Source organism: Salvia splendens, chromosome 9 (genome assembly GCF_004379255.2).
Source record: "Salvia splendens isolate huo1 chromosome 9, SspV2, whole genome shotgun sequence".
NCBI classification, from domain to species: domain Eukaryota; kingdom Viridiplantae; phylum Streptophyta; class Magnoliopsida; order Lamiales; family Lamiaceae; genus Salvia; species Salvia splendens.
The window spans coordinates 789888-861457 of NC_056040.1; the positions used below are offsets into that span (position 1 = coordinate 789888).

Here is a 71570-nt window from a genome sequence, read left to right on the forward strand (position 1 = left end):
CTCATCCCGAGAAGAGAAAAAGAAGCCCGATCAAAGCGGCCAGGTGCTTCCTCGCCGAACTCCTTTTGAAAGAATTCAAAGGGCACCGGTACAAGGCAGATTGGGGCCACGTCTCAATCCTGAGAAGCCGCCCGCTCAGTTCGTACCATTAAACAAGTCAAGAGCGGAAATTTTCGAACTACATTCCGATATGTTCGAAAAACCAAAGCGGATGACGAAATCAGCCGCGCGGCGACCTCAGGATCAATATTGCTCCTTCCATCAAACCCACGGTCACGATACCGAGGAGTGCCGAAATTTGGCTGCAGGTATTGATGTTCTTGTGAAAACAGGAACGTTAAAAAAATACCAAAGCAAGCAGCCGAAAAAGAACAAAAGGCAGAGAGGTGCGAACTGCAATCCTCAGGATCCGAAAAGGCATGAGGATCCCGAAGACGACGACGAGCCGCAATATGATGGAGTAATCCAGACTATTGATGCTCTCCCTGCCGGGAAGACTAAGTCGTCCCTAAAAGCAGAACGCAGAGGTTCCAATCAAGAGGAGCCAACACATAAAAGGCTGAAGAAAGACGAAGTGATTACATTTTCAGATGCCGATCCCGTCCCAGCCATCTCTCCTCACCAAGACGCTATTGTCATTCAAGCCGGAGTGGCAAACAAACTGATCCACAGAGTATTTGTGGATACAGGAGCGTCAGTCAGCATTCTTTTTAAAGAATGTTTCGATAAAATGGAAGTGGATCCAGCTCGGCTCGGTCCGGCTCCACTTCCTCTGAAAAGTTTCGCCCAGGAGGACACCCGCCCTGAAGGTATTATCAGCCTTCCGATCACGGTGGGAAAAGCGCCTACAAGCTCCAATACGATGATCGAGTTCTTTGTGGTGAAAGCTCGGTCCCCGTACAACATCATCCTGGGGAGAGACTGGCTCAACACAGTTCGGGCCGTTTGCTCTACTTATCACCTCACCATCAAGATCCCCACTAAAGGTGGGATAGCGGTCATCCGAGGTGATCAAAAGAGAGCAAAAGAATGTCTGCAGATTGCGCTTAAAAGTGCCGAGCAATCAGTTCGGCACCATCAAGCATAGCAATCACAGCAACCGGAGTCAGAGGCAAGCGAGATAACCGAAGTCACTTCAGAGCCGAACTCAATGACCGTTCAATTATACGAAGATGATCAATCCAGAACGGTCAAGATCGGCTTCGCAGGAACGCCTCTACTCCGGGAAAAGACCATTCAGCTCCTCAAGGAGTACAAAGATGTCTTTGCATGGTCTCCGTTGGACATGACCGGAGTGCCCCCCGAGGTAATCACTCATCGGTTAAATATTGATCCTGCAATCCGGTCAGTAAAACAGAAGCAAAGACTCTTTGCGGCAGAAAGAAGCCAAGTCATCCATGACGAAGTCCGCCAATTACTAAAAGCGGATGTACTATTCGAGGTGAAATATCCTTCTTGGGTGGCCAATCCTGTGATGATCAAGAAAAAAGAAGGAGGATGGCGGATGTGCATAGATTTTACCGATCTAAACAAGCACTGTCCTAAAGATTGCTATCCCCTTCCGAATATAGATAAAAAAGTAGAAGCTTTGATCGGCTTCGAAATTTTCTGTTTTCTTGATTTATACAAAGGATATCACCAAGTGTTGATGGATGAGAGTGACGCTCCGAAAACAGCTTTCATTACCGATTTCGGCATTTTCGCTTATAAGAAGATGCCATTCGGTTTAAAGAATGCCGGAGCCACTTATCAAAGGATGGTAGACAAGCTTTTTCGGCACCTAATCGGAAAACAGGTTGAAGTGTATGTCGACGACATAGTTGTCAAAAGCAAAAGCACTTCGGAGTACGAAGACAACCTCAACTCCACTCTCGACGTGCTCCGAAAAGCCAACCTCAAACTCAACCCCCAAAAATGTACCTTTTTGGTAGATTCGGGAAAGTTTCTGGGTTGTTGGGTTTCAAAGGACGGACTCAAGGCAAACCCCTCAAAAGTTCAAGTCGTTCAGAACATGGCAATGCCGAAGTCCATACATGACGTGCAAAGGCTAACCGGATGTCTAGCCGCACTGAATCGATTCCTTTCCCAAGCAGCCGAAAAGCAACTGCCGTTCTTCAAGGTGTTGAAAAAGGCACCAAAGTTCGAGTGGGGAGCCGAGCAGAAAAAGGCCTTTGACGAGCTCAAAAGTTATCTAGCCGAGCTTCCTATTCTCTCTGCTCCAACCGAAGCCGAAGTAATATTCTTATACTTAGCGGCATCGGATCAAACCATCAGCGCGGTGCTTGTACGAGAAGAAGGCCTAAAGCAGCTTCCCATCTATTTTACAAGCCGAGCATTAAGAGGTCCATAAACCAGGTATCAACCTCTGGAAAAGATTGCTCTGGCATTAGTAAATGCAGCAAGGAGACTGCGGCCATACTTCTATGCTCACAAGGTATGCGTCTTAACTGATCTGCCACTTCGGCAAGTGTTGACCAAACCAGAAGCATCAGGCAGAATCGCCAAGTGGGCTATAGAGTTGGGAGAGCACACAATTGAATATCTACCTCGGAAAGCCATCAAGGGACAAGCCTTGGCAGATTTTCTTGCAGAGGCCAAGTTCGATCAAGCAATCCCTGTCCTTGCCGAACAGAAAAATTCTGCCAATGCCGAACTAGCACAGCCCTTGGAATCCGAAGTAGAGCCGCCGGACTGCTGGAGCGGATTCGTAGATGGAGCTTCAAACAAGATGGGAAGTGGAGCTGGTATTTTACTTGTCGCTCCCGACGGACACGAGGTAACCTACTCACTTCGGTTCCTATTCCCCACTACTAATAATGAAGCCGAGTACGAAGCCCTCCTGGCCGGACTCCAGTTAGCGCAAAGTCTGCTCGTCAAATCTCTCAAAGTCCATTGTGATTCACAAGTCATAGTAAATCACATGTTGGGTACAAGTGAAGCTCGTGACGAGAGAATGAAGAAGTATTTGGACAAAGCGCAAAGCATCAGCCGAAGTTTCTCCTATTTTCGGATAATCCGCATTCCCAGAGCGGAAAATAGCCGAGCAGATATCTTAAGTAAGTTGGCCTCAGATCCGAGCTCAAAGGCGGAAGAATTAATGCATCGAAGCATTGATGAAGCCGAGGTACATTCAGTATCCAGCTCGCCGAACTGGATGACGCCGATCTTGCAGTATCTGGATCAAGGACAATTGCCCGAGGATAAGAGAGAAGCTCGGAAGATCACGTGCCGAGCACTTCGGTACGAACTTCATGAAGGAGTCCTCTTTAGAAAGTCTTACCTCCAGCCGTTATTGCGGTGCGTAGGGCCAGAAGAGACGGACTATATCCTCAGAGAAGTTCATGAAGGATCGTGCGGTAGCCACATCGGAGCCAGAGCTTTAGCTAAAAAAGTTCTGAGATGGGGATATTATTGGCCAACCATGGTACAAGAGGCAGTGCAGCTCGTCAAGAAGTGTACGAAGTGCCAAATTCATGCAAATGTCCCAAGGATGCCGCAGACCGATCTATACACTATGCAAAGCCCTTGGCCTTTCATGCAATGGGGCATAGACATAGTGGGACCACTTCCTCAAGCTCCTCGGCAAATGAAATTCCTTATCGTTGCCGTGGACTACTTCACGAAGTGGGTGGAGGCTGAACCATTAGCTACGATAACGAGCTCAAAGGCATTGGACTTCGTCTGGAAGAACATAGTGTGCCGATTTGGCATACCCCACATCCTCATCTCGGATAATGGGACTCAGTTCACCGACAAGACGTTCAAGAATTGGTGCCAAGAGCTGAACATTCAACAGCGGTTCACTTCGGTCTCTCATCCACAAGCAAACGGACAAACGGAGGGTAACAAATCGTATCCTGGTGAAAGGGTTAAAAGCTCGGTTAGAACAAGCCAAAGGACAATGGGTAGAAAATCTCCCTCAAGTCCTATGGTCCTACCGAACTACACCCACAACCTCCAACGGTGAAACTCCGTACAGTCTTGTGTACGGCACTGAAGCCGTGATTCCGGTGGAGATCGGCATACCCAGTCCCCGAACTCTAAATTTCTCAGCAGAAATGAATGACGACGGACTGAGAGCCGAGCTAGATCTTGCCGAAGAAAGAAGAGAATTGGCATGCATAAAAGCAGCCAAGTACAAGGAGCAAGTAGCCCGGTATTACAACCAAAGGGTGAAGAAGCTGCAATTTCAAGTGGGAGATCTCGTCTTGAGAAACAACGAAGTAAGCCGAGCAGAAAAGCTGGGCAAGCTCGAACCCACATGGGAAGGTCCGTATCGGGTGTCAGAAGTCCTCGGCAAAGGGTCTTACAAATTGGCTCACATGTCAGGAGAACAGGTACCCCGAACATGGCACATTTCCAACCTCAAGAAGTTCCATTTGTAAGAGACAGTCCGGTCAGTCAGTCTTGAGTCCTGTTCGGTCAATGTGCTTTATTTGGTTTGCTTGGTCTTTTTTTTTTGTCTCTGTGCGTTTTGTCTGTGTGTTTTGTCTGTCTCTGTGCGTGTCGTCTCTTACAAATGTTACTGAGGTATCTTGTTCTTCGAAGGCTGATCCCCTTCTTAGAACATATACAAGCCAACGATTGTGAGTCAAAGCTTCTAAAGAGGATACAAGACCACAATTCAGCTTAAACAAGCAGTTCGTCTGAAACGAACTGCAATAAGCCAACGATTGTGAAGTCAAAGCTTCTAAAGATGATACAAGACCACAATTCAGCTTAAACAAGCACTTCGTCTGAAACGAACTGCAATAAGCCAACGATTGTGAAGTCCAAGCTTCTAAAGAGGATACAAGACCACAATTCAGCTTAAGAATCAAGCACTTCGTCTGAAACGAACTGCAACAAAAGTCCGATTCACGCGATAAAACTTGCCTGAATTAGGACAAGGGAAAGTCCGATCCACGCGATAAAACTCGCCGAATTAGGACAAGGGAAAGTCCGATCCCCAAATTAGGACAACGGAAAGTCCGATCCGAGCGATAAAACTCGCCAAATTAGGACACAAACCAAGTCCGGTCAAAGAAGAGTTCACTTCATAAGACCGAGGACAAACATCAACTTACCCCGTACCTTTATCCAGAATGCCGAAGTGATTCACTTCGCTTTTTGGGGGGGGTAGTGATGGAGTACGTACTAAACAAGCCCATCAGCCTAAAGCCCAAGAAAGAGTACCAGTTCGGCATGACTAAAGAGTATCAGTCCGGCATGACTAAAGAGTTCAGTTCGGCACAACCAAAGAGTTCGGCCCCAGCCTACAGCTCGGTAAAAGCCAACCAATCAAACTCTGCTCTCAGGTCGGCATCAAGCTCTACTCTCAGATCGGCAAAAGCTGCTCGGCAATAATTCAGCAGTTCGGTCTCAGTATTCGACCGAACTAGGAGATAGTGGACTCATGCAGGATTTCCACCTCCACTACACCCACGATCTATTTAGTGGTGTCAAGCAGTCATTAACTCATACAGGATAGTGGACCCATGCAAGATCGCCACGATCTCCACGACATCCACTACCTAGTAAATGGTGCTGCATGCCACGATCTTGGTTCAATGTATAAATAGAACCTAGATCAGATAGATAGAAAAAAGTTCTGTTAAGCTCTCTAGAGATAAAAGATCAAATAGCAAGTCTGTATTGTAAGCTGTAGAAAACAGATCAAGCAATACAACTCTGCCCTCTTTTCTTCCCGTGGACGTAGATTTACCTCAGTAAATCGAACCACGTAAATTCTCTGTGTCGTGATCTGTATTTTCCAGCATTTACTAACATCAGAAATTCGCGGATCCATCAACATACAATGTCATTGTTCAAAGTTTGCTGAAGAAAGATGAACTCAACAACGCAATACCATTCCTTAAAGATATGCACCAAAGAGAATTCTCAGCAGATCATGCGACTTTTGCAATGCCAATTGATAGAGTGCAAGGACAAAATGAAGATGATTTTCTTATCAAATTTATGAGGAATGTTATGCCCAAGGAAATTTTTAAGAATTAACTTCAGCATGTTAGATGATTATTGACAATATAGGTACTTTATCCAAATATTGTGCAGTTTTATCGCCCGAGAAATTTTTTAAAAATCACCTAGTTACGACTTACAACTTTAATTTACGAGTCAAGGGGTGTGATCAATTGCTAACTTTCTTAAGTTGATAACTTGCTAACACATCAACGCAATGTATTAAAAATGTCAACACAGTGACATTAAAATGTCAACACATGATTTTGTTGAACTTCAATATAATGTGTTATATTATGTGTTGACATTTTTAATACACTGCATTGATGAATTAGCAGAGTTAGCAACTTTAATAGTTAGCAATATAACGCACCCCTACGAGTCAATATGTGATCTACTTACAAAATTAAAGCTATTTAAGTGTCTTGACTAATGTATTTGAATCCCCTTCATCTTAGTAACAAGTCACAATTAGGGCTGAGGAAAAATACCGAAATACCGGCCTTATCGTACCGAAAAAATATCGAAAATACCGAATTTTTGGTATACCGTGACTTTCGATACGGTAGATACCTTACCGAAACATTTTGGTAAGGTAACGGTATGGATTTTCAAATACCGCGGTATACCGCTGCATACCGAAATTCGGTATATACCGTAAACTAAGGTATATACCATAAAAATATAAGCACAATTATATATAAAATATATTTTATATATTTTTAAATTATAAAATCTATTGTGAAATATAAATATAATTATGAATAAATTATATTTAATTTATTTTTTAAAATTATAAAATATAAATAATATTCTAAAAACTCTAATTTTCTGTTTTAATTGATGTTGAAAGTCAGGTATACCGAACTTCGGTATGGTATACCGAAAATGAGGTACGGTATCGGTATGGAAATTCGTCATACCGAAAATAAGGTATACCGAAGTTCGGTATACCGAAAACTTTGGTAAGGTAAATGTATGATTTTTTTGCATACCGTATTTACGGTAATGTATACGGTATGATAGTTTCGGTAAGGTATACCGTACCTACCCACCCCTAGTCACAATTAAAGAACAACCATAAAATTCCAATGTTTGTGTTTTATTACCTTTTAGATATAATCTATAGATCCAATAATAGGCCTAACTTTACATAATTTCGTGATTAGAACTTTAAGATAATTGTTTAGTCATTTTCTGCCCAATAAAAACCCAATTGAGCATGACTAGACTAGTTTAGCTTACATTACGCATATGCACATGCAAATCCATCCATGAGACACGCGTAATTTTACAAAAAAAAATGGTGCACCCATTATAGCTTTAGTTAATTTCAATTTTGAGAGAAGTTTAGTAATTTGTGTTTGTGATTATATAAAGTACTTAATTATTTTAGAATTAAATAGAATCGTAGTATTATAAATATACTTGTTCATTAGTAATATTTTAGTACATATATAATTCTAGCAAAACACAATCATGCAACCTTCATAACCGAAAAAATGGCACTTAATTATTAACAAGAGAGTTTAATTACAATTATGCCTATCGCATTTGTGCAAGTGGAGTACAAGAACAAAAACAAAGAGCATCTCTCTTTGCACCCCACCAAAATCAAAACAAAGGAAAAAAACAAAATAAAATGAGCCCCCACCTATGATAGCAATATTATATATATATACACTTATATATAATATTAAAAAGGCAAAAATAAAAGAAAAAGAAAAACCTAGCTCATGGAGAAGGAAACCTCTCTTTCACCACTCTCACTGGATAATTAACACAATAAATGATTGATTTTCTTGATAATTCCATTGAAGACTTTTACAGACAATCTGATTCTGCATCGGGCGAGCTCAGAGGGAAGCAAGTGTCTTCACCGCCCGTGTTCCATAAGAAATGGGCATAGTTAGCTGCATAGTATGAGTTGCTCGGCTCCGCATCAATGGCTTCCAAGTAGGTCTCCTCTGCTGCCCACAGATCGTTCCTTGCCACCCACAGGAAGTTAGCGTACTTGTTCAGTGCCTCCGCGTCCTTTGGCTCCACCTCCGTGGCTCTCTTGAAGTAGTCCTCCGCCCTATTTCAACCAAACATCGTCAGATCAAACACGAAAATCACCCATTTTCTTAGTATGAAGTAAGACCATGTTTTCTAGATTCTTGAAAATTGTATGGTCACAACATATTTTCAAGATTCTTGAATTTTTTGCAAAATGATGGAATAAGAATGCTAGAGTTTGAAGGTTCTTGACCATTTACACAAATATTGAATGAATTAGTGGCAGAATATTAAAAGCAAACATATTTTTCCAGATTCTTGATAATTTGCACAAATATTGATTAGGACTGTTATAGTATCAATGGCAAAAATGTAAGGTTCCTATCAGAGGGCCGGCCACCGGTGACCACACTTGTTTGGCAGCGTCTAATGCTGTCGGGATCAAGACTATAGCCTCCCCCTTAGATTTTTCAAAACTCCAAAGTCAAGACAACAAAGCACAGCCTAGAAATAAATTGCCAAATTTTGGTGATATTTTCATTTGGTGGGCTCTAAAACTCTAAGATGAGATGTTTTATCATCTTTTTTCACTCAAGAAAGACATACAAACTGCACCACACAACTTGCTATCGCCACGATAATCTCAATCCGAATTCAGACAACAACTTCCCCACAAAAATCACACAACTTGCAACCAACAACAACCTAATTCATGAATCAGCCAAGAACAACATGGTCAAGATTACTACAAGGCTCCAATAATAATATCCCAAATCAAAACCTAATCGAACAAGGTTCATCACACAGTAAAAAACAAGAAACTGAATTCAAACACAAGGTTAAAAGGTTTGATACATACCTGTCAAGATCCCGAACAACGAGATAGAGAAACTGAGCATAATTTGCTAGCAAAAGCGGATTGCTGGGCTCTTGAGCCAACTCCGTTTGGTACAGTAACACCATTCTCAAATATTCCGAATCATCATCCGCTTCAATCCTCGCATCAACGGGAGAAACAAATCCTTTCTTAGTTTCTTGGTCCAAATCCTCGTTCCCCATCTTGGAAGCCTCTTCCACAAGCGAATCCCACAACGTTGCTTCCTCCTCCACGCTCGAGACAGACTCCTCCCCACTAGTCCTAGACGGATTCACAAACGAGGACACGCTACCATCAGGTGCTACGGTGCTATAATAATTCGACTCATCAAACCTCCCATCTCCCTCGGTCCCACTAGCAACAGACGGGAACTTCCCACCCCCACCCCCGCTGCTCCCTCCAACCGAAGCTGCCTTCCCAGTCGAGGAAGACAACTTCAGTGTCTTTACAATAGATGCATCGAATTTCTGTCCCTTCTCCTCCACCACGGATACTGATAACTCCTCCGTGGTGGAAACACACATCGGTGGTGGTGCAGAGGCTATGGCTGCATTACTCGACATTGAGAAAACACTGTAGTTCGCGAGGAGTATCATCACGTACACCATCAAAGTCGGGGTAGTCGAGAAAACCTTCTGAAACAACCACACGAACGACGCGTGCATTTCCCTCTGCACTTTGGCCACAATCCCTTGCATATCCTCGTAGTGCAAGAAATACCTCATCTGCAAGGTGTAGCTATGGAGCTCTCGGATTATAAACACCATAGACGAAAACGACTTCTTTATCGAGCAATAGGCCGAGCCCCCAGCCACGGCGAGCCCCCTCTGCCACTGCTCATCTGCACCAGCATTGTCGAATCTAGACTCGAATTCATCAATTTTCAAACTGGTGCTGACATTATCGTCGTCGTTGAGCTGGAATCTGAGCGCTAGCTTCTCAATTTGCTTCGAGAATTCTTCGTCGGAGAATGAATCCAAGCTGGCGGTTAGGGCTTTTCGGATCGTCCGAGCGCGGGTTCTCTTACTGCCGCCGCACGATCGGGAGCGGCGGAGTGGATTTGCGCCGAGGAATAGGGCGGATTTTCCGACGAATCGGCGGAGGAGCGATCCGTCGCCGCTGGAGAAGCTCCACCGCCGCGACGACGGGGAGGGGATGGCGGAGGCCAGTGTCTGGGAGCAAGACGGCGGCGATTGGGGGAGTGACGGCTGCGGCCACCGCAGTGAAGCTGCTGGAGCTACTTTCAATACCATAATTCAATTGAAATCAAACGAGGAATCGAGAGGGAAAAAGGAGCTAAACCAAAAAAAATAAAACTTTTTTCAGAAAAAAAAAATCTCGTTGATTCGAATCAGGAAAAAGGGCAGAATCCGTCAATCCCTAAATTTCAGTTGCGCTCAGCTCAAACACAAATCCCTACAAAATGAAAAGGAGAGAAAACAATCAAATTGAAGTTGAAATGAATCAAAAGCAATCATTCCCATTTCTTATAATCATTTCATTTCCATACGCAAACACAGCCATTAAAAACGGATCAAGGCTACACATTCCGAGATGAATCGCATAAACCAATTTACTAAAGCTTCGAAGAGGCAGAAAAAGTCACCGGAAATAGGACGAGGGCCGTTGCTTTGCTTATCAAGAATGAAGAGAATGGGAGCGAAGGCCTTTAAATACAGCAGGAAAATGGAAAAACAAACACTAAAAACACAGCTTGGAAAAATCTTGGGGGCAGAACCGTCCAACACAGCTAGAGAGAGACTGTAAGTACGAACGTTCACAAAGAATCTGACCGTATTTTTTGTACAAATACTACTATTGATTTAAGACACTGTGGTGGGTCCATACGTCTGATTTTTCCTCAAGTTTATTTGAGAAAAAAGTATGTAGGAGTATTAAATATCTTCTACCAGTGGAGTACTTTATTTTAAACGGTAATATCTACAAAATACATTTACATATTTCTTGTATAGCATCTTCAATTTCAAACTCCCAAAATAGAATGTTCCATTTTAGTTACTATAATCATATGCCCAGAATTAAAGTTGTAAGAAAAGAGAAAAAAGAATTGAACTTTTTATTATAAAATACTCTGTTTTTCCTTTTCAATTTATTTGCCACGTTTAATTGATTTTAATAATCTGATAACAAAGTTGGTAGAATTTACCATATAGTGTTCTGCGCTGGAATAAACAGGAACATTGTTATTAGTATTAGTTAAAAAATGGAACATTTATATTTATATATTTATTCATGTAACAACATACTTGCTATTATAATAAGAAAATATCTGATCCTTAACTAACTTCAGTTCAGAATTTAATGTGAGAGTTCAAAAGTTAAACTTTAGGTATAACTAACCATATTATTGAAAGAAGTATGGATCGATTCACAGTCTAATTAATGGTTAATTAGATCTCAATTAAAGTTCTTATTATAGCAAGCATGTAATCATAATATATATTTAAATATAAAAAAATAAAATCTTATACACATGATGCTAATTAAGTATTTGACCGATGAATACCTAATAATTTCGAAAGGACTATTGATCTCAGTAGCTTTATTGGACAAAAAAAGGAAACATACTAGTGTAAAATGTCATAAATTTTAAATTTCAGCTATTGTGTAGTATTTCAGTCACAATCAATTTTACTAAAATCATTTTCCAAAGTTGAATTATGTAATATGATCGGCTGTTCGAACGGCAAATTCTCATCCGTTCTTTTTTTAACCCTCTTTGGTTACAGTTGGTTACAACTTACAACTGGTGCATTCGTTTTAATTTGTCTTTTTCAATTATTAATAAATAGATAATATTAATACTGACGGGTAGTATCAATCAATTTGTTTTTAATATAAATTAATCATATTTTTAAATCATGTATTTATCTGGTTTTTATCTAATTAAAATTAATAAAAATTATGAAAAACTAGTAATACTATAATTTTCTAAAATTCTTATGATCATCTTTACATATTAAGTACTACTATTATTTTTATTTTTATTACAATTCAAACTATCATTTTTTAGTGTTATTGTTTTTAATACTCTTTTTTTTGTTCTCAATTAATGAGTTATTTAGCAATTATAATTTTTAAAATTAATTAAGAATCGTACTTTATGGTATAACATATTATTATCATTATCATTATTATTATTGTCATTATTTCAATTAATAACTTAATTAGAAATAATGATTTAATTAATTAAGTTTTGTTGATTTATAGGAATTGTAGTGAAACACGAATACACGATGATAAGTAATTGAAGTTTGAAGAAGTATTGAAAGCCAACGTTGTGGTTTTATCGTTGGCATAATTTATGTTACAAACAATCATATACTGCAACTTTTCATATTAAATTGAAGTTAAAATACGCGTATAGTTTCAACTTGCAAACTTTAATTAATAAGCGATATATGTCGAATCAAATGATGATAGATTTTTTCATGGAAACCTTGATATTAATTCATATATCTGGAATATATCTTATTTAAGATTATTAAAATAAATTCTGGATCTGGGTATACATTAATAAAATATCTAAAATGATTTTATGGATCGGAACTTGAGAAATAGAGATATGATTATTTATAAAGCAATGGCAGCAAATGAAATGGCCTTCATATCGGTGAAAGATGGAGTTAGATAAAGAAATGATTATTTTATGAAAATATTCCCTTTCTTGTCTCTACTTCAATGTCCATTGGTTGCAACTTTCCCCTCAACAAAATCTACTTAGCCAATAATTTCCCACACTCACAGCTAATTATCTAGTAGCTACTCTTTTATAATGACAATCATCATTCTGTTTATTACATGACATTACGAATGTGTAATTTATTTTATTTCTTTAAATATATAACAACGCTTTCAACGTGACATACTTGATATTTTGAAAGTGAATTTATCTTTTTTTAGGAATTGAAAGTTAATACCTATTAGTCTCTATTGCAATCATTATTCATTATGATTATGCATAATTCCATATATCACGAATTAATATGTTAGCTAGGCGTGGGGTAGTAATTTAAGCTTAAAAGATTGAAGATAGCTAAGATACTTTTTCGAGTTAAATAAATGTTAATAGTAGTTTTTTTGGAAAATAATTATATCATGTGAGTATTGCAAGTTTGTAAAATTATGTATATAAATACTTATGGGTCCTAGCTAATCTCCAGTTTGGGTACATAAAATATTTAGTAGATCCACAAAATATTTGTTATGGAACTATTCTAGTATGCTGCTAGCAGTAAAACTTCTTCTCAAATAAATTCAAATATAATTCGGTAAACGACGGAAATATAGGACCATTTAGGATGAAAGAATGCATTTTGCCAATAGTTAATACACACATATTTACACATATGACATGATAGTTATAGACGAACAAATATCGTACGTCCATTCATCTCCCTACTAGTTGACAATTTTATTTGATTAAGTTTCATGCAATATATTTACTCTTATTGCAAATTTGCAAGTGAATTGAATCGATGTCACGTGATAAATATAGACAATTAAATTACTTACAATGAGCATCTTAAAGAGTCAAGTAAATGGACTTAAACAATTATTTAGAAAGTATAATTCAAATCGCTAAGATTATTTTTTTTGCCCCTTATGAAGATCTACTAATTGGGTAAGTACTCCCTCCATCAAACGTTGAAGTAGTTATTTTTTTAATAAAAATATATAAAAGAATGACTCACACTCTATTAACGTTTTCTATTTATTTTTATACATTTCTTCAAAACCGAATCAAATTAAAATGAGATGGGTGAATGAAAATCAGTAATTTTCAATGGGAAATGGCTTAAGTTCACATCTCACCGTTGCTATGTTAGCATAATTTGTTACACTAGTTTTCAATAAAGTTTCTCTGTCATGATATGCAAATTGTTTCACATGAACTGAATTTGTGCAATATACACATCGATCAATAGTTATGACTAAAGGTTTAAATTATTTAGTAATATATTATTAAATTTTATAGTATTTATTTATGATAGTTGTAGTTGCTGGATTTAACGGCCCAAAATGAAAGTGAAGAATGCAGCCCATAATTGGAGATGATGTGGGCCCTCCCTCGTCGACATGATAACGGTTACCCTAGATTGATAGCAACACCAAAAACTGTCCTAGTTCATATGGAGTATTTTGTACAAAACAAAATCTCATTATGGCCACTAATAATGCCATTGCATTGCGATGATACCGATCGTTGATTTATGTAGGGTTCGGTTGGGTCTTGATTGACTCTAATGTTAGTCCATGAAGGATAGAAAACTATACTAACTAAATTCGATCTTTGGAGTTGATGTGATTCCACAGTGCAACGTCTTTATCTATAGGGGTTGAGTTCACTCCATTCTATCAAGTATCAACCTTGTGATGAAGTAATATATTCAAAATATATTATTATTATTATTATTATTATTATTATTATTATTATTAATGTGTATGATGATTTGACAAAAAATGCTTCTATTGTGTTTTTTTGTCTCGTTTAATATTTTCGTGATCAAGCTAAGGGGATTGATAGGTATAATGTTGTTGCTGGACTAGATTTTGAGGATAGTTTTGTAAGAATAATTTGATTTAAATAAAGTTAAATACGCATTTAGTTTTAGTTTTTGGATTTTCAGGGTTAAATTTCGGCAAAGCCATCAACCCCTTGGGATGGGCTGCTGCCTGCTAGAATATCTAATAAGTGTGCGCATAATGGCATGTTTCTTTTAGGCCCAAAATTTGCTTGTGCTTAGTTTTCTCCAATAAAGAGTGCTCTAAAAATTAAAAGATAGAAGCAACTATAGAAAGGGGTAAATCAAAACCAAAAGTGTAAATGATATGGACTATTATATCGAAGATACATAGACTATGAACATTTTCTAACTCCATAACACATGATGAACCCACGACCACTTCTCCGTCATGATCACGACTGGCTCGTATTATTTCGCTCTAACTCTACCGCAGTCCGCAGCCCAAGCCCACATCTAAGGTATCTTTTGTCGCCTTTTTTAATCTAATGATCTCCTGGTTTTGTGCCTTGTATGACTTGTTGAATGTCTTCTGCAGTTTCACCGTCGACTACGTTCTTATTTAATCCGCAAACTATAATGCATAACATAAAACTCGTTAATTTTGGAGTATATGTTTTTATTCTCACTAAAAGATTACCAATATGATTTTTATTTGCGTATATCATCAATAGAAATATCTCACCGCCAAGCTCATAAATTAGAAAAAAACAAACAAACAAACAAAAAATACTAACAAACAAAAAGACCGTACAAAATTGCAGAAAATATCTTACTCGCCAATAAAATTAGTGCGACTTCTCCACATAAAATATCTTCTTCTTCTTCTAAAACACACATATCACATTTCACCGATCATATCAGCTCAAATCCGGAGTGAGAAAATGGAGTACGTGAGGCCGAACCGCAGCGACGTCCATTTGAGCGGAGAGGAGGCGGCGAAGGTAGAGGCGGCTGTTCGCGAGCGCTTCGACGAGGCGGCGCCGAAGCGCCACACCAAGCCTCAGCGGAGCGACCACTCCGCCGTTTACACCGACGCTCTCTCATCCGACGACGGAGTTATTGCTGAGTATGCTCAGTTCCAGCTGCTCGAGAAGGATACTGAGGTTAGTTTTGAATTTCGATGTGCTGTAGATTTAGAAATTAGAATGTGAGTTTTGTGATGGAAGGATTTCTCAAGTTTGATCGATAATTAGAGTTTGCTGCTTCTCGATCTGAGTTTCTATTACGATATATCTGCCAAAACTCACTGAATTTAACAATTGGCATGAGATTATGAGCAGTGCTCTCCCTCACTTGGTGAATTTCACTGTATGTGATGTTTTGTTTAATTGTGCACAGCATGTGTCTAGAATAAACACACTCTGTCCTGAATTTTGTTAGTTATATGGTGGTTTTGCAAGTTGAATTCATAGTTATCGAGCAAATTATAGGTCGATTGATTCGGAATACTGATTTTGGGACATGATTTCTTCATGTATTGCAGAAATTGGATTACTCTGGAGGCAAACCTGATGAAGAATTTACAGAAACTGAGTATTACAAGGACCTCAACTGCGTTGACAAGCAGCATCACACGGTAAAAATCAACTCCTTCACACTTCAATTCAATCAAAATTTAGTTCTACGTACCTTGATTATGGGTGTTAGATATCCTAGTGAATTTTGATTTTAGCTCTATCGAAGTAGATACTAATATCCTGTTAAAAAACTGGTGAATGAGTGTAAATGAGTGTAAAGAGACAAAAAAACAAATATTCATCTGCATATCTCAATACAACCACAATGTCTATTTACTATAAACACACATTTGATAAAGACACTAAAAATGAATATAGGAAAATCAAGAAGTTCAGCAAATCATCTATCTCTCACTTTGATCCATTTCGAGGTCTTGGTTTTATGACATACTGAAAATCCAAGTGGACTAATTAATTATCATGTAAAAAAACTGGTCAATTGTTGGTTCTTGAGTAATGAAATTGTTGAAGTGTTGAAATGATAAAAAAACAAATATTCATCTGCATATCTCAAGACAATCACAATGTCTATTTACTATGAACACACATTTGATGAAGAAACTAGACACGAAGATAGTAAAATCAAGAATTTCAGCAAATAGTCCATCTCTTAAGTTAGTCCATTTTGGATTCCTGGTATTTTGACAGACTGGAACAGGGTTCACAGTCTATTTACTATGAACACATATTTGGTATTTTGATCAAGAAACTAAAAATGAAGAGTAAAATCAAGAATTTCAGCAAATAATCCCTCTCTTACTTTGGTCCATATCGAATTATTGGCATTTTGACAGACTGAAACAGGGTTCACATTGTATATTTACTATGAACAAACATTTTGGTCAAGAAACTAAAAAAATGAATATAGTAAAACCAAATAATTTCAGCAAATTCCCTCTCTTACTTTGATCCATTTTGAATTCTTGGTATTTTGGCAGACTGGAACAGGGTTCATAAAAATGGAGAACACAAATGAGAAGGACTTCAGCATAGCAGGTGAAACCACAACAGAATGCCACGCCTCAAGCAAGGGGAACCCTGCTACTAATGACTGGATTCCATCCCCTTCAACTGAGGTAACTCATCATACGATCTCCATTCTCGATTCATCTTTGTGTAGCTCGTGTGCACGTTTCCAGTACTCATTTTCTTGATCACCAACATGACTGCTCCTTTTAGGTGGATTTCACAAGTGATAAGCCCAGTAGGAGTGACTGCTGACTTGTGGTTTGATCATTGCATTTGGTGTGGATGTGTTTGGAGTTTGAATCATGGATTCGAGTTGAAGGAGCGTTTTGATGGATTACAGTGATTTGGCTTTGAGTGATGTGTGTATTTGTTGGATTAGATTCTTGCCCTTGTAATATTACTCCTAATATATTCCATTTCTGAAGTCAGTTAGGAAATGTGTTGCAGTTACTTAGTTGGCTGAGCAATTTGTGTGTCATTATGCCATTTGTGTGTTAAATAACTTAATTTAACCAAATACTTAGTACTATTTAATTTACATGGTAATATGGAGCAATATTTGTTTCGTCGTTCACCGTTGCATATCAGGTTAGAAAGGCCTATATCCGTGCTGATGTTTAAGAACACATTTTATAGCTTTGTTAGTAGGAATTTTCAAAATAAAATAATCAACACATATAAATTTCAAGTATAAAATATTTTTATTAGATTTTCTTGATATTAATCTAAAAGAGTAACAAAGATTGAAAATTAATTATTTAATTAATTAAAGCTTTGACATAAAACAAAGTCCTAATTATCAAATTTAATAAAATAAATAATACTCGTACAACTTAGGCCATCCGCATCGCGTCTCGATGCTGTCTCTATCTCGTCTCGGAGAGACGAGACATCGATGCAGCCAACCATCTCGGTCTCGTCTCGGGGGGCGTCTCGGCCCGGAGGGTGGCGTGGTGAGACGTCTCGCCACGCGCCAGCGCCACGTGGCGAGCGCTGGCGCTAGGCGTGACGCCCACTCGCCGGCCCGCGAGTGGGCGTCGTCATGCTGACGCGATAAATAATTTTTTTTTAAATTCAATTTTAATAAAAATAAATAAAAACGGTAATAATTTTTTTTATTTTTTATTCTATAAATACTTATCTTTCACTCTCATTATACACACAAACACACATCTATTCTTCTCAATTCATCTATCTTTTCTCTCCAATTTTCATCTCATCTCTCCAATTTTCATCTCAAAATGTCTGGCGACGGAAACTCTGGCGGCTCCGGCGGCTATGACTTGAACACGTTTGACGACTGGGGGGCATGTACAATGTCTTGGGTGCTTCCTGTTCGTCGACGTCGGGCACCCAAGGCTCGTCGACGGCGGCGCCGTACCAACCACCGTATTTTGATGTGGATGCATACTCTCGTCCCTCCGCCCGGATGTATGGGCAATCACAAGGATTATTCCAAATTAGGGAGGATTTTCCGGATGAACCCAATCCGGAAGGAGGACGAGGCGGTGGAAGCTGCGCGGGTCGCGCATTCGACGCCGTGGAGGAAGAGGAGGAGGCGGCCGAGGATGAGGATGAGGATATAGGTCATCATCCATACAGCCGCAACGACACGATGACTCTGTTCAACGCTTGGGTCAACGTCTCGTACGATCCCATCGTCGGGAATCAACAAACCCGCAAGTATTTTTGGAAAAAGGTCACCAACGCCTACAACGAGAACAAGCCAAAGGGGTCCCGCCGCCGCACCATGAAGATGCTCCGCATTCATTTTGACCGAGTTGACAGAGATGTCAAAAAGTTTTTGCGGGATCTACAAGAATGAAGCGGCGAATTACCAAAGCGGAGCCAGTGGAGCCGACATTCTGGGAGCGGCTATGCGAGTCTTTTTTGACAACAACAACAAAGGATTCAAACATGTCGATGTTTGGGAGGCGGTCAAAGACGTTGAAAGGTGGGCTGTCGGTGTCCAGTCTAGCACGGGCTCAAGCTCGAAACGCACGAAGCATACAGCATGTGGCCAATACTCGTCTAGTGAGGGCAGGTCAGACAACGCCTCACAAGAGGTTGAGGGCACGACCACCGATGCAGGGCTCCTCCAGTGGGCGCCGTCGGCCGCAAGGGACCAAGGCGGCAAAGGCGGCTAGAGGGAGGAGGGGCCGAGGCGAATCAAGCCAGGCGGGCTCGGTCTCGGGCTCGAACACCCTATTGTCTATGTACTTGACCGCCACGATGACTGACACTTCCAGCATGACGCCTCCCCAATATCAAGCCCATCTTGCCGGAATTGAGTATATGGCAAGACAAATTGGTATTCCTCCTACAGGTGGATTGAGTGCACCGCAACCGCCTTCGAGGGATGATTCGCCGGCGGAGTAGTTTTTAAGTGTGTAATTTTTAATTTCTAGTATTTTAAATTATGTCTTTTTTATTTATTTTTTTAGATTTTAATTATGTGTTTTTTTTAATTATGTGTTTTTTTAGGATTTTAAGTTGTAATTTTATTTTATTTAATGAAGTGTGTTTTTATTAATTGAATTTGTTGGAAATAAAAATAAAAAATGAAATTGATTGAATAGTTAAGTGATGAGATGATTAAGAGATGATTAAGAGATAAACGAATGAATGTGTTGTCTCTTAGTTAAGAGACGAGGTGAAAAGTACAATGGGGTCATGAACTACTCTACTCTACTTAGGCCATCCACAATAGGCGCCCAGCGACCGCCCAGCCGAGCGCCGGCGCTGGGCGGTTCGCTGGGCGGTCTATTGCAGTCGCCCAGCGGACGATTGGAGAGAGAAACCGCGCAGCGCTGGGCGATCCGCTCGGCGCTATTGCAGCGCCCGGATCGCCCAGCGCGATTTTTTTTTAAATTCGAATTTTTGAAATTCAAATTTTTTTAAAAAAATCAAATATAAATTTTTTTTTATTTATTTATAAAAATTGTTTTCTATATATAAAAATCAATTTTTATAAATAAATTTATACTAGAAATTCGTAATAGCCCATATATATTTAATGGGCTTACGAATTTATGAAACTCATTCTTGGTTGTCTCTCTTTTATAGAGACATCCTTGAATGTTTTATGTTCCACTTTCGATGTGGGACAAACTCATTCTTGGTTGCCTCTATTTTATAGAGACATCCTTGAATGTTTTATGTTCCACTTTCGATGTGGGACAAACTCATTCAAGGATGTTTCTCTTTTATAGAGAGATATCCATGAATGTTTTATGTTCCACTTTCGATGTGGGACAAACTCATTCAAGGATGTTTCTCTATTATAGAGAGATATCCTTGAATGTTTTATGTTCCACTTTCGATGTGGGACAATCTCATTCAAGGATGTTTCTCTTTTATAGAGAGATATCCTTGAATGTTTTATGCTCCACTTTCGATGTGGGACAACTCATTCAAGGATGTTTCTCTTTTATAGAGAGATATCCTTGAATGTTTTATGTTCCACTTTCGATGTGGGACAATCTCATTCAAGGATGTTTCTCTTTTATAGAGAGATATCCTTGAATGTTTTATGCTCCACTTTCGATGTGGGACAAACTCATTCAAGGATGTTTCTCTTTTATAAAGAGATATCCTTGAATGTTTTATGTTCCACTTTCGATGTGGGACAATCTCATTCAAGGATGTTTCTCTTTTATAGAGAGATATCCTTGAATGTTTTATGTTCCACTTTCGATGTGGGACAATCTCATTCAAGGATTTTCTATAAAATTGTATTTTAAATTATGTCATTTTTATTTTTTTAAGATTTTAATTATGTCTTTTTTTTATTTTTTAACTTTAAGTTGTAATGTTATTTTAAATTTTCATTTGTAAATTTAATTAATGTAATTTTTTTTAATTATGTACTTTTTAAATTTTATTAATATTAGTGAATTTTCCCGTATATGTCTCGTAAATTAAATTTCGTATATTGCGTTATTGTTAATTATTGCATTTTGTATATATTTGTTAATAGTGATGTGGATAGTATGTGGCTAGGCTATGGCTGGGCTATTGCTGGGCTATTTGCTTGTTTTGATGATGTGGCAGGAGGATTTTTAGTGCTGATGATGTGGCCGTGGCTAGGCTATGGCTGGGCTATTGATGGGCTATTTTTATTGTGGATGGCCTTACAAATTTTCAAAATGGTTAACTATCCATGAGCCCCCACGTCATCATTTAGGCATGTGACATGTCGATGCCTTGTGGTCTTTAATATACAAGGTATAACAAGTGGATTCTCATGAATACTAGTCGTCGTTTTTTAGATGAAAACACGTCATCATGTAGGCATGTGACATGTCGATGCCTTGAGAGACAAATGTTAGATCTATGGTTTTATTTTTGGAAGAGGGGTAATGAGAGATTTGAGTTGGAAGAGAGAGACGTTAAATGGAATGATGTTGAAATTGGTGGGTTGGGTGGGTACCGAGAATTTCCATCCATTAACATTAAATTAATTAACATTATTTTAATGCTAATTGTAATAAGGGTGTTAATTAAACTGTATCAAATTACATTTAAATTCCCTAATTTTTATCATAAATAGAAATGACTCAAGTGTGTTGGGACATTCCAAAGTGAAATACGAGTCTAATATCTTGGAATGAAGGGAATAGTACAAAGGTAAATAAGCACATTCTTACATATATTATCGCTTTACATATGAGAACACATACATAACAAATGCATTCTCACAGATACTAATCGTCGCTTTTATATGAAAACTTACATTATAGAGATAAAGTGAACTATTATTTTTTAGGCGTACTTTTCACAAATACAACATTTTTTTTGCACTACTTATGTTTCCTATTCATTTAGCTTTTCATATAATTGTGTTAAACTTTACACAAAATTTAAAGCCAATCATCAACATTCAAGACACAGCAATCCATTAACTATTCAACTTTAATTCACGCAATTTTCATATAAAATGGATAAACAAAATTAGAGATACCATACACCTCAGTCCTCAGAATATCTAGAAACTTCGCCTCATTTTTTCGCTACATGAGGGAGTCTCCCGCCTTCCAGAGACATTTTACGGACTTACAAGAGAGAGTGAGAAGCTGAGAGAGGAGAGGAGAGGAGACGAGAGAGAGAGATATACCATTCCGCCGTCTGTTCTTTACGCCGTCGCTCGTCAAGGTCAGTTAGATATTCACCGATATTTTTGCGCTTTTTTTCGATCATTACATGTGCGGATCTATTAAATTCAAAGTTTCCGATTGTTAAATTAGCTGAAATGTTGTTTTCCTATTCTAAGTATATTTCGATTTTATATTTCGATGAATTTGACGATCCTTCATCAAGAGTTTTCGGTATCCAACCGCTTTATGTTTTTGAAATTATTTGCGCATCTGATCGATCATTTTATTATATTCAAAGTTTCCGATTGTTAAATTAGCTGAATGCTGTTTAAGTTTTCCTATTCTAAGTAGTAGTACATATTTTTGTTTTTGTATTTCGATGATTTCAACGATCCTTCATCCAGAGTTTTCTGTGTTTTCTGCATCCATTCTACGTTATGCTTTATGTTTTACGCTTCTTTCTATCATTATATGTGTGGATTCATTTGTTTCAGGAGGAATTTAAACTTTCTGAATTCCGATTATTAAATTAGCTGCGATGTTGTTTTCCTATTTCATATATGTTTTATATTTATTTTTTCGGTGGATTTGTCCTTCATTCAGAGTTTCCTGTGCTTCTCTGTATCAGTTTTACTGCGTGCTTTCTGTTTTTTGCGCTTCTATTCGATCATTACATGTTTGGAACTGTTTGTTTTAGGAGGAATTCAAATACTCCAATTATTAACTTAGATGCAATGTAGTTTTCGTGTTTTAAGTAGTAGTGTATTTTATTTTTATTTTTGGTGGATTTATGATTAATCCGGCCTTCATTCTGTGCTTTTCTGTATCCATTTTACAGCGTGGTTTCTGTTTTTGCGCATCATTACATGTGGATTTACAGTATTTGTTTTAGGAGGAATGCACACATTTAATTTAGCTGCAATGTTGTTCTCTTATTTTACTTTTATTTTTCCATGTATTTATCTATCATTCATTAGAGTTTTCTCTACTTTTCTGTATTCAGTTTTACAGTATGCTCCCAGTGGTTGTAGGATAATCGAAATTTTGGTGATTAGTTTACATTTGGAATCCGATTTAACAATAACCACTTTATAATGTTGTTTTTTCAGTTTGTAGCTTCGTCTTTCCTCTTTAAATTGCTGAAACCTATTGTGTGTCTGAGTTAATTTTGTAAATTTTTCCGATGTTATCCTCTACATTTAAATAGGTTCGAGGTTGAATCATAGGAGTATAAAGTTTTGAATCTATTTTCCCAATATTCACATGATCCTTCCCTTGAACCCATACCTGTTACTGTTTTGTCTTCAATTCTCAATTATCTGATAATTCTATTTGATGCGCGTGAATGCAGATGTCATACTCGAGGAGATCAAGGTGTGTGCTAGATTATACGTTTCTGATGCTAATTTCACGCTTGCAATTGGTGATTTTATATGGAATTTGTTTGGTACCCACATTTTATGCAGTTACAGATCCCCTTCACCTTACTATAAGTGCAACAGTAGGTCTGTCTCAAGGTCCCTGACTCCGTCAAGGAGTTGGTCAAGGTAGTTTAGTACCTCGATGGCTCGATTGCATAAATTTCTTGAGGATTTCTTTTTTGGACATCTTAATTCTGATTGTAATCATGCTCAGGAGCTATGATTCCAGTGATGCTGAGAATCCAGGAAATAATCTGTATGTGAAGGAAAGGTAAACGTGGAGATCTTCGTGTTGATGAGTCCTATGTTTTGTTTGTTAACAGTAGTGCTCGGAGTTTTCCTTGAAATGTGTTGGTTATTGGCGCGTTCTGCTTATGCTTTGTGCTGTAACTATTGGTATTCAGATCGAAGGAGTTCACCTTGTTGCCGATACACAAACTAGGGAATCGTGTGGGTTTGGATTCGTGAGTATGTCCTCTCTGAAGGAGGCGGAACACTGAATCAAATACTTGGACCGATCTGTCCTTGAAGGCAGGGTTATATCTGTGGAGAAGGTAGGAATTTTCAGCAATTTCTTGCTTGTTGTAGCTGAAGCTTTCACTATTGTATTGGGATTGTTGAAGTTTCTTTGGTCACAGGGTAGCTGTGTGTAGCAGCTCTTCACCAAAACTAACAAATCAAATCAAATACATCAGCAAATCCAGAGGGTTAACTATGTCATGATTTACAGAGTAGTGTCTGGTGTATTGACTGGAAACTGATTGTGGGTTATGTTTTATTTCAGGCTAGACTACGGAGGGGAGGGACACCTACTCCGGGAAAGTATCTCAGGCTGAAAACAGTTCACGGTGAGATGATCTGTCATTGTTAAAGTGTTTATCTGCATGTGGAAATGGAAATACTAGGCATTTGTTTTTGTTCATGTTATGTGTTGTCGTTCTAATACGTATGTGGAAATGGAAGTACTAAGCATTTAATTTTATTCACGTAGAGTGTTGTTGTTGTTGTTCCCCTAGCTACTCGTCTTATTCTAGAATCCATTCGCCTCGTTATTTGTCTGATAAGAATAGGAGCTGTAGCAGCTTCTTGCCTTGCATAAGGAGGGATGCCTTGAATCCTAGCTCAAGGAGCTACTCTAGAAGCATCTTGCCTTCTCGTTCGTCGAGAATCCATACTAGGAGTCCCAATGCATCTTCGTCCTCCCCATCTGTGTTGTCTAGATCCGTTAGTCCTAGGTGGTGGTAGCTCTCTTGTCGTAGAAGGGGTTTGTGTTATTTAGGTTGATTGGATTAGGGTGTCCATGCTCGCTATTACTATGTTGCTACTATTTACTGGGCTTATTAGTTATTACTGTATTTACTGATTAGCTATTATCTGGGATTTTATGTTGCTTTTCCTATTGATTTTATGTTTAAATTGAACACCGCATAGGCAATTTATGTCTAAACTTCAAAATTTGTTGATTTTAGCATAATGTGAGTAATTGTAGTTATTTTATGATTTTATCTGAGTGTTCAATTTACCAATTTTATTCTGTTTTTTCCAATGTATAGCGATTTATTATTCATTTTAATTTAATTATTTTATATAAAAAAATATACTAACATGTTATGACTCCACTGTTTGAGTGGAATTATGATAATCGAAATTGATAAAAAAAAACAATAAAATTTTGATAAAAAAAATTTGATAAGAAGGATTGAGGTTGAATTGTAAGAAATAAAATTGATAAACAATTATAGGTTGGAATATATTCAATAATAAACCTATAGGGACGTCCGATTTTATAGGTTAAATATAACAAGAAAATTAACGACTAGTAATAAACCTATAGGGCAGGAAAATTAACGACTAGTAATAAACCTATAGGGCCGGTCGATTTTATAGGTTAAGTATAACACGAAAATTAACTCATTTGATTTTATGGATTGCATACAAAACTTAACCCGGGATAGGATTTTAAGCTGAAATTAGTATCATGCTATAATTATGATGTTGTAGGGTTATACTCCTTTCGTCCCATATAAGAAGTCCTGTTGACTTTTATGCATTAATTTTATAAAAATGATATTTCGTACTTAATAAATAGTTAAAGAGATAAATTGCAAAATAAGAGAGAGAATAATGTAGAGAAGACTAACAAGTGCAGAAAAGTTAGCGTGACTCCACACGTGGGACGGATGGAGTATATAATATGACTAATATAACAAGTTAGATATTATAATATTGATTAAATTGGCAAAATAAAAATTAATTAATTAATCATGTTCACTCCGGACTAATTAATTGAACATTAGGTTCATAATCAAGCTTATGAACTTGACTAGAATGAATTCATGATCAAATAAAAACCCGACATTATTACAGGGAGCTTATAAGTGTATGTGAGAAAGTACCAAAGGCCGAATGAAAGCAACAATAAATATGACTTTAAGAAAACAAGTTATACTATGACCTTCGGAACTGATTTCTTGTGTGTAAGTATAACTAGTCATGTTGCAAGTAGAGCTTAGGATGTGTATGTTTGGAATGCTTTTGTGCTTAAGGCAACCGACACTCTTCTATCTTCCATATCTCCTTTGCATACTGGCCGATGGTTCGGTCGCTGCTAAACTTACCACTTCCTGCAGTGCTAAGTATCGACATCTTTGTCCATTTCTTTCTGTCCCTGAAACAGAAAGAAATTGGAAATTTTGAGCAAGAATGTTACCGGGCATTTGTTGGAGTTGTGTGGCAAGCAAACATATAATCAAAGCAACTAGGATACCATATCCAAACAAACATGTAGTCAAGCAATTAGGTTTAAAGACAAGTTTATTTAACATAAAGTAAAGTTGATATGGAAAATAATTCCTAGGAAAATGAATTTTAAATATATGATTCCTAGTAATTTACTTTTCCATGTTTGAAAAAATATCACGATATTAAATTTTAAAAGATAATGATAATAATCATAATGCATATGTTAAATAATTAGGTTAAGATTTTCTTAATACTCCCTCCGTCCCGCACTACTCGCACGTTTTATTTTCGGCATGGAGATTAAGAAATGAGTGTATAGCAAAGTCAAATATTACGGCTGTAGGTGAAAATTTTTACTAAAAATGCAAAATAGTGCAAATAACTTGGGACGCCCAGAAAGGAAATAAGTGCAAGCAGTCCGGAACGGAGGGAGTAAGTTACTAACATCATATTATTGATGTAATAAAAAAATAATATTAATTATTTATTAATATTATAACTGAATATAACTTATAATTAAAATTTAATTAAGACTTTCTTGATCAGTTATTAATTTATAATAAAATAATTCTAATAATAAGTAATTATTATTATTTTATATGATTCAAAATTTAAATAATTATACTATTAACTATATAATAAATTATTAATTATTATATTTAAGTATTATTCCTAATATAAATTAAAATAATACCTACATACACCTACAAAAAAATATATAAGTCCTAAAATAATACCTAAATATATAAGTCCTAAAAACTAGGAAAATATACCTAGAAAAAAACTAGAAATCAGAATCTTGAAAAGTTGTTGTACTATCTTTATTTTAATAATTATGATTATTTTCCCAATTTAATTAAAAATAAAAACAAATACCAAAATTTTAAAATTAAGGAATTAGATTACTTTTCCACAATAAATAAAGGGCAAATAAACATGCCCTAAATACGGGGATAAAATCATCAATTATTGATTCAGAACAAAAAAAGTCCTAATAACTAATTGACACGGGTATGAGATTAAATCCATATTGAACAATTTAACTGATAAATTCAATTTGTAATTTTATTAATCTAAATTCTTAATTGAATAATAGTTGCTATTTTCTATGCTTAACTATAGCATTTTTAAGATAAAATATTTGAATCTAGGATTTTTGATATCATCATTTCATTTTTTAGAACAGTTAGTTATAAAGAATTGAATAATCCTCAAGAACATTTATTTTCCGATACTTCAAGATTAAATTATGCATTTTCAGTTAATCATCCCCTTTCCTAAAGTTAATTAATCAATTTAGGCAAACACATACAATTATGCGTTGTACATGAAAGTTATACAGATGAGGATGAGGATTTCCAAATGGTGGACTACATTGACTTCGGTTCTGTGGGTTAACCGACAAACTGATAAGTTAATCAGTAACTGATCGGTTTATTGATTAATTGGTTAACCAACCTCATTTTAATATTGGTTTCGGTTATCATTTCAAGCATTTAGTTATGTTATTAACGGAACCGACCGAATATACTGTCTAATGTCACAGCATTTTATGTTGGGACCTAAAAAAGACATTCACAGCTTTTTCAACAAGGATTTTTCTGAAATTAAATCAAAACAATAATTAAACTCTATCTTATCGAAAGTTAACACATCTCTAAAAATTATATTTTCATTATAAATTCCTGATATTAACAAATCAAACATAAGATTAAAGCAAATTAGACATAAGACTAAAACACAGATATTAATCTAAAAGAAAGAGGAATAACAAAAATGAATTATATGTAATACTAATAATTATAAACAATAATTAGACATAAGATTAAAACTCCGGTACAGAACAAATTTTTTATTCTCAAATTTAAGTAATACTAATAATTATTTGTAAAACTGACTTATAATTTTAATGTAAGATTATTTTAAAATAGCCATGGAAAAATTCAAAATTGTTTTGGGACCATGCCCCCACCCCAACCACCCCGCCATGTAGCTCTGCCACAAAAATGCTAGTGTAGTTCGGAAAATGAGAAACATAAGAACATGGAGAAAATGGTCCAGAGTAGTATGAACTGTGATACGGCATGCTTGAGAGAAAAGATTAAGGAATTCTAAATCCTCACTCCCGTATGATCAATTTTTATGAATGTGTCGTATAATTTACGTTGAACGAAGCCAATATAAAAACCAATTACCAACCCCGTTTACAATGTAACTATGATATAGCTATAGAGGTTCAGTTACACTGACAATCTTTTCATAGAAAAAAATGTTATGTATTGCACATTTTAATCAAAAGAAAAAATAAATTCCTTTGTTTGGTGGCCTACGATTGACTGTTCTAATTACTCCATATTAGTAGATTCAATGGTGTGATTAGAAAGAATTTTCATTCACTTCCCAATTTATTTAAATGACAAGCACTAATTTTTATCACCTTGCAGAATATTAGTATTATAACTGGGAAGAGTTTCAGCAACTTACTTGTAAGCTTCATCCACCCTTGCCTGGGCGTCCATGTAGCTGGGGAAGTCATAACCGACAAGGAAATAATCGCCACGGCCAAAGCCAGAGTTCCCCTCGAGTGAGTCGAGCAGTGGGCTATAATCGTAGCTTCCAAATGCTCCAGATTTTATGAACTGTTTGGCCTCTTCAAATCGTGGATCTGGCTTAAACTACACAGTAAGGGAAATGAAAACTACACGGTTAGAGAAACGAAACATCATTTCTGGAATTCCGGAAGATGTAGAAAAGTACTACAACTAACAGCTGATATACTATTTCTGGAGACATGTTATATGGTTCCATGATTAATAGACATCAGTGGATAAAAATAACGTATTTACTGAATCTATTCTAACCATTTCAAGCATTTTTTTATAGTCAGTTGCAATTAATTTTTTATTTCACCTAAGCATACTAGTTCTAGTTCTCGGATCAATGAAAGAAGCCAAAGGTTTCGATATGCTAATCGAACCAGCTATGTAGAGTTGCATTTTATAGACTGGATAGAACATGTAAAATTTAGTAGAGTGGACATGAGTATTTATTTACCAGTCCTTGCTCTCTTTCTTTACGCAACCGGGGAACTTCATCAGCTGTGGCACCAAAGAGAAAGAAATTATCTTGACCAATTTCTTCTCTGATCTCAACATTAGCTCCGTCTAGGGTTCCAATAATGAGGCATCCATTGAGAGCGAATTTCATGTTGCTCGTGCCACTTGCCTCCATACCAGCTGTACTTATATGCTGTGATAGTTCACTTCCTGGAATAAGCACCTCAGCCACAGAGACATTGTAATTGGGCACAAAAACAACCTGAGATAATGGAAAATTTTGATAACAAAAAAGTAAGAAAGCAAGAGGGTGAAAGAAATGACAATACATATAATAAGCCGTCAGCAGGAATATTAACACATGCATGTTCAATATTCCATATTTATAAAGTAGAGTAGAGATATAGAAAGAAAAAGTGTTTGAGGTATTGTTAAAGGAGAACGTGGTCCACTTCATCAGAGAGAAATTGACCAAAAATCAAAGGTGATTAATTTTTACGAACGATCCAAAATGAAAAAAAAACACACACGACTAGCTAGTGTTTGTGGATGGAGGGAGTAAGACATTTGGATGCATACTAGAATACTACATACGAAGCAATCACACTTCAGTTTTAAGAGGAATTAGAGATATAGAGGGGGCATACCTTTAAAAAGGCATTGACTTCTGGATCAGTGTTCACAACAGCCCCAACATCGCTTACTAGCTTAACAATTCTTTTAGCATTTGTATATGTTGCAAAAGCTTTACCTCCGATCATGATGGTTCGAGGTGTTGTCTTTTCACGTTCTGCTGGGCTCATCTCCTGCGTCAGAGAAACTTATTTAAAAGCTACTATCAACAGAAAATTACTACCCGGATTGAATAATTTATAAGTTAGTATCAAAGAAGAGTTTTCATAGTAGCAAAAGTTCGCCTCACCTTCAATTTCTTGTACCTATAAACAGCACCCAAAATGTTTAACAGCTGCCTTTTGTACTCATGGATTCGTTTGATTTGGATATCAAAAAGTGAATTCGGGTCAATGCCAACACCAGTGACCTGAAGCACGTAATTTGCCAACCGCTGTTTGCTTGCCAATTTAGCTGCTTCCCACTCGGCTTGGAGTTCTGAACTGTCGGCAAACTTTGGAAAAACACAGTCAGTGCAATGGCTGATCCAGCAAGAAAGAATCCATCTAAACTATGATGATTGAATGGGAATATCATAATACATACTTGCCGTAGATTCACCAATAGGTCGAGATTATTAACCCATTGATCGGTTTTTAACCATTTGGTGATGATACTACTAAGCTCCGGGTTGCAAAATTTGAGCCATCGGCGGGGAGTTATACCATTGGTTTTGTTCTGAAATTTGGTAGGCCATACTTTGACGTAATCAGAGAACAATTCAGCCTTTAAGATGTCACTGTGCAGCTGTGCAACTCCATTCACCTGTAAGAAGAGAGAGGACAAAGACTCAGTTCCTAACCATTTTATGCTCATGATAAAAGTCGCAGAGCCTAAGCATCTTTATGCAGGATTGATACATAATAAAAATCATCAACGTATAACTGAAAAGCGCCGTGCTGGTGCATTGATGATTTAACATAATCGTGAACCTTATCCAGTCTTATAATATTCCAGTGCACCAGCCAAAATGATGTTTTCTGAGAATGAATTTTGTGGGTGTGAAGTGATGTATCGTAAATACAACTTCCCTGAGGATTCTGTTTAACATAATCCAGTTCCTTTTCAATATATGTATATGACAACACACGTAGAATATAAAAAAACCAGCATATAATTGAATTTAGTTGCTATTTCTAAGAAAGCTATTTGTTACATCCAATTAACCCACTTTAATTGGGATCGTCTCTCTTGTTTAGCAGAACAGATATCATCTTAAATTGTAAGGTATGAAGGAAATAAACTTAGAAAGATATTTGTTGCATCCAATTTACCCATTTTAGTTGGCATAGCTCATCTTGTTTAGCAGAACGGGTTATCTTCTTGAAAAGGATTTATAAGGCCATAATATTCTACGAAAGAAATAAACTCAAGTTTCTCAAGTAAGCAGCTTTTCCAAACTGAATCCCGCTTTATACATGAATGAACAGAGTCAAACTCTAACCGTATGAGCCGACACAACGCACAAGTTAGCCATTCGCACAACTGGTTTTTGCGGGTTGCTATCCAATACACGCAGATCAGAAATTTTTCCCTCAAGCTCAGGTTTTGTTGACTGAACCATTTTGATAAACTGCAAAAATAAGGTGACACTAAATTCAAGTTGAGTTGATGCATAGTTACAAAAAAGGATTTGGTTTAGACTATAAATTACCCTCTTATCGATTTCTTCAATAATTTCCATATGGCGTGGAAGAAGCTTCCACATGACAGCCTGCGACCATTTCTCCAGAGCCTCAGGCAGAACTGTATGGTTTGTATAAGCTATTGTCCTGGAAGAATATACAATGTTATATCTACAAGTCACATGACCACATTGGAAGGAAATAACACAATTTTAATATTAAGATACAACAATGAGTTCAACCAAGCAAGAAGCACCTGTTGGTTATATCCCAAGCTTCGTCCCATCCAAGGCCCTCATCATCCATCAAAAGACGCATCAGCTCCGGTATTGAAAGAGTTGGATGTGTGTCATTCAGTTGTACAGCGACCTTAAAAGGGAACTCAGACCACTGGATCTTATCCTTTCCGCCTAATCTCTCCTTAAATCTAGTAATGATGTCCTGAATTATTGATACCAAAATTAAATGAGAAGATCAACTACTACTATGAAATAGTGTCTGCTCAACAATATCTAAAAAACTTCTTGATTAGAAGGATCTACACACAAATGCGAAACAGGCTCACATACTTGGTAGTCAATTTTTTGAAGTAAAATCCAAAACATAAATAAATATTAACTCAAATAAAATGACATGAATTCATTAATGCAATGAAAACAATGAAAGCCGAGTAAAGATGCCCCCAAACCTGAAGTGATGCACTACACAGGAAATACTGCTGCTTCAGTCGTAAAAGTTTGCCATCTTCAGTAGCATCTCCAGGATACAGAACAGCACATATCTGGATGAATATGTATCTTGCATGAGTATTCAGAGGGACTTCATTTTATAAATTAAAAAGATGAACTGCTCTCTCTTTACCTGCTGAGCCCTTGAATGAAGCAATGCTGCAGATTCATATTTTCCATCATTGAACTCAAATAAATTGAAGTCCTCAGCCCTAGCTTTGGCTTCCCAGAGACGAAGGCTGTTAGTGTTCTTTGTTTTATAGCCGGGAATTGGTACATCATATGCAACAGCTTGTATGACCTCTCCACCGATCCATTTTCGTCTAAAATGTTTTCAGAAAGATCACATGAATAGGAATTCGTGAAGAGACTAAGGTTCATTATATCCACAAACTAATTGTATAATGATAAAATAAGGAGCATTTGACAGTTGCACTTACGAGCCATTAGGATTGATCTCAACTTGACCGAAAAATCTTATAGGGAAGATTACATCATGTCTAGGAATTTCCCAAGGACTGAACTTCTGTATTAGTTAATCAGGAAATGAATGATTACGATTATCCAAAAGAATGAGCTAATCTAGCATTAACAAAATTAGGATGTAGGTGCCAGTAGACCTCCAACCAATCTTCAGCGATTTCCTCTTGGCCTGTTTTGGTCATCAGTTGTTTGAATAGACCATATCTGTACCTCAAACCATATCCCCAAGCAGGTAAGCTCAAAGTAGCCATTGAGTCAAGGAAGCAAGAAGCAAGCCTACCAAGACCACCATTACCAAGTGCAGCATCCTTTTCCTGTTGCATTCAATTAAAACCAGCCTCAAGGCCCTCAACACATATTGGAAAGCAAATGAGAAAAGAATATTCAGAATCAATGCTTACAACAGAAACATTCAACAAAATGAAACCTAAAATCTTGCCTCTATGCTGACAAACTGCATAATGATCATAATTGAGTTGAATCAGGAGAATCAAGTAAAAAAGAGCACACCACCATGCCAGATTACTCTTCTGAAAATCTTGCTGAATGGCCATAAAGCTATGGCAATATCTTTTGCATGCAAATGAGTAATTTCACCAACTTACCTGTTCTGTTATTTCCTCAAGTGCATAACCGAGTTGCTTCAAAGCATTAGCATATGCATCTTGCACATCTAGGTTTCCAACTGCATTGGTCAAAGCTCGACCTTGGAGGTATTCCATGGAGAGATAGTATGTTTGCTTAGGCTTGACTTTGTGATAATGGCTATATGTGTCGTTCCATTGCTGTAATATTGTTAAAACAAAGGAATCAGTTTATATTTAAATGTAACATAACATCTGAAATCATACTCCAGAATACAGATACACATTAATATAAATTCAATCGTTTCCTAGAAATTTCGACGAAGGTTATGGTTTTAAGAATCTCTTGTGTATGTGAAACTAGATGGTAAAGCTCATATAATTCTTTTCCTCATCTTCAATAAATTATCAATGAAACTTTAGACTGGCATGAAATACTGATTTATTTGTTACTTTCTGAGAAATTTAAAGAATTTGAACCCTGAACTCCTGGAACAACCACTCAAGACTGAAATACTACCTTGATCAGCTGATCTCGAACACTTTCCGCCGTAGCATAGAACGCTTGCTCCGGCTCAAACTTGTAGGGAGAAAAGTGAGGGCTGTAGTGAGCATGATACTTGATATTAGATGCAATTTCAGCCGGCTCTGTGGCCTGCGGATTTGCAACCGGTGGAATCTTCTCCAAAATCTTAACCCTATCAGTCACACTACCATTCGCCTTCACTGTATCTGCCATGCCTGCTAGGTCTCACTAGCCTCTACAAAACAGGTGAAAGCAATGAATAGATGAATTCAACAACGGATGCTGTATCATATGTTTCTTCCATCAGAAAGGTTCTTCACGCGATTTTCATGAAATCAATTCACTATCACGACAAAAACAGCAGAAATTATGGAAACAATGCACGTCGGTGATACTCGCAAACAACACATAATTGAAGCCACAAGTTGAGAAAAAAGAAACGGCAATTCCATAGGTATAACAAAACAGCAAAACAGAAAAATTCACCGAATCATTGCACGTAGGTGATACTCGCAAACAATATAAATCCAAAGTGAAAACGAAACGACCATAGGTAGAAAGAAACAGCAAAACAGAAAAAATTCACCGAAACATTGCACGTCGGTGATACTCGCAAACAACACAAATCCTAAGTGACAAGTCGTGAAAAAAAGGAACGACAATTCCATAGGTAGAAGAGCAAAACATCACAAATTCACCAAAACATTTCCCGTCGGTGATACTCGCAAACCGAACTACTTTTCCAGCTCGCTTCCAGTACACAACACAAATTCAAACTCACAAGTTGTGAAAAAAAAAAGAAACGACAATTCCATAGGAAGAAACAGCATATTGAGATTAGTCGAAGGAACTGCCAAAAACTTAAATAAAAAAACAGACGATCTAGCTGAATATGACAAAGCAACTCTCAAATCACATAAAAAGCAGAAAAGGCAAGCAGATTACCAGCCGCTCGCTCCGAATCTGAATGGATCGCGATGATAATGCAATTGAAGCTGCAACTAAACGCCTCAAATTCGAGCTATTTAACGAGTGGAATAAGAGAATTATGCGAGGGAGATATTTTAGAGAGAGAAAGTGACAGAAAGGCGAAAAGGCGAAAGTGTGTGTAACGGCAGCTCTGGTTTTGTGGTCATGAGTGATTTGGTGGAGAGTGGGATTCCGAAGGTTATAAATATCAGTGAAGAGGGAGAAGACGACGCCACCTCCGATGAAAGATCACAATTCGATTTAAGTATATTAGTAGAGCCTAATGCTTAGCGAGCTTGTACGTTTCAGTCCACAAAGTAGTAATCGTCAACCTTTTTTCAATTGAGTTTTTAATCCTGTCTCAATATAAACTTAAAAACAAATTATGTAAACTGTTGGGTTATTATTTGATGAATTTTAGCAGATCTTTTTTGATGATTTTTTAACTCAAATTAAATTATAAAAAAAGCTTGAAATTTTATTTTGGTGTTCATTTTATGATTCGTGGCCTTTTGGTTAAGATGATATACTGTCAAACACTTATATTGACTGGTTTAATTGAAAATGTATTACACTATAAAATACTAGTAACTTTGTAAAAGGAGTCGTAGTTAATGGCTCGACACGTGTGGAGTGACGGTGGAGTGTAGATGGCAAAAGCGCGCGCATTGTCACGAGATTTGTCCCGCATTTTTATGTGAGCTTTGAGATTGATGCTCTCAGACTAGGGCTTCACACTCTATTAATTTTTTTATTTCAAATACAATAGTCAAAATCACCATGTCATAATAATTGAGCTAATTTTTTGACATCAAATTTAAAAATAGTACTACTAGTATTTTATAAATTGAATGGATAAAAAATAGAGATAATAATGAAAAAATATTACTCCTAGTAGAGCATTAGCAATGGGGCGCCCCTAAAGCCCGTCTTATGCATCGCCACGTCAGCATTTTATCCTCCTACCCTTCCACCTGGAGTGGGGCGTCCTATAAGTCGGCCTAAGTATTTTCTTTATTTGAATATTTAAATAACTACAAAAATTGGAAAAAACATTCATTTCATTTAAAATTAATACATTACAATACGAATTAAAAAAATACGTATTCTCAACGACGGCGGTTACAGGCCCAAACTTCTTCAACCATGTCGTTCATGAGCTGAGCATGGTCTTGTTGGTGTTGCATTGAGGCCTGTCTAGACAGAACCTCATTGAAGCCCGTCGGTAATCCTCGAGCGTGGGGCGCGGTCGCCGTGCTGGAGCTAGATCCACCTTCATCATCGGCCCAATCGGTGACGCTTCCACCTTCGTGTTCGACTATCATGTTGTGCAAGATTATGCACGCATACATGGCATCAACGATGATTTCCTCGGACCAGAAACGCGCCGCCCTTTCACTATTGCCCACCGTGATTGGAGCACACCAAATGCCCGCTCCACATCCTTCCGCGCCGCCTCCTGCTTTTGCGCAAATAAAACTCTCTTCTCACCCATTGGGCAACTGATCGTCTTCAGAAAAACAGGTCACCTTGGGTATTTGCCATCGGCCAAGTAGTACCCCATGTGATATTGACGCCTGTTGGCAGTGAACTCGAAGCCCTTTCGAAGACGAAGACAATGCTTTTAGAGGATTCCAGAGAAAACGCCCGACCGGGCGATTTTTAAGGGGAAAACGCCCGACCGGGCGTTTTGGTCGCGAACTCCAGAAAGTTCGCCCGACCGAGCGTTTTGGCGACTTAAAATCGCCCGGTCGGGCGATGTGTTCTGCGAGATTGAAATTGCTATTATTTCCGCCCCGGGTATAAAAGGAGACCTAGGTTTTCGACCTCAACATATCATACACGCCCCATAGCAGCTTTTGAAGGTTTGGAGAGTGGAATTGAGAGGAAAGGCGTCCCGATCCTCAACAAGATTGAAGACGAAGACGAATTTCCGTTCAATCCACCCTTGAGAGTATTTTCATTGGTTTTCATGTTTTATTCAATGACTATGGTTTATTCTTATGTTTTTGAGTTGAATATGAGTAGCTAAATCATTTGTAGAGTTTTGGTGAGGACTACAATGAACACTTGTGATTAATTCAATAGCTTTTGGTTACCTATGCTCTTGTGGTTATTTTGCTTCATTCTTGTGCCTTTCAATTCAATTGCCTAGCTAACAATTGGATATATTGACCTAGTTTTGAGTAATCGAGAGATACCTAATTAGGATTGATAAAAGAATGAACAACACCTAGATAATTTGCATTCGAGAGAAGGAATTCTAGAGTGAGGGCTTGAATCTTTTGTGTATAGGAGTTAATTGTGAAGTATTAGAAGGAGACTTCAATATTAATAGTTAATCAACGGGTTGAGTGCACTCGAGAGGGGGCTTAGCCTAGAATAGCGATTGTCCTACTAATCCTAGAGACTTCAACGGGTAATCAAAGTTGTTGAGTTGTTTACATTGTGGGTATTGTAGTCGGATCCAAAGCTCCACCTCGTTCTCTTATTTGGAACTTTATCTTTTGTCTTTTGTTTTACTTTGTTTATGTTTAATAGTTAAATATCAAAACCAAACATTTGCTTTGTCTAAATAGTAGTTGAAATCGGTTCGTGGTACTTGAGTTTACACAATTTGTCTCTGTGGGATACGATACTCTTGCTTACTTTGTGCTACACTAGCCCAGTACACTTGCGGGAATTTCTTGTGTTAAAATAAGTTGAGTCAAGTACCCCATGTGATATTGACGCTTGTTGGCAGTGAACTCGATGGCCGGGCCGTTGCCATTGCATTGCTCGGTGAAGAGGGTGGATTAGTTGAGGACGTTGATGTCGTTGTTCAATCCCGCTACACTGAAGTAAGCATGCCAGATCCAGAGCCGATAGTCAGGGACGACTTCGAAGATCATCGTCGGATGACTGCCATTGTATCAACTAGTAAATTGACCTCTCCACGCCCTCGGACAATTCTTCCACTCCCAGTGCATACAGTCGATGCTCCCTAGCATCCTAGGAAAGCCGTGCACCGTCTCGTGCATCTTCATCAGGTCCTGGAAATGCACAGCAGTCGGCTTTCGCGAATATGTGTCGATGTAAGCCTCCACAACTCCCCTACAAAATCTCTTCAGGCACTCGCGGCCAGTTGTCTTCCCGACGTGAAGGTACTCGTCGAACATGTCCGTCGTGGTGCCGTAGGCCAACTGCCGGAGTGCAACCGTGCACTTCTGCAACGGCGTAAGTCCGGGTCTACCGATGCCATCTTCTCGATACTGGAAGTATTCATCACGTGACTCCAACGTCTGGACAATCCTGAGAAAAAGATAACGATGCATTCTAAACCAGCGGTAAAAAACAGTCGGGTCCCACCGTGGTTACTCTGCAAAATAGTCTGCAAATAGACGTTCGTGAGCTACAGCGTGTTCGCGGCGGACAAATGTCCGACGTCGAATAAGCCTGGGGATCTGCTCCGCCGCCGCTGCCTCCTCCTTGCGCTGCATTTCGGCTAAGCAATCCACCATTGCGTCAATGACGGCATCGAATAAGGCTCGCGTCAAGGTCCGACTAACGCCTTCCGAGGTACTCCAGTCATTGTCGTGGTTCATTTTTGTTTGTGAGAGATTATCGAAATATTCGTATGGAATGTGAGAGATGAGAGAAATGTTCGTATGAAAAATAGAATGACAAACGAGATTTAAATAGACAAAGATTTGGAAAAAAATGAAAACGCGTTGAATCTTCCGCGCCATCGTCCCGTCGCCCACAATGGGCGGACGATAGGGCAGACGATGCATCGTCCGCGCACCCACAACTGATGCTTCGGGCGCGCCATCGTCCGCCCATTGCGGATGCTCTTAATTGATTTTTGCTACATTGACTTATCTACCTTACACTTTAATGCAATGTTAGTAAGTACGTAAATTTTAGTAGGAGTACTAGTTTATTGCTTAAGATGGTAAATGAATCGAAAGTCTTTCCTTTAGAAGTAAATCGTAAAATATTATCTATATATTATACGTATATAAGTAAAATACAAAAAATCACATCCCTCACCGAAACCATGTGAGCTCAAGTAAATATAGCTAAAAAGTAAGCCGAATGTAGCATAATATTATAGCGACACAAGTATGTGTATTAAGCCGGAACGACCTATTCATCTAATTCAATTCAACTAAATAATAGACAAACTAACGTGTTTAGGTTTGCGTCAAATTAGTACTCCATAAACTTTATAATAATACTCCCTCCGTCCTATGTTACTTGCTCTGTTCCTTTTTGGCTTGTCAAACTCCTTATACAATTTATAGTTTAAGTTAGAATTAATGCATTTAATTAATATATTAGATTAAGTTAAGAGCTCATTTATTAAGTGTTGTCTCATTACACTTAAAATTCTAATTTAATTACACTAAATCAATCCCAAATTTACGGCCTAAAATGAAAAGTGTGAGTAACATGGGACGGATGAAGTATTAGCAATAGAAGAAAACCCTCACACGTATTGTGCAAATTAGAGGTAATCAATTTAATGTATCAGACAAAATTTAGTCTATGATATATTGTTCTATCGAATAGCAAATACTTAGGGTTCGTTTCTTTGGCATGTTAGGGGTAGATAGTCTCCACTATCTACCCTAAAGTCCATGTTTGATTGACATGTTGGTCTTCCACACGACCCAGTATTCAATACCACAACCCGAAATTGTTGGTGTTTTTTATTCCAAAAAAGTCGATATCCCTATACCCGTTGAACGTTGCGATTGTGCTTTATCCTCAAAAAAATGATAGGACCTCTCACCATTATATGACAAAAATACCCCACAACTATCCAGTTTCGATAACCAGTCGGATTTAACTACGGGCAAAGATCTTCCTGCTACCGTCCGTCGTCGTAGGTTGTAGAGTCGACACAAGAATGAAAATTTGGGGATGAATTATGTATTTGAGTAACGGTTGAAAAGGGAGGCGCGGACTTAATTTTGGGGACGTGCCAAATAGGATTTTTGAGGACAATTTGGGAATTATGAATAATTACTAAGGCTAGTTTTGGCAATAGATATTTGTATCTAACATCTCAGTGTGTCATACCAAACAGAGGTATTGCAAACATATGATACGTATAGTGACAAACAAACGGATGAAGGTGATTACTGTGCAAAACAGAAAACATAAAAATAGTGTTGACTATATGCTAACATATGTTAGACCAACATGACAAACAAATGTGCCCTAGTCTCAACACAATGCCACGTGATATTAGTGTTAGTCCTAAAAGTCTTAATATCCCTCTACGACAAAACTAATCTCGGGTAACATGGGACCATTATAATCTTGAATAACCTTACACAAGTGTACCAAACTTGAATAATAAAGTTAGTAAGACAGTAAAACACAAAATATTCGTGGATATATTTTGCTGAAAAAATTGAGCTGAAATAGCAGCAAGCCAGCAACGAAGAGTCGAACTTCCATATTTGATGTTACAAAATAGGTAAATTGACTGACCTTTTTTCCCATGGCAAAATAGCCAAATCTACTGTTATTACAATCCTGTCTCGTCTCCGAGGGTCTCCTGAAAACAGCAGCAACGAAGAGTCGAACATCCACATTTGATGGCACAAAACAGTAGTGCAGAAGCAGAAACCATCCATACAACTTCAGCCAAAAATATGGAGTTCTGATACTAGTCTAGTCAAATTTGGTTATACATGAATCAACTGACATTTTTTCCATGGCAAAAATAGCCAAATTTACAGTTATTTACAATCCTATCTCATCTCCGAGGGTGCTCATCAGTCTGTTTGTACACAAAATATGAACGATACTCTATCTACAGTCAAATGCATTCATTAACCGTATAGCCCTTCCAGAACCCGGATCACACGTAGTCCTCTTAAACTAGATGGCCAAACAAGCAGAACTTGTAAAATATGACAAGAGCTAAGCAGAAGTTTCATCATCAAAATTGAGCCTTTCTCCAGTAGAGAAGACATTGTAAAATACTGCCATTAACTTCAGCGAAGTTTTGAATGATAAAGCGCTAGCCATTAACTTCACCGCTAACAACCGCCAGTTTAAAATGAGGTGCTATCTTGTCGACGACATCTATCCGAAGTGGCCAACCTTCGTGAAGACGTTCAACATGCCGATAAACGAAAAACAGGCTCTTTTTGTGCAAAAGCAAGAGGCTGCTCGCAAGGATGTGGAGAGAGCGTTCGGGGTTCTACAAGCTCGATTCCACCTTATCAAATCTCCGGCTCGTACGTGGTTTATGGAGAATATAGTCGACATCATGTATGCGTGCATAATCTTGCACAACATGATTGTCGCCGACGAAGGACCTGAGGCGGGAAATTGGTTCGACCCTGAAATCCCGGGAAGCTCTTCCGTAAGTAGTCCGCCTCGCAGTGGAGTGCATCCTTCTTTGCAAGAGCGGATGTGTGTTCCGGCAAGAACACGTGATTCTATGGCCCATGCCCAACTCTAGGAGGATCTAATGGAGCACATTTGTGCAAAATTTGGCAATCGTTAGACAATCACTACATTATTTTCCATGATTATGCGGATTTCAATAAATTGTAATATTAGGATTTCAATTATATATTTTTCGTATTTTTGGATGTTAATTTTTGTGATTTTTAATGATTTTATGAATTATTAGTATTAATTTAATATTTCAATGAATATTAATTGAATTTGTTGAAAATAAAAATAAAAAATAAAATTGAATGAATAGGTAAGAGATGAGATGGTTAAAAGATGGAGCGTCAGTCTCTTAGTTAAAGAGATAGAGTACGGTTAAGAGGAGTCGACTTCTCTTTTTTACTAGGATACTCTCTCTCTCTAGCCATCGCTCTTTCTCTCTCATCGAATCTGAGCAGCAGACAGTGAAAGACTCAGACTTGAGTCATCCTCAGGCCTACATTCCTACTCTGTAATCCTCCCACACACTCACACCGTGTCACACGCACACAGCTGCTATTGCATCTGCGTATGCAGTCAATCCCTTTTCTCATCCAATGACAATCCGACCCGATTCCCGATCTCGGATCCGAGCCCGCGCCGCCGCACGAGCCACCCGGCGCCTCTCCCCCTGCTACCGCCACCCCGACGATCCAATCACCGGCGGAATCTGCGCATCATGTCTCCGCGAGCGTCTCTCCGGCCTCGACGGCGCCGTCCCCATTTCAACCTCGCCGGAGCTCCGCCGCAGCAGGTCAGTGGTTTCTACTTCCGGATGCGAAGCCTCCTCCGGCGGCCTCAGCGAGCGGAGGCGCAATTCGTGCGACGTGCTTTCCGCTGGGGGCTCGCTGTCTAATCTGTTCGATGTGGACGATCTGAAGAGCAGATCGGAGAGTGAGGCGAAGGTTGAATCGAAGAATGTAGGGCTCTCGAGGGTCACTTACACTGTGATCGAGCTGGAGAAGAAGACTCGGGATCGGATTAGGGTTTCTGATGATGGGTTTGAGGGTTTGAATGCCGGTTGTGCTGATAGTGATGGGGATGGTGAAGAAGGGGAATTTAAGTCGATGAAAGAGTATATAGATCTCGAATTTGGGAATAAGAGTAAGAAAAGTAAGGATTTGAGAGATATTGCTGGGAATATCTTTGGAGCAGCATCGGTTTTCAGTAAGAAACTACGGAAGTGGAGGCAAAGGAATAGCAAGATAAAGGAGGATACAAACAATGGTGTTGTTGCTGGCAATGATGGGGAGAGTAAGCAGTTTGGTGATGGGCGAAAATTGGGGGAAAATCACAGTGAGATTGTGGGGAGAAGATCGTGTGACATAGAGCCGAGGTTTTCGGTTGATGGTGGTCGGATTTCGTTTGAGGAGCCGAGAGCTTCGTGGGATGGGTATATGATAGCAAGAACAATCCCGAGGCTCGCTCCAATGTTCTCTGTTGTTGAGAATGGAATCTTGGGGAAAGCTGGCAGGTTTGAGAATCACAGATTGTCTGTTGATGGGCCAATGCATTCGATTATAGAGGACGAGAGTAGCTCTGGAGCTTCGGGTTCTGGCCACTCGAATTCAGATTCCTCGAGGCTCAGTAGCTTTGATCGGTCTAGCTCTGTTAGGAGCTTCGGAAAGAAAGGGATACGTTTGGAGGATCATGGGGTTTCGTCCCCTGCAAACGTGAAGTTGGTGATCACAGAGGAGGAGTTGAAAGATTGGCATTTGAGTTCGGGTAGAGATGATGAGCTAGAAAAGCTTGGATCTGTATCAAGAAGTGGTGGTGGTGAAGGTGCTGGTAACATAAACTTGTCAGCGAAGAAATCTGTTAGGTGGCGTAAAGTTTGCACTGTGCTAGGCTTCAGAAACAGGAATCGCGAGAATGTGGGTGAGACCTTAAGGGGAGATGCAGCAGATCCTTCCACGGATGCTGCTCGTGAGAAGCAAGCAGAGGAGGCTAGTGAGCTTCTTAGAGATGTTGGTGATTGGAAGCTCACACGAAGCAGTAGTGTTGCAGCTTCGAGAAAGTCATGTGATGCCCCCGGATCATATTATGCAAGGAGGAGGAGTGTCGACAATGCAGTTGGATTCACACTCAGTGAGAAGGGGGATTTCAAGCTGGAAAGAAACAGGAGCATGAAGTTCCCGTCTGTTGATCTTGACAACGGTGTTACACCATTCTACATGACACCATTGTGGAGCATGAGGAATAGCAAGTCGGGGAAGTTCAAATTCCAGAACTCACACTCCATTGCTGGGAATCTCTTGCGATTGAACTGACTTGAGGTAGCCAAATTATTCTCAGCATCGTTATTAATTCGTGAGTTTTACATTCCGTTTGTGCACCAAAGTATGTAATACTGTCAAACTGTTTGCAGTGCTCTTTTATTAACACGAAAGTATAAGTTTCTTCGTTTTCTTGCCTGGTTTATCTCTGCTGCCCTTGTTTATTTGAATCTGTTATTAGCTAGGAGGAGTTGTGGGATCTGAACTGCATATGCCTGTTTCGCTATATGAAGTTCTACTTTCTCGTTTATGCACCAAATTAACACGAAAGTATGGGTTTCTTTGTTTTCTTGCCTGGTTTATCTCTGCTGCCCTTGGTTTATCTGAATATTTTGTTAGCTAGGAGAAGCTTTGGCATCTAAACTGCATATGCCTGTTTTTCGATTTAGCTCGATAAGGCATATGGAGTTTTACTTTCCGTTTATGCACCAAAGTATGTAATATGTAAGATAAACTGTTTGCAATGCTCGTTTATTAGCACGACAGTATAGGTTTCTTCATTTGCGTGCATGGTTTATTGCTGTTGCCCTTGTTTATTTGAATCTTTTGAACTCTGAGAAGTTGTTGGATCTGCATATGCTTGTAGTGGATTTAGCCGGATAAGCAAGATCATTACTATAAATGTGGAAATGGTGCAAAATCTACTACTCCCTCCGGGGGAAGATCCCCTGCTGTGGTTAATAACACTGCTCCGTCCTGGCTAAGATAAAATGAAGTGAATTAAACATAAAAAAAGTTGGCAGAAGTGTTGCGTTTAGTTTATAAATTTGTGCGTTTTAAGCCCCGCACGCCCTGCTGTGTTATTAACCACAGCAGGGGATCCTCCTCCACTCCCTCTGTCCTGGCTAAGAAGATAAATTTCTTAGTCGGCACGGAATTTTAGGAATGTTGTTAATTGGAGAGAAAGAATGAGTGTAAGCATTAAATGTAGAGAGAATGAGAGTTGAATATTTAATTGAAGGGAGGAAAAAATAGTTGAGTGTATGAATTGGAGATACAAAGTTATCAAAAATGGAAATGTGTCATCTTGGTTGAGACAAATTAAAAAGGAAATTGCGTCATCTTAGTTGGGAGTTGGGACAGAGGGAGTATATCATTTACATCGTTACCGTATCATATTGTTGCTTAAATTGCTAAGGTTCAGTTTATGTGGCATTAATTTGTAAATAGATAGTTAATTCGAGCATTCTGTGCCTCCTCGACCGAACTGCACCGTGTTGTCCAGTGTCCAGTCCCATTTCCGATAAAAGATGAGGATTGTCCGATAGGTAAAAATGGTGTTGTATTGTCAATTCTTCCATCCGCAATCTACTTTTGAGCAGCACGGATTTTACCCTTAAAACAAGGATGTCAAAACTATTATTCATGTTACAGCAAAAGTACGGAGCTAGCAAAAGTATGGAGCTGAGTGTGCTCTCTCATGACACATTTTTTAAAATAAAAACATTATCCTCTCAACTTTATTCTCTCTATACTCAACTCACAAAACAAAACTAAAATTACATAAACTCACCTGCCAAATAGAAAATGCTCCACTTAGAATGGAATGAAGCGAGTAAACAATAACCATGAAGTATATCTACATTTCCCTTTTTACGCATGTAAAAAATAATAATAACCATTTGTCATACGTCTACCTTTCCAATTTCGTACACTCACACCATTCACAAACACTACAAAATATGTGGGCCATTCTCCACTCAACCGGTCCACCCAAATTATTAAAACTCATGCCTCTATTTTCATAGATAAAAGAGGTATAAGAGGACATTCTATCTTTATAATTCAACTTTAGAATCTCGAAATCTCGATTTCATTCAAGATGACCACTTCCTTAAATGGTCTAATTTTAGATAGAATTATTCAGTGAAATAAGATAGAGAAAAAATGATAATTAAATATTTTGAGGAGGAAGTAGAGAAAATTTATATTCCAAATATAGCAAAGCAAACATCTTGGTTGGTTGGGACAAACTTAAAACAAAATATGAACATCTTGAAGGAAACAGAAAAGGTATTTTCTATGTCACACTAATCCAATATGATAGGGCCATTTATCCACCAAAAAACACCTACCAAATATTTATTAGAACACAATGCAAAATATAAAATGATGAATTGTTTGTGAACGAAGAGAGTAATCGTCATGTATAATAGTAACAATTGTTATGAATAAAATTTATAGTTACAATAAAAAAATTACTAGTTACAAAGTAATAAGGAGAAAGAGTGCACGACAAGCTCCGACTATCCTATGTGCATGTAAACTAGAAGTAAATTAACTCACTGATATGATGTCAAGCGCTTACGGGTGCTAAAAGTGATGTCCGCACGTAACCTCTTAATTGTCATCAACGCGTCGTCGTCATCATCATCATCATCCGTGTCAACATAATTGCAACCCGACCTTGTTTGAGCACTTATTTGCCTTGGGATGTACACATTCAAATAGTAACTAATGATGCTTCCTTTGCTATGGCGCGGAAAACATTGTGAGGCGAGCTTCACGAAGCTTGTGTCCCTAGATGTAATGTTCATTTTGATAACATCATCAAATTTCCTTTGTTCCTCCTTATTCCATACCTTGGAGACATCATCTCCCATAACATCAAACCTCCATTTCCAAAAGGCGGGACCAAGTTCGGCCTTTAATTGGATCCTTTTGGCTGACACATGTTGTCTAACGCACTCTATTGACCCTGGGAACACACACATACAATTTTGCGGTCCCCCTCTTCCGACCATATTTTGCAGCGTAATTTGGCTTCTTCCTTTCAGTGGCCACATTGGAGTGCCTAACCACTTAGTTTCAACGTCAGACTCCGTGTCACCAATTGTTAGGCGAATCTTGGAAGACAAGGGATTCCAAGGTGTAATGTCTACCTGGAAACGAGGTCCAACTGGAATCGCTAACTTAGCATGATCATCAGTGACGAAGGAAATCCAATCTATCGGTTGTTTTCTATTAATCCTTTGATTATTTGGGGTCTTCGACAACTTCATAAGTGAGGGAATATTCTCTTCAAGATGATAGATGGTGCAACATTAAATTAAGTTACTCATTCCAACCATGGAAAATAAATTTATGCACATATTGTCAAGGAGCAAGTTCATTAAGATAATTGCTTCAACATACAAGATTGAAGCCTAAGCTTATATTTGATAGCCAAGAAATGGCATGTTGGTATAGAAATTGGCAACTAAAATCACAATTTACCTACTCCCTCCGTCGATAGGAGTCTCATTTCTATATGTCGCAGATTTTAAGAAATGTTAAGAAAAGTGAATGAAAAAAGTTAGTGGAATATGAGTCTCATTATATATGTTAGTTTTAAATGAAATGTAAACGGAATGAGTTAGTAGACCAATATACTCCCTCCGTTCCGCGGTAGAGGAGGCGTTTCTTTTCGGCACGCGATTTAAGAAAAATTGTGTTAAGTGAGTTAAGTAAAGGAAGAATAAAGTAGAAAATGAAAAAGGTGGAGAGATGTAGAGAGAATAAAGTAAGAGAGAGTAAAGTAAGTGAGAAGAAATACGTTGACTTTTACTAAAAAGAGAAATGACTCCACTACTATGGAACATACCAAAATGATAAAATGACTTCACTACAATGGAACAGAGGGAGTATCATTTATAGTAAAAGTGAACTGAGCTTGCGGACGGACCAAAACGGAAAAACGAGACTCTTATTCGCGAACATAGGGAGTATCAATTATGTCAAAAATACCTCCTACCTAAAAAATTATCTACTATAACAATTAAACAATGCTCGGTTGACAAGACGTTTCCTCTCCAAAGAACTAATAGGTCGGGATTAGGTAGCAACTTCCCCATAAACCAACTTAAAATCAATCAATGTTGTTGATCTTGACTAAATGGAACCACCATAGTCATTTTAGTGTTGTTGAGTGCAGAGAGAATAAAGCAAAAAGTGATATTTCAATTTTCAGAATTGTGTCACTTTGTGCGAGAATCCTAAAAAGGAAAACATGTCACTTTGAATGGTACGTATATTGTTGAGACCTCAATCAAGATTTACAATCATCTATTAATATGATTAAAAATTCTTGCAAATATAATGCTAAATCCTCGTCACCACAATCAAGACTTCTAAACGTATACTTCCTCCGTCCCACTCAAGATGTCTTACACCTCCCTAACTTTATAAGAAGAAAGAAAAAAATGCCTTGTGCAAATGAGAATATAAACATAAGAAATTTCTACAATTTGGTTGCTCTAAACTTGGGCTCTTTACAACATATATTTCTCCATTCATTTGGTGACTAGGAATTTCTAGGTTGATTTGTTCGCTTTTTTTTGGCCGCCTTGATAAATGCTCATATACTGACGATGATACACATTGAACTTGTACATCCAAAACAAAAAAGCTAATGAGACCTTTTCATGGTTTGAAATCCAATCCAATCTCGAACCTAGGTAACATTTGTATTTTGTTACTTGCTAGACTACGAATAGAAACTTGTGTTCATCTTGCTCGAAAACTTTCCCATATCATCTTGAACCCACACCAATTGGATCTAGTAGTACATTATTGTCAATTAGACTACAAGACCACCCCGGTTCGACATGGTGAACTGAGAATAATCCCCTTTTTCAGTGATGGACACAAAAAATGTTGGTTGAGGCTCCAATGTTTTTATAATTATATAGGCATCAATTTGATAAGGGCTGATGATAAATTTTGATCACTTCCACAAATTATAAAGTAGAAGAAAAGAAAAGAAGAAAACTGGTAGGTGTTAAGTCCCCTCTCCACACTTTACTATGTTCGTCCATGCCTCTAATGCACTAGTGACTCATTAAGCGAGCCAGTGGGTGTGGTTAATCACGCTCATGTCAAGCAGCCAGTGGGTGTGGTTAATCACGCTCATGTCAAGCAGCCAGGGCTCATCCACCAGACTTGGCTTCCAATCTCCTTAGAAATAAAGGATACAAAGATACGAACCTATAGAACATATACTAATCCTATTATAGTAAGGTTTCCTAAACAACCAAACTACTGCTAACAAGTACTCCCTCCATCCCATAAAAATAGAAAATTGGGAACTGACACGAGTTTTAATGTGAAATTGATTAAGTATGAGAGAGTTTAAAAGAAAAGGTAATTGAGTATTATTAGTGGAGAACGAGACCCATTAGAAAAACTTACCAATTGTGGACGGGGGAGTATGTTTTTCTTTTAAAGAGGACCCTGACGATTCCCCATTTACCTCGAAGGGGATTCAAACCCCGACCTTTTCGACCCAACTTGTTAGAGGAATGAGAAATGTCTTACCAATTAAGTTGAAATTCATCAACTCCAAACAAAGTGAGGATCAAAATCACCAATAGCTATCTCATAAATACTCATGACCGATGAGAAAATTTTCTCGGAAAATGGTTCTCACGTTCTCACAACAAGCAAATTGAGGAAGATCAACAAAGAAATGGATAAGCCAAAGCCAATAACCAACCAAAGAAACCAATCCATAACATCAACACTTAGAAAAGGGCAAAAAAATAAAGATTTAAATTCACCAAGAAAACACTTCAAGCATCAAATAAAACACAAATATTTGTAAAGATTCGAAATTTACAAATTCTATAACAACAAAAATTACCTTACCGGAAATAACGCAGGCACCGTAATCTATTCTTCAACTGTATGCCGAGAAAAACGCTGGTATAAATAAATTTAATTCCATGTAAAGATGAGGAAACCAAGTAACTTAAAGTTTGAAATTTGATTTGGGAATTTCAATGGTGCGTGTATTTTCCCAAGATATGAACTACTTTTCGCACTTGACAGTTGGACATTCAAGAGGCAATTTGTTTATTCTATTTTAACTATTCTTTCACTACATTTGTCCCTTAAAAATAAAATTTTATTTAAGAGAGTAGACCCTATAATTCACTAATACTATATCTATTACTTTATTTTTTCTTTTTTTATCATTCTTATTTTATCTATTTTTACTCTCCCCTTATTTAATTAATTATATATTAAAATTAATATTATTTCAAAAGTTTCTATTTTCTAAATATAATACTATTATATTAAAGTTGAAAGATAATAAATTAATATAAGGGATAACTGCCTTAAAAGTCACCAACTTTGGCCGAATTCTGGTTTTTCCTATGACCTTTAAAATTGGCGTATAAAGTCACCGACATTGCATTTAGCCGCCGATTTCTCATGATGGTTTTTCCGGCGAAAGAGCGAGCTGACAAGTCGTTTTTAATTGACGTGGAGTCTCGTGGCGGCTGACATGGTCAAGCATTATTGACTGTGGAATAAAATAAAAAAATAAATTTACAAAAAAAAATTAACAAAAAAAATTACAAAAACAAAAAAACACCACCCCACCCCCAATTCGCCCCCAAATTTTGTTAACCTAATCGACCAGCCTAATCGACGAGCGAGCGACGACGACGGCCAAAACACCATCCAATCGACCAGCGACGGTGAGGTGACGACGACGAATTGATAGGCTTACCTGCAACGGCGACGGACGGGCGACGAGCTGTGCGTAAGGCTTCCTCAACATGGAGATGTGGCCGGGTTTCTTCCCAGACAAGCCGAATCCGAACAAACCTTTTCTGCTTCGGATTTACCATGGGGGGAATTTCACTCCTGATGGGAGGATTTGTGAGAAATACATAGGTGGGGAAATGTGGGAAGGTAGTGGGTTTGAACCAGATAGATTTGGTTATTTCGACCTAGTGGATGAACTGAACAAACTAGGGTTTGATAGTTGGGATAGACTATGATTCAAGAGAAAATGGCGAATGGAGTTTATTAACATCAAGGGTGATGCAGAGGTGATGTTAATGCTAAAGTTTCTGACCACAGTCAAGCATCAAATATGTGATGTGTATATTGTGGGTGGGAAGAAGGGTGGCCTAGAGCACATTGATGAAGATCAATCCGTGGGTGGGGGGACACTATGGGTGATGAAGTTGTAAGGCATCGAGTGGTTGAGTCTGAGTTAGTGAAAAGGAGTAACGTTGAGTCTGTGAATAAGAGTATGTCTACCACAAGGCGTAGAAAGGAAACAACTTCAAAGGCTGGAAAGTTCAAGTCAGTTTCTACCAAAGATGTTGTGGAGAAGAGTGTTGAAAGTAGTGTTAAGAAGCGTTTATTCCAGTCTTCCCAGAAGTCAGTGGTTGAAAGTGTGGGTGAGAGGGTGGGGGATAGGAATTTTGATGCTGATGAAGTTGGAAAGAGTGTGGGTGAGGATGTGAGAGGTAGGGATTATATAGCTAAAGATGTGGGTAAGAGTGTTGTTGAGGATGAGGCATATAAGAATTCTGATGCTGATGTTTTGGGGATGATGTGGGAGGTAAGGATAATGATGCTGATGATTTGGGTGATGATGTGGGAGCTCTAAATGAATCTGTGGGAATAAGAGATAGAACTAATGAGAGTGTGGGGGATAAGGCTGATCACAGCATGGGAGTGGGTTTGGGATATGAAAGTGAGGAGGATGGGAGTTATATACCATCTTCTGAAGATGAGTAAACTGATGATGACATGGATGCTGAGGAGTTAGTGTCCGAGGATGAGGAATACACACAAGGAAGGAATAAAGCAAAAGATAACAAGAAGAAAGAGTTTGTTGTCACTGATGACATCTTCTATGGCCTAGTCAGTGGATGGAAGAAAAGTGACTATGTGTCTGAGGATGAGAATTCTGAAGAATGTGATATCTACTCTAGCTCAACTTACTCCCAGGATGAAGGGAGAAGAAGGATGGAAAGGCATGCTAAAGTGATGTATGATCCACGGTGTGATCATAAGAATCTGAAATTGTGTATTGTGATTTATTGATGGTTTTCAAGCAAGGGATGCTCTGACAGACCATGCAGTTGAGAATGGTTGGGAGATACACTTTAAAAGGGCAAGTAGGAAGGCATTTGAGGCAGCTTGCAAGAGTCCTTGCAAATGGTTCTGTTCTGGGAGCATAGTGAAGATGAATGGTACTGTTGTGATAAAGAAACTTGAACCGGATCACACATGTCCAAGGGCTATGAGAAACGAGATTGTGACCCCTATGGCCAACTTTTTCTGCGTCTGCCCCTGAATGGAACATTATGTTTCCTCACGGCAGCCACCACCACCTGGCACATACATGTTAGGGGGTTGTCGTCGGGCTTTCGGTACCGGTACGATCGAGTACCGGAGAAGAATAACACAACGACGCCTCTCATCGCCACGGTTGGAATACCGAACCCTAACCCCCAACCGACATTCACTTGTACCCAAACAAGGAGTGTTCCCGCAGTCAACGCGCCGATATTGATCGATAAATAGAACCAATTGAAGAACGAGCCATTGTGAAGTTTCTCTTCTTCATCGGCGTCGTCAAACTGATCCGCACCATACGTGACACACATGGCTTGATCCTGCCGGTCCCCAGTGCCACCAGGTACAATGCCACGAAGCAGACCACAGTTTGCGACCTTGTAGCATGGCACTTGTCTTTCTTCTTACACATGGGCCTTAGTCCGCGAATCGAGGCTGATATGGTCAAAAGTGTAATTCCCTAATAAAAATGTGTGATTAGTTCAAATAAAAACTCAGACTATCGTATTGTATTTCACTATCATCAGCGGCGACTTACGATGACGTAGATGATGGAGAAGGTGGCGATGGTCCAGTATCGGCCGAGATACGAATCAGCTAGGAACGCTCTGACCAACGGCATGACGTAGCAAGTTCCCGACCAATTAGAAAGGTTTTTGGAGGCGGCGGCGTTGTGTTCATTGAGTTGGTTGGTGAAATAGAGGAAGAGATTGCTGCTCATTCCATAGTAGGCTAATCTCTCACAACATTCATTTACTGCACCACCAACAACATCATACATTTTGCATCAAAATTTAATTAACACACTTCTCTCTCTCTTGAATGCTTAATTACCAATAATAAAGAGAGATTATCAAGAAAATTATGAGACAAGTTCTCTCTCCCTCTCTCATGAATGCCAACCCTCTTATGCAAAACTAAAAATTAAGGTATATTTTCAACAAATTACCATACATCTTTCTCTCTCACTCTCTCTAATGATGCTAACAATGAAGAATCAATCAAGGGAGATTTTCAACAAAATTATCACACCTCTCTTTCTCTTTCTCTCATGAATGCTAACCTCCTAACTAAGAAAAATAATGAGAGTGTGTGAGTTGGTCAAGCGATAGAGTGGAAAAATCAAGGGAGTGTCTGAGGCCAAAAGTCTCAAATTCGAGTCTAGTGTGGCGCAACCTTTGAATTTATATTCACTGGCACGTAAAAGAATTAAAAATCAAGGGAGATTATAACAAAATGCTCTCATATGAATGCAAACCAGGTGGAACCAAGGGAGAGTTTCAACAAAATATCACACATCTCTCTCATGAATGCTAACCAAGAAGAATCAAACAAGTTCTCTCTCTCCCACCCTCTCCCATGAATGCTACTCCCTTTGTCCGCCATTAGGAGTCCCATTTGTTAGTGATACGGGTTTTAAGAAATGTGAAAAAAAGTAGGTGAAAAAAAAAGTTAATAAAATAAGGGTCTCACTTGTATATATTAGTTTTAAATGAAATTTGAGTGAAATGAGTTAGTGGAAGATGAGACCTTATTACCAATTATGGTAAAAGTGAACCGGAACTCCTATTCGCGGACGGACTAAAATAGAAAAACGGGACTACTATACGCGGACGGAGGGAGTAATTGCTAACCAAGAAGAATCAATGGAGATTTTCAACAAAATCATCACACACCTCTCTCTCTCTCATAAATGCTATATAACTGATGAATCCGCGAATTTCTGATGTTAGTAAATGCTGGTAGAGAATGAAAACTACAACACACAGAATTTACGTGGTTCGATTTACTGAAGTAAATCTACGTCCACGGGAAGAAGGGAGGGCAAGATTGTATTGCTTGATCTGGGATTACAGCTTACAACACAGACTTGCTATATGATTTTATCTCTAGAGAGCTTAACCCTTTTCTATCTGATCTAAGTTCTATTTATACAATGAACTAAGATCGTGGCTTGCGTCACCACTAAGTCGTGGATGTCGTGTAGGTCATGGCCTAAGATCGTGGCCTGAGTTGACACCACGTGGTAGTGGGTGTGTTGGAAGTTGTGGAAATCCTGTATGGGTCCACTAACTCCTTGTTCGGTCGAATACTGAGACCGAACTGCTTTGGTTGCCGATCTGAGAGTAGAGCTTGATGCCGACCTAAGAGCAGAGCTTGATTGGTTGGCTTTTGCCGAGCTGTAGGCTGAGGCCGAACTCTTACTGAGACCGAACTGCTTTGGTTGCCGATCTGAGAGCTTGATGCCGACTTGAGAGCAGAGCTTGATTGGTTGGCTTTTACCGAGCTGTAGGCTGAGGCCGAACTCTTTGGTAATGCCGAACTCATACTCTTCCTTGGGCTGATGGGCCGTCACTGCTGTTGGGCTTGTTTAGTCCGTACCCCATCACTACCCCCCCCGAAAGACGAAGTGAATCACTTCGGCGAAGCGAGTCACTTCGGCATTCTGGATAAAGGTACGGGGGAGGCTGACGCCTTGCACGTGACTGCATTAAATGCGACAGTAAAATCCGGCCGTTGAATCCTGAAAAGGTGGGATTCGAAACGGTGCGACGATTTTGAAATCTTCGCCGAATCTGATAAATACCTCCCTTCTTCATCATTGGAGCACTTTTGCGACTGCTTCTTCTGCACTCTATCTCCTTTGCGTAAAAATTTCCTTCCGCTTTCAAGAATTTCTTCAGAATTTCTTCAGATTTTGCAAAGAGTAAGAACCATGTCTTCTTCTTCTTCTTCCGAGTTAGGTAGCGGTAGGAAAGGGGGCAAGGGGTCTTCTAGCCGGAAAGAGTCCGGAGAGAAGACTGTAGAATACTTTCACAGCGTCTTGAGTAAGGACACCGTGATATCTCTACACGAAAAATATCTTCTTCCCGGGGGGAAGGCGGTGGTTCCCGACGATGATCATAGGGCTTACGACCCGCCGAAGGGTTATGCCACCGTTTACGAAGCCTGCTTAGAATGCGGGCTTCGTTTCCCTCTTCCCCCTCCTTTTGTAGAGCTTCTTGATTTTTTTCAACTCCCTTTAGGTCAGGTGACTCCGAATTCTTGGAGGCACTTGTCGGCTTTTGCTGCCGAACTCCGTAGGCTAGATAAGGATCTGTCTCTGCGGGCAATCCTTAATTTTTTCCAATTTAAAAGGAAGGGATCTTGGTTTTACTTGATCCCCTTACAGTCTTTTAGGGCATTCTGCAAAACCAAGTGGCCGAAATGGCAAAACCGCTTCTTTTTTTATAATAGGACAGCGGCTCCGGGCTTTCCCTGGAGAGGGCCGAAGTCCGTGATTCCTCATCCTCGGTTAGAACCGTTGGCCGAGCTCGAGGGCGAGCTCAATAAGATTCCTATGATTAGGAAACCATACTCGGAAACTGAGCTCGTCAAGGGCGACCTCGTGCTCAATATCTCGTCTTCGGACGGAGAAACTGAGGGTGAGGATTTCTTTTTTATGCTTTACTGCTTTAGCAGCGAAAACTAACCTTGTTTCTTTGCTTTTTGGCAGTGTACATGCTGAACAAGGCTACCCGAAAATCTTCGGAGTCCAAGGAGCCGGAGAGGCCGAAAACCACCAGCTCGGCGTCTGATGCCGAGAGGACTCCGAAAAGGCAAAAAACCTCTTCGGATCCGAAGAAGCCGGAGTCGACTTCGGCAAGTAGGAAGGGGAAGACCCAGAAGCCCCCGAGAGCGCCAGAGAAAGACGTGGTCTTGGCGCCTCCTTCGGAACATATCTGTGAGCCGTTTTTATGGCCCACGGACTTCGCCGAGGTGAATTCTCTTCTTGATTTTCTGGCCTTGCTTTTTTCCTGTATTTTTTGTGGCCCCTTTGTTGACTTTTTTCTTTACTCATTTTCAGAGGAACGATATGCTCTCCAAGCTCGTCGCCGTCGAACTCTCCAAAGCGTCCAACGACTATGCTGAGATGCAGAGGAAGTTGGCGGCTGCTTGTCATCGGGCCGAACAGGCTGAGGCTAACTTTGAGAAGGCCAGAGCTGCTAGGATTTCGGCCCAGGATGAAGCTCAGTTTGCCAAAAACCAGCTCGTCATCCAGCGAGAGCAGACGAAACGGAGGGATGCTGCTGCCGTGGTTGCCCAAGGGGAGGCTCTCCGTGTTTACACGGAGAAACTCTTTTTGAGCAGCCAGTTCTCGGCCTTTGTCGGTAGTCTGGTAAGGCTAATTGCCGATAAGGGCGAGCAGGGGGCCGACGTCGTGCTGCCTCTGTACAGCCGAGAGATAGCAGCTCGGCTTCAGAATCTGCCGCTCCTTGAGGAGCTCGCTTCATCCTCAGTCCTGCTTTCTGCAGACCGAGTCCGGAGTTGTCGAGCTGATCGGGACGAGAACCTGGAGGCTATCTTTGCCTCCGTGGGACCCGTTTCACCCGCTTCGACTTACAACGGAGAGGGTGAGGCCGAGCCGCTGGAGCGGGAGGCCGAAGTCGAGCGGGCCGGGCATCCGGAGAAGGAAGCCGATCAGGAGGCGGAGGCGAGGCCGGCAGGATGCGAGGCCGAGGCTGAGGTCGCTCAGGAGAAAGAAGCTGAACCAGACCAAGGAGCCGGAGACGAAGCTGGCGGAGTATGATTTCGTCTCCCTTCTCTTAGTCTAGTTTCTTCCTTGTACGGTGGCCTTGAAGCCCTCTTAGTGTAAAAAATTTTCCTTGTGAATGAAAAATTCTCTACATTTGTCTTCGTATAGCTTTTCGTACTCGCCTTTATTCCTGTTGTATTTTACTATCTGCTCGGTACAGCTGCCGAACTAATATAGCTGCTTTGTACTCAAGGAGATGGAGATACTTCACTGGAAACGGCTGTACTCTTCGGCTTTAGACGAAGCTGAGAAAAGAGCTATAGCCGATCAGACGAAGAATGACGAGCTTCTGGCTCGTTTAGTGAAGCTGGATGCCGATAATAAGGACTTAGAGTCCGATAAGAATGATCTGGAGGCCGAGCTGAATACGACCATTGCTGAGAGGACTGCGTACGAGGATTACATCCGTGTGCGCGGGGGAATGACCATATCAGATGTTCAGAGTCGAGTTGACGAACTGTGGGAGGAATATAATGTACTCCGGAGGAACAATGCGCTGGAGAGCTCGGCTTGCCAACAAGTCGTGACATCATTGCGGCGCTGGGCCTCTCGGTACGACATAGTTCTTGCCCGGCGTCCCTCAATTGAGAGATTCCTCCGGCATTTCCCGCCAACAGATGCTAGTACTCCAGCTCAAACCTCTGATTCACTCGCTCAAAACCCTACTCCAAGTCAGCAACGAACTCAGGGACAACCGGAGACGTCAAGTCGAGGACGGATTGAAGTTCGCAGAGGAGCTGTGGTTATGAGTGAGCAAGATCGGCAAATGCTTCGTGAAGAGACTCTTCGCCGCCGAGGTGCTAGGGCTTCCCGGGCTCAGAGAAGAGGTGGCAGGTCGATTAGAGCATCTCGTCGACCTGCTTATTCTGCGGCTGCCTGGAACGCCCGAACTCAGCTTCACGAGGATTTTGTGAATAGATGGCTCAACTTTAGCAACCCTGGACAGTAGAATAGTCCTTTGTAATAGCGTAACGCCATCTCGTAGGGTAGCGGAGTTGTGTGCCGAACAAGATTTGAAAAATGAAATTTTGTTTTCGCTTCTAACACTGTATTTACAGCTTAGCGAAAAATTTCATCGTACTTGTCCTCGGTCTTATGAAGTAAACTTCTTTGACCGGACTTGGTCCTTGGTCTGATGAAATAAACATCTTTGACCGGACTCGTCTTTGGTCTGATGAAATAAACATCTTTGACCGGACTCGTCTTTGGTCTGATGAAATAAACATCTTTGACCGGACTCGTCTTGGGTCTGATGAAATAAACATCTTTGACCGGACTCGTCTTTGGTCTGATGAAATAAACATCTTTGACCGGACTCGTCTTTGGTCTGATGAAATAAACATCTTTGACCGGACTCGGTTTGTGTTCTAATTTGGCAATTTTTGTCGCCGGGATCGAACTTTCCCTTGTCCTAATTCGGCGAGTTTTATCGCGTGGATCGGACTTTCCCAGTTAACCGAAGTGGTCTTATGCAGTAAACCTCTTTGACTAGACATGGTCGTCCTCGGTCTTATGAGGTAAACTTCTTTGACCGAACTTGGTCGTCCTAATTCGGCGAGGTTTATCGCGTGGATCGGACTTTCCCTTATTGCAGTTCGTTTCAGACGAAGTGCTTATTTCTTAAGCCGAATTGTGGTCTTGTATCTTCCTTGGAAGCTCGGACTTCACAATCGTTGGCTTATTGCAGTTCGTTTCAGACGAAGTGCTTGTTTAAGCTGAATTGTGGTCTTGTATCCTCTTTAGAAGCTTTGACTCACAATCGTTGGCTTGTTGCAGCTCGTTTCAGACGAACTGCTTGTTTAAGCTGAATTGTGGTCTTGTATCCTCCTTAGAAGCTTTGACTCACAATCGTTTAGCTTGTATATGTTCTAAGAAGGGGATCAGCCTTCGAAGAACAAGATACCTCAGTAACATTTGTAAGAGACGACACGCACATAGACAGACAAAACGCACAGATAAAACGCACAGAGACAAACAAAGACCAAGCAAACCAAAGAAAGCACATTGACCGAACAGAACTCAAGACTGACTGACCGGACTGTCTCTTACAAATGAAACTTTTTGAGGTTGGAAACGTACCATGTTCGGGGTACTTGTGCTCCTGACACGTGAGTCAATTTGTAAGACCCTTTGCCGAGGACTTCTGACACCCGATATGGACCTTCCCATGTGGGTTCGAGTTCGCCCAGCTTTTCTGCTCGGCTTACTTCGTTGTTTCTCAAGACGAGATCTCCCACTTGAAATTGCAGCTTCTTCACCCTTTGGTTGTAATACCGGGCTACTTGCTCCTTGTACTTGGCTGCTTTTATGCAGGCCAATTCTCTTCTTTCTTCGGCAAGATCTAGTTCGGCTCTCAGTCCGTCACCATTCATTTCTGAGGAGAAATTGAGTTCGGGGACTGGTTATGCCGATCTAAACCGGAATCACGGCTTCAATGCCGTACACCATTGAGTTCGGCTCCGGTGTGACTTCGGTCATTTCGCCTGCCTCTGACTACGGCTGCTGTGATTGCTATGCTTGATGGTGCCGAACTGATTGCTCGGCACTTTTAAGCGCAATCTGCGAACACACTTGCTCTTTTTCGATCACCTCGGATGACCGCTATCCCTCCTTTGGTGGGGAAGGTGTTCGGCGAGGAAGCCTCTGATCGCTATGATCGGGCTTCTTTTCGTCTCCTCTAGATGAGCTGTCTAAAGACCGTTTTCGACGGTCTGCCTCATCGGCTCGGGAGAACTGGTCCGCAATGTCCCACATCTCTTGAGCTGTTTGCGGACTGCATTCCACGAGCTTTCTGTAGAGAGCTCCGGGCAGGATTCCATTTTGGAATGCCGAAATGACAAGTAGATCATTGAGATTATCTACTTGTAGGCATTCCTTATGGAATCTCGTCAGGAAGTCGCTGATCTTTTCGTCGCGACCTTGACGTATAGAAAGCAGCTGAGCCGAAGTATTCCGGGCTTCCGCTTTCTGAAAGAACCTCCTGTGGAAAGCATCCATCAGATCTCGGCAGGATCTAATGCTGCCTTGAGGAAGGCTGTCGAACCACCTTCTGGCGTTCCCGATGAGCAGCTCGGGGAACAGCTTGCACATATGGACCTCATTGAGACCCTGGTTCGCCATATTATACTGATAGCGTCCCAGGAAGTCATGAGGATCCACCAACCCGTCATAAGTCATCGACGGAGTTCGGTAGTTCTGTGGAAGGGGAGTTCGGGTGATATCGTCCGAGAACGGAGTCTTCAATGCTCCGTACATGGCGAACCCGACATCTCTTCGGTATGGAGGAGATCGAGGTCTCCTGTGATTCCGGTACCGAGGAGGAACAGGAACATGTCGGGGTTGAGGATTCTTCTTCCTGGAAGACACGGTACTACTGCGGTAGTGACTTTCATGTCTGGACGAGGAAGGAGAATTTACCGTTTTCGTCTTCGGCTGTTGGCTCTTTTGCAGGAAGGCTAAGAACTCATCCTGCTTCTCAGCCAAGAACAGCTTGACAGCCTCATTCAAATCAGGCTGCTGGGAAGACTCGGTGGGACGATTTTTGGAGCGGCTTGTTCCTTCGCCATGAGAACTGGTGGTGGATTTATCCCTAGGCTGTTTTCCAGACCTGTGGGATGGATTGGCTTCCTCCTGGTTCTCACGGGCGGGAATACGGGTACTCTGCGATCTGGTATGCATTTTTTGGGTGGAAAAAATGGATCAAAAATTCGCTTTATCACAAATTTTGTTCTCTGTTTCCCACAGACGGCGCCAGTGATGAATCCGCGAATTTCTGATGTTAGTAAATGCTGGTAGAGAATGAAAACTACAACACACAGAATTTACGTGGTTCGATTTACTGAAGTAAATCTACGTCCACGGGAAGAAGGGAGGGCAAGATTGTATTGCTTGATCTGGGATTACAGCTTACAACACAGACTTGCTATATGATTTTATCTCTAGAGAGCTTAACCCTTTTCTATCTGATCTAAGTTCTATTTATACAATGAACTAAGATCGTGGCTTGCGTCACCACTAAGTCGTGGATGTCGTGTAGGTCATGGCCTAAGATCGTGGCCTGAGTTGACACCACGTGGTAGTGGGTGTGTTGGAAGTTGTGGAAATCCTGTATGGGTCCACTAACTCCTTGTTCGGTCGAATACTGAGACCGAACTGCTTTGGTTGCCGATCTGAGAGTAGAGCTTGATGCCGACCTAAGAGCAGAGCTTGATTGGTTGGCTTTTGCCGAGCTGTAGGCTGAGGCCGAACTCTTACTGAGACCGAACTGCTTTGGTTGCCGATCTGAGAGCTTGATGCCGACTTGAGAGCAGAGCTTGATTGGTTGGCTTTTACCGAGCTGTAGGCTGAGGCCGAACTCTTTGGTAATGCCGAACTCATACTCTTCCTTGGGCTGATGGGCCGTCACTGCTGTTGGGCTTGTTTAGTCCGTACCCCATCAATAACCAAGAAGAATCTAAAATATCAATCTCTATCTCTAACTTACCAACTATAAAGGGGCAGGCCCTCCATGTTCCCGTTTTCTTCCGGTTAGCCGGCCTACCCTTGTAGTCTACCGTGCCATCTTTCGTGTAGTTATCGTCTTCCGCCATGGCGCCACAGATCGATCCAAGCTATTCTGTGCACAACAAATTTGTGTTTTAAACTCAAGAAGAATTAATAACAGTTGTGGAACTGTTTTAATTAGGATAAGAGGAAATATGAGTAGTTCTTGAATTTTCACAGACAGAATCTCACGAATCTGGATTTGTCACTCATGACACAAGGAATTTGGAGATTACCCAGAAATGTGAAAATATTTTTGCAAAAAATAAGGCTGGAAAGAAATTATATGCAGCTCAACTACTAAATTGAGTGTAAGTGCATGAATTTTTTAGAAAAAAAAAAACTTATCTTTGCTGAAAAAGGTTTAGGAAATCTTAACGACTTGATTTGTTTGTTTTGCATACTTCTATATTCATGTTCAGATTTCAATTATCATATTTTCCAAAACACTAATTTTATTGTCCTAATATTTTCTAAATACTTTAAATAAGAAAATAACAGTCACTGGTATTGCCAAAAATATAACATACTCTTTTTCACAATTAACTATCTACACATCATAAATATTTACACATCTTTTTATCTTAATTACTACTCCTTACTAGTACTACTATATTTTTAAAAGCAATCTTCACAATACAGAGCCATTTATTTATTTTTCCTGTAATTTGAACATATTAACAAAAAACGTCTCATATCAATTACACGATATAAAAATTTCCATTGCATAGTAAAATATAAAAAAGAGATAGTTAAAAATAAGAAGGAAATGAACAATTAAACCTCAGTTCTTGAGTTGATCATAACTTCAGTTCAACTGATAATTAGACGTTGACTCTTTTGGTTTTGTGATTATGATAATTTTCTAGTCATACAAATAACCTGATATGGTGTGAATGCTTTTCTGGTTGTAGTGTCACATATATGTATACATTTATGTGCGATTTAGTATGGAAGATAAATAAATTAAAACATGACAATAACACACATTTTAGCTCATTTTTGTTCATAAAACTTCAAGATAGATGAATCATTAAATCTATGAGACTGTTTCAGTTGATAAAATTAAATCTTGAGATTAAATATATATTGTGTTTAGTTTATAAAATTGAATCTCACAACTTAATCTTAGATGTAATGTAGTTGATTGAAATCATATTTCATTGTTAGAATAAGCAGATCCTAATCCACTTAATCTGACAAAAACTTCACGCTCTGTTTATGCATCAAACTTTCAAATTTCAAGATATTGCAGATGTTGATAATGCTTGCCAAGTTTGAGTTAGCTTCTAAATTTGTGGTTTATTTAAGAGTATGAGTTGGAGGGTATCGACAGACAGCCCAATGCAGAGGGAAAAACACAAGATTCTGTTAATTGATATCTTGCCGATCATCCTGAACCAACTTCAGATTCAATCCATCATTATAATTGTTATGAAAGTATGCAAAAGATCGATGATAACAACAACCATGCGGAAAAAGAAAGAACACTAGAGTTTTACGTGGTTCGATCGTAAGATCTACGTCCACGGCCAAAGGCAATATGATTCAGTATATTGAGAAATATGCAGAGATTTACAATTACTCAAGAACTCTCTCCAAGAACTCAACACCTCTAATCTAATTCTAAACCAAGAACTAATCAAGTGATAGTTTGGAGACTCTTTTCTTGAATATCGAAGTAGCTGATTAACTTTTCCAGGTGCAGCCTTCGTCTGCTTTATATCAGTCCCTTCATCCTCCAACGGCTCTCTTGAGATGTTAGTTAACAAACCAGTTATAACTGTTCCAACGGCTACTTCCCGTTTCTTGGTTTGCATCAACATGCCGAAGTGCTGCATGATGCCGAGCTCAATAAAATGCCGAGCTCAATAAAATGCCGAGCTCAATAAAATGCCGAGCTCAATAAAATGCCGAGCTCAATAAAATCTTGAACGAGCTCAACCTCTAACAAATCTGCAGCTGTTGAGAATGACATTGATTTTAGCTTGCTGCATCCAACGGTGATTGTGAGATTATACTCCAACAAACTCCACCTTAATCTCAGAATCAACAATGAATCATAATCCTCTGACAAAACCTCAAACTCATCACTCCACAAGTCCCACCAGCCCCAAGCAGTATTTAAACTTCATGGCTGGCAACGGCTTTGTCAACATATCAGCCGCATTATGCTCAGTAGATATTTTCACCATCTTGACTTCACCTCTCTGTATTTCATCCCTTATGAAGTGCATCCGCACATCTATGTGCTTACTTCTTTCGTGAAACACTTGGTGTTTGGCAAGGCATAAGGCGCTGCTGCTGTCACAGTTTATTTCCACTGTGTCTTGCTTCTCCCCAAAATCTTCTAGGATTCCCTTCAGCCATATTGCTTCTTTCACAGCCTCTGTCATTGCCATGTACTCAGCTTCCGTAGTAGATAAAGCAACCACATGTTGTAATCCAGATTTCCAGCTTATAGCAGTGCCATTTAGGGTGAACACATATCCAGTTTGAGATCTCCTATTATCTCTATTTGATGCATAATCAGAATCGCAAAACCCCACCAGTGCTCCACCTTGATCCTTACAATCTGCCTTGTACAACAGACCATAATCTGAAGCACCCTTCAAGTATCTGAGCAACCACTTCAATGCTATCCAATGCTCTCTCCCATGGTCTGACATAAATCGGCTAGTAACACTTATAGCCTGAGCCAAATCTGGTCTTGTGCATAGCATTGTGTACATTATGCTTCCTATGATGTTTGCATAAGGTATCTTGCTCAGCTCTTTCCTCTCTGAGTCATTCTTTGGTTTCTGATCCATGCTCAACTTAAAGTGAGCAGCCAATGGTGTAGAGACAGGTTTGAAGTCATCAGCCTGAAATTTCTTCAAAACTCTCTGGATGTAATTCCTCTGCAACAACCTGAGCTCTTTCTTTGGCCTATCCCTCAGTATATCCATGCCAAGGATTCTCCTTGCATTTCCAAGATCCTTCATTTCAAACTTGGATTCCAGTTCAGCCTTGATTCTCTCAATCACTCCCAGATCTGCTCCTGCCACAAGCATATCATCAACATACAAAAGTAGAAAAGCAATTGGTACACCATTCCTTTCTCTGATGTAAACACAGCTATCATACTGCGATTTTCTGAAACCAATACTCATCATATGCTCATCAAACTTGAGATACCACTGCCTACTACTTTGCTTCAATCCATACAAACTTCTCTTGAGCAAACACACTTTGTCTTCATTCCCAGCCTCCATGAACCCCTCGGGTTGATGCATATATATTGTTTCTTCAAGTTCACCATGCAAGAAGGCTGTCTTGACATCGAGTTGGTGTAACTCCCAATCATACTTTGCAACAAGAGCAAGCAATATCCTGATGGAACTGTGTTTTACAACCGGAGAGAACACATCATTATAATCAATCCCCTCTTCTTGAGTGAATCCTCTAGCAACAAGCCGTGCCTTAAATCTGACACTCTCAACTTCACCAACTTCAATCTTCATCTTGAAGATCCATTTGCAGCTAATAAGCTTTTGGGTCCCTGGATTCTTCACCAAAATCCAAGTATGGTTTTTGAGTAGTGACTGGATCTCTTCTCTCATAGCTGCAAGCCATTTCTCCTTTTCCTTACTCGACATAGCTTCAGCATAGGTGGATGGCTCTAAGCACTCCAATACCTCAGCAACACAGAGAGCAAAAAAACTCATCTCATAATCACTGAACCTGGCTGGCTTTCTGATCTCTCTTCTGTTTCTGTCCCTGGCTATAATATGTGATCTCTGATCATCATCAATCTGATCTCGTTGCTGGGGTTGCTGTGGACTTGAAGCTTTATGGGAACTTGAAGCTCCACCTCCATTCTGATCATCTGGATCACTAGGTGGTGGCTGGCCATGCTGAACTTCTTGATCAATAGATACTCTTTCACTCATCTGATCCTCAGTCTTCAAGAATGGCATATGATGCTCATGGAAGACCACATCTCGGCTCACAATTATCTTCTTGTTCCCCTCTTCAGTGCACCACAACCTGTACCCTTTTACTCCATGTTGGTACCCAACCATCACACATTTCTGAGCCCTTGCATCAAGCTTTCCCTGCTTGCAGTGGGCATATGCTCTACAACCGAACACCTTGAACTGATTGTACTCTCTATCTCCACCATACCATCTGACATCTGGGATTTCATTTCCTATAGCTGATGATGGAGAACTGTTAATTAGCACCGCAGCAGTACACACTGCCTCCCCCCAGAACATCTTTGGCAAGCCTGATGATAAAAGCATGCATCTGACTCTATCGAGGAGTGTTCGGTTCATTCTTTCAGCAACTCCGTTTTGTTGCGGATTAGCCGGGACTGTCCTATGCCTTTGTATCCCATTTGATTTGCAGAAAGACTCAAAATCTTCAGATAAGAACTCCAGCCCGTTATCAGTCCTCAAGCACTTGAGAGTGGTGGATTTCTTCAGCTTCATCTCTGTGCACCATTCTCTGAATTTTTCAAATGCTTGTGACTTCTGCTTTAGGATGTATATCCAGACTTTTCTGCTATAATCATCTATTATCGACATGAAATACCTGCCTCATCCCATAGAAGCAGGCTGAGCTGGACCCCATAAATCACAATGCGCATAGTCAAGAGGTAATTTGGAGGTGTGTTTACCAGCCTTGTATGGTAGCTTCTTGCTCTTTCCCAGAGCACAGTGTTCACATTCCTTGAACCTCTGATCACTTCCAGCCGGAATGACCCCTTTCTGGATCAGTTCTCTCATCCCACTTTCTCCAAGATGGCCGAGCCTCTTGTGCCACAGACTCATATCAGAGTCCTCTGCAAGATTCACTGAAGCAACAACAGTTTCTGCTACTAGATAGTATAAACTGTTTCTTCTCTCAGCAATCAGCAAGATTTTTCCATTAAGTGAGACATTCATATAGCCTTTCTCAGAAGAAAACCTGAAACCTCTAGATTCAAGCATGCCAAGTGAAATCAAATTCCTCTTAATCTCAGGAATGTACCTGACTTGAGTAAGCAGTTTTGTTGATCCATCATGAGCTCTCAATCTGATATCTCCAATGCCTTTGATGTAGCACATCTGATCATTCCCCAACATTACTGACCCGGTTGCCTCAGAAAAGTTTTCAAACCAAGCTTTGTTGGAACAAATATGGAAGCTGCATCCGGAGTCCATTATCCAAGAACTCTCTATCCCACCACTCACCACATTCATGATCTGGGGTGGATCTGTGTCTTCTGCAAGATCAGCCTGATTTTGGGTAGCCTTCTCTTCGTTTTGCTTCCTTATCCACGAGTAGCAATCCCTTTTGAGATGCCCAGGTTTCTTGCAGTAATGACAGCTTCGCTTCTCCTCATTTTGCTTCTGATACTTAGGCTTTTGATTCTGATTGAATTTCTTTTTCTTGCCTTTGAAAGCCTTTACATTCAAGGCTTGACTGCCACTTCCTTCATTTGTCGTCGAAGAGTTCTTTTCCAGCTCCTTTGATCGAAGAGCACACTGAACTTCTTCATATGTGATGCCAGATTCTGCATTCCGGCCAAACAGCATTGCATCTTTAAGATGCTGGAATGTTTTGGGAAGAGCATTCAAGAGCAAGATGGCCTTGTCTTCATTCTTCATGGGGCCATCTACATTCTCCAAATCATCCAGATTCTTGCTGAAATCATCAATCTGCTCTGCGAAGGGTCGGTCTTCAAGAATCTTGTATGAAAAGAGGCGCTGCTTCATGTATAGGCGATTAGCAAGCGACTTGGTCATGTACAGCGCTTCGAGCTTCGTCCATACCCCATGCGCCGTGGTTTCCTTCGCAACCTCGCGCAACACCTTGTCCGTGAGATTGAGAATAATGGCGCTATGGGCTTTCTTGGCAATCTCAGCCTTCTTCCTCACGCTCTTCTCATCGAGATCTTCTTTTTCTTTCCCCTTCGGATCAATTGGCTCGATCGCTTCATCGAGCCCTTGCTGGATCAACAGAGCCTTCATCTTGATCTGCCACAGACCAAAGTCATTCTTCCCCGAGAATTTCTCCGCTTCGAACCTCGTCGTCGCCATCGATATCAACTCCGATGCTCTTCCCACAGACGGCGCCACTTGTTATGAAAGTATGCAAAAGATCGATGATAACAACAACCATGCGGAAAAAGAAAGAACACTAGAGTTTTACGTGGTTCGATCGTAAGATCTACGTCCACGGCCAAAGGCAATATGATTCAGTATATTGAGAAATATGCAGAGATTTACAATTACTCAAGAACTCTCTCCAAGAACTCAACACCTCTAATCTAATTCTAAACCAAGAACTAATCAAGTGATAGTTTGGAGACTCTTTTCTTGAATATCGAAGTAGCTGATTAACTTTTCCAGGTGCAGCCTTCGTCTGCTTTATATCAGTCCCTTCATCCTCCAACGGCTCTCTTGAGATGTTAGTTAACAAACCAGTTATAACTGTTCCAACGGCTACTTCCCGTTTCTTGGTTTGCATCAACATGCCGAAGTGCTGCATGATGCCGAGCTCAATAAAATGCCGAGCTCAATAAAATGCCGAGCTCAATAAAATGCCGAGCTCAATAAAATCTTGAACGAGCTCAACCTCTAACAAATCTGCAGCTGTTGAGAATGACATTGATTTTAGCTTGCTGCATCCAACGGTGATTGTGAGATTATACTCCAACAATAATGAAGTAATGCCCTTAATTTATTGGATGAGTTTGAGCCATTTGTATGTCTTCAATTTACTGAGGTGTTAGTTAAACTGTAGAATTCTTGATCACGGAACATTGCCCGTATATTCTTATCTGGATGTTTTTATGCTTTGAATTTAGGTTTCAGTGTTTCGAATGTAACAGTCATTTCACCAAATGGTTTGATTACTTTGAGAAAGACAAGCTATGTTTTAGTTAGATTGTATTCTAAATCCCAGTTTATTTTTAGAATCTTAAAATCCAGCTAAGCTTCCGGTCAGAAGAGTAAGGGTCCGGGAAATCCCAGATTCACTGATTGCCGGATGGCACTGCTTCCGTCAAAGGGAGTGGTGATTTCCATTCCCAGCCTAGTTCTATCAGCTGCAGCTTTTGCAATCCTTTTATTCTTCTTGCTATCAACCGGCTCACCCCCCTCTGCTCCTTGCTCTTGCTCCGCCCCAACTGTGGACTACGGCAGCAAGATAGGTGGAGAGCGTGTTTCAACTTCAGCTGAGGACATAGATTGGTTGAAGAGTCGGGTCGAAGCCAATGGATTACATATGCAGCAGAACATTCTACGCAACCCGTCAACAGCAGCTCCAGGATCTTCTAAACTTCAAAGGCATATCTCACTATGAAAGAGAAGATGCTAACAACCATACCGCCCTTCCTTGTCCCAGTGAGCTACTTGTAGAAGAACACCACAGCAACTACGGGGAGCCTTGGGCAGGTGGAAGGGATGTATTTGAATTTCTTGCAGAGTCAGCCCGCCTAACACCCAATTCAAGAGTTCTTGAGATCGGGTGTGGCACACTTCGTGTTGGCCTGCATTTTATACGGTACTTAGAACCAGAGCATTTCCACTGCCTAGAAAGGGACGAGCTCTCTCTAATGGCTGCACTACGCTACGAGCTTCCATCACAAGGCTTGTTGTACAAGCGCCCTCTGATTGTAAGAGGCGAAGACATGGATTTCAGTAAGTTTGGGTCTGATACTGTGTATGATTTGATATATGCCAGTGCTGTTTTCCTCCATATACCCGAGAAGCTCGTGTGGACTGGTCTGGAGAGGTTGGTTGGTCGGCTGAAGCCTCTAGAAGGCCGAATCTTTGTCTCACATAATGTCAAGTTCTGCTCTCGTCTGGGAGGTGAAGAATGCACGAAAAGGCTGACTGATCTGGGCCTCGAATATAAAGGCAAGCATACACATGATAGTTTGCTCTCCAACCACTACGAGATATGGTTCGAGTTCAGGCGATTTAAGGCTTAAAACAGCACAAGATAGCAATCCTCGATCGTTCTTCTGACCATGGTGGGGAGGGAGCAGGAAATGTTGATGATGAACATATTGCAGAGGAAGTTAGAACACTATGCAGAGGTTCTGTTGATCTTTTGTTACCCTTTGCAGGTTTTATGTATTACTAATAGCTATATTCAATTGTATTCTTCAATATATTTTCAAACATTACCTCTGTTAATGAAATTGATTTTGTATGACATATGTACATGAATCTCTTGTACTTATCATTGTTTAGTTCGTCACTTCATATTTGATCATGCTCTAATCTACTCCTAAATAAATAAATAATACACCATCGTCCACAACAAATTGTCCTAATTTCTTTTGGGCTACAAAAATTAATTATTTTATTGTGCCGAGTTTAGTAATTGGACCTGATTAATGAAATCATTTTGGGCCTGATATGAAATTGTTTTGGGTATGTCAATACAAATTCATTCTCTTTCGGAATTATAAATGGTCTCTGATAAGATGGGTTTCATTTCCTATTATTTTTTAACTATGTATTTCTTTTTCACTATATAAATTTTGTACTAAAATACTTACCATTCATTACCGTTATAATTTATTAATATATGAGCTTGAATCAAATTATTTAATTCTTTCTAAAGATCAAATGGATCTCACCCAAACTTTTATGTACATGTTTTTTACTTCTAATTCACCATCCCAACAACCTGTCTTTGGACTTTTTCATCAGAAATTGAAATTTTACTATTTGGCTCATGTGCGTGAAATATATAAAATGTCTTTCATTTTTATTCAATCAACACTATAATATTTTAGGTGTAAAATAGATTATACTACTTCCTCTTTCATATTAAAAATACGAGCAATGGATATAGCATGAAAATTAAGATAAAATTGATAAAGTAAGAGAGGGGAGGAGAATAGTAAAAGTAGTTAAAGTAATGTTAGTGTATAGTGAAACCTACATTATTAAATTGATATAACTTTTCAAAAATGAAATGAATATATTTTTGTGGGACGGACGAAAATGATATAATCGTAAAGATTTCGGGCAATACCTTTTACCTTAGGTATGATATTTATTTGCGCTGATTTGTATGTTTGACCACGGGTGTACCAAAAAACCACTTTTGGCGGAATCCGACTAATCTTATTCGACCGAGTTTGCAGATTAAGGTCGAAAGTCTTCCAACGGTCCGACTAATCTTATTCGATCGAGTTTGCAGATTAAGGTCGAAAGTCTTCCAACGGGTGGTGAGGTTTGAACTCGTGATCTCAAGGTCACCACAGTTCCGCGCTGCCAACAGCGCTACGATCCGTTGGTGATATATTTTCTTTAACGGGTAATTGTTCTACATAAAAAAAATGTTAACTTGCTACATTAGGTAAAGAAACACTTCAATCTTGAATAAGAGCAATTTCCGATACAGTTTTGTCACAACAAAGTTGAAGAACATCTCGAAGTTACAATTATTAAACTCATCTCACAATCTAATTGTTGGGAAATCTTTTTATGAGTATATTTATATTTGATTTTCTAGCATCCTCAAATCTTGAAAGCCTATCCATTGTTAAACAAAATCAAGAATTATTAAATAACATCAATATTCTCACACACCCCAAAAAGAATCTTAACATTTTTTTAGCAGATTCGGGTTTGCCATTTTTAGTTTTCAAGAGTTAAAAATGGGAATAGCATTTTACAGTGGGCTTGTATAATTTCCAAATTTATAAACAAAGCCACCCATTTTCAATATTAAAGACATCAAGAAAAAGAGTAATAGATTCTCATATTTCCTCATTCTTTTTATGCATATCAAGATAATTTTTCACACCAACTCAAAAAAAAAATTCCCATTATTATCACTAGGATTATTGGTAAAAAAAATACACAAATTATATAAATTTCCAAAATTTTCATAAATTTAAATTCACTCGACATAAAAGATTGGAAATTTATATTAGGGGTGTGGAATTATACCGAAATACTGGAATACCGGACTTACCGTACCAAAAAAATAATGAGAATATCAATTTTTCAGTATACCGTAGTTTTCGGTATGATATCATACCTATAAAAGAATCAAATTTAAACGGTATTTTGAATATTTTTGGTATAATAGATTTTTTTCTAGTATAATGGTATACCGTACCGCTGTTCAGTATACCACAAAAGTACAGTATACCGAAATGCAGTACGGTATACTGAAAACACGGTATAGTAATGGTATCAAAAACTATCTTACCGAATTTTCGGTATACCGAAAAATTCGGTGCGGTATCAGTATGATATTTTGTCATACCGTAACTTTCGGTACGGTATACGGTATGACACTCACAGTACGGTATACCGTACCGAATCACCCCTAATATATATAGACAAAATAATGTGCAATATTTAGATGTGTGATGCTCAAATCAGATGTAGATCTATATTTGATTTATGAGCATCCATTTAACTATAATCAATAATTTCACGCTAGTATTTGAATGTTTAAAGTAACGCGTCTATTAAAATTTTAGTGTCAATTAATTATCAATTTTAGTAATTTTAATTTTTTTAAATAATCAAATTTTGTACTCTCTCCGTCCCATTAAAGAGACTCACTTTCTTTTTTAAGTTTGTTTCATTCAATGTGACGCATTACTAAAAATGGTAACACATTTTATCTCTACTTTATTCCCCTCTCTTACTTTACTCTCCTCACTTAACATACAAAATAAAGTTTCATAAAATCTCATGCCGTCCAAGGAAGGGGTCATCTTCCTTGGGACGGAGGGAATACTATATTTTATCACCAATTTTAGTAATATATTGAAAAAACCATAAAACTACTAGGTGGATTTACATTGAACTAACCATTATTAGTAATTACAATAATTATTCTATTTTGAAAAGGCAATATTCGGT

At 39.3% G+C, this 71570-nt stretch overlaps 5 protein-coding genes, 1 long non-coding RNA gene and 2 pseudogenes across 9 annotated transcripts; 4 read left to right on the forward strand and 4 right to left on the reverse strand.

Annotated features, from left to right (window-relative positions):
• Positions 1 to 7452: 7452 nt before the first annotated feature.
• LOC121748395 lies at positions 7453 to 10592 on the reverse strand. Of its 3 annotated transcripts, none has more exons than XM_042142718.1 (3): positions 10443 to 10592; positions 8819 to 10252; positions 7453 to 8038 (listed from the first exon to the last, which is right to left on the reverse strand). In XM_042142718.1, the coding sequence occupies exons 2-3, from the start codon at positions 10087 to 10089 to the stop codon at positions 7786 to 7788; spliced, it is 1524 nt and encodes a 507-aa protein (XP_041998652.1). In that variant the 5' UTR covers positions 10090 to 10252; positions 10443 to 10592; the 3' UTR covers positions 7453 to 7785. The 3 variants fall into 3 exon arrangements, with proteins under 3 accessions (XP_041998652.1, XP_041998653.1, XP_041998651.1); XM_042142719.1 differs by having other exon boundaries at positions 10347 to 10483; XM_042142717.1 differs by having other exon boundaries at positions 8819 to 10488.
• A 4597-nt stretch (positions 10593 to 15189) lies between these two features.
• LOC121746505 lies at positions 15190 to 17417 on the forward strand. The gene is made up of 4 exons (XM_042140372.1): positions 15190 to 15488; positions 15869 to 15961; positions 16841 to 16978; positions 17082 to 17417. The coding sequence occupies exons 1-4, from the start codon at positions 15267 to 15269 to the stop codon at positions 17121 to 17123; spliced, it is 495 nt and encodes a 164-aa protein (XP_041996306.1). The 5' UTR covers positions 15190 to 15266; the 3' UTR covers positions 17124 to 17417.
• A 4320-nt stretch (positions 17418 to 21737) lies between these two features.
• LOC121746786 lies at positions 21738 to 24893 on the forward strand. The gene is made up of 7 exons (XR_006039074.1): positions 21738 to 22025; positions 23319 to 23341; positions 23434 to 23514; positions 23603 to 23659; positions 23793 to 23942; positions 24027 to 24095; positions 24173 to 24893. It is a non-coding gene; the product is annotated as an uncharacterized LOC121746786 (long non-coding RNA).
• A 725-nt stretch (positions 24894 to 25618) lies between these two features.
• LOC121746785 (alpha-glucan phosphorylase, H isozyme-like) lies at positions 25619 to 35018 on the reverse strand. The gene is made up of 16 exons (XM_042140718.1): positions 34750 to 35018; positions 33799 to 34039; positions 33300 to 33479; positions 32832 to 33008; positions 32652 to 32737; positions 32345 to 32534; positions 32172 to 32264; positions 31740 to 31924; positions 31513 to 31630; positions 31303 to 31431; positions 30405 to 30623; positions 30109 to 30312; positions 29834 to 29992; positions 29185 to 29448; positions 28615 to 28805; positions 25619 to 26056 (listed from the first exon to the last, which is right to left on the reverse strand). The coding sequence occupies exons 2-16, from the start codon at positions 34015 to 34017 to the stop codon at positions 25930 to 25932; spliced, it is 2541 nt and encodes an 846-aa protein (XP_041996652.1). The 5' UTR covers positions 34018 to 34039; positions 34750 to 35018; the 3' UTR covers positions 25619 to 25929.
• A 6565-nt stretch (positions 35019 to 41583) lies between these two features.
• On the forward strand, positions 41584 to 43618 carry LOC121748529 (protein OCTOPUS-like). The gene has a single exon (XM_042142944.1). It carries the CDS (start codon positions 41772 to 41774, stop codon positions 43482 to 43484), a length of 1713 nt encoding a protein of 570 aa, XP_041998878.1. The 5' UTR covers positions 41584 to 41771; the 3' UTR covers positions 43485 to 43618.
• A 2018-nt stretch (positions 43619 to 45636) lies between these two features.
• On the reverse strand, positions 45637 to 49309 carry LOC121746804 (AT-rich interactive domain-containing protein 2-like). Of its 2 annotated transcripts, none has more exons than XM_042140733.1 (2): positions 49116 to 49309; positions 45637 to 46509 (listed from the first exon to the last, which is right to left on the reverse strand). In XM_042140733.1, exon 2 carries the CDS (start codon positions 46490 to 46492, stop codon positions 45773 to 45775), a length of 720 nt encoding a protein of 239 aa, XP_041996667.1. In that variant the 5' UTR covers positions 46493 to 46509; positions 49116 to 49309; the 3' UTR covers positions 45637 to 45772. The 2 variants fall into 2 exon arrangements, with proteins under 2 accessions (XP_041996667.1, XP_041996668.1); XM_042140734.1 differs by having other exon boundaries at positions 49111 to 49309.
• A 2232-nt stretch (positions 49310 to 51541) lies between these two features.
• On the reverse strand, positions 51542 to 60740 carry LOC121748055 (annotated as a pseudogene).
• A 6973-nt stretch (positions 60741 to 67713) lies between these two features.
• Positions 67714 to 68659, forward strand: LOC121747991 (annotated as a pseudogene).
• The last annotated feature ends 2911 nt before the right edge of the window (positions 68660 to 71570 follow it).

Bases quoted from the DNA above. Each gene is read 5' to 3' on its own strand.
- LOC121746804 (XM_042140733.1), bottom strand. From the start codon at position 46,492: ATGAAGTTGTCGAAGACCCCAAATAATCAAAGGATTAATAGAAAACAA.
- LOC121748529 (XM_042142944.1), top strand. From the start codon at position 41,772: ATGACAATCCGACCCGATTCCCGATCTCGGATCCGAGCCCGCGCCGCC.
- LOC121746505 (XM_042140372.1), top strand. From the start codon at position 15,267: ATGGAGTACGTGAGGCCGAACCGCAGCGACGTCCATTTGAGCGGAGAG. The intron at 15,489-15,868 runs GTTAGTTTTGAA...CATGTATTGCAG, and splicing joins TGCTCGAGAAGGATACTGAG to AAATTGGATTACTCTGGAGG. The intron at 15,962-16,840 runs GTAAAAATCAAC...GTATTTTGGCAG, and splicing joins TTGACAAGCAGCATCACACG to ACTGGAACAGGGTTCATAAA.
- LOC121748395 (XM_042142718.1), bottom strand. From the start codon at position 10,089: ATGGTATTGAAAGTAGCTCCAGCAGCTTCACTGCGGTGGCCGCAGCCG. The intron at 8,039-8,818 runs GTATGTATCAAA...TGGTTGAAATAG, and splicing joins GTTGTTCGGGATCTTGACAG to GGCGGAGGACTACTTCAAGA.
- LOC121746785 (XM_042140718.1), bottom strand. From the start codon at position 34,017: ATGGCAGATACAGTGAAGGCGAATGGTAGTGTGACTGATAGGGTTAAG. The intron at 32,738-32,831 runs GTCTACTGGCAC...TAACTAATACAG, and splicing joins TCGCTGAAGATTGGTTGGAG to AAGTTCAGTCCTTGGGAAAT. The intron at 30,313-30,404 runs GTATGTATTATG...GTTTTTCCAAAG, and splicing joins TATTGGTGAATCTACGGCAA to TTTGCCGACAGTTCAGAACT.